Source organism: Pollicipes pollicipes, unplaced genomic scaffold (assembly GCF_011947565.3).
Source record: "Pollicipes pollicipes isolate AB1234 unplaced genomic scaffold, Ppol_2.1 Scaffold_6138;HRSCAF=7277_pilon_pilon_pilon, whole genome shotgun sequence".
NCBI classification, from domain to species: Eukaryota; Metazoa; Arthropoda; class Thecostraca; order Pollicipedomorpha; family Pollicipedidae; genus Pollicipes; species Pollicipes pollicipes.
In genome coordinates, this window is record NW_023596818.1 from 36,527,621 (window position 1) to 36,599,709 (window position 72,089).

The 72,089-nt window shown below is 50.7% G+C and overlaps 1 protein-coding gene across 1 annotated transcript; it reads right to left on the bottom strand.

The window, feature by feature from the left end:
• Positions 1–1,930: 1,930 nt before the first annotated feature.
• On the bottom strand, positions 1,931–51,007 carry LOC119105841 (NT-3 growth factor receptor). The gene is made up of 13 exons (XM_037229394.1): positions 50,855–51,007; positions 41,921–42,053; positions 25,798–26,025; positions 24,102–24,251; positions 23,703–23,767; positions 22,952–23,110; positions 22,389–22,572; positions 19,708–19,869; positions 17,214–17,329; positions 13,889–14,062; positions 13,080–13,241; positions 4,336–4,505; positions 1,931–3,863 (listed from the first exon to the last, which is right to left on the bottom strand). Exons 2-13 carry the CDS (start codon positions 41,952–41,954, stop codon positions 3,677–3,679), a joined length of 1,791 nt encoding a protein of 596 aa, XP_037085289.1. The 5' UTR covers positions 41,955–42,053; positions 50,855–51,007; the 3' UTR covers positions 1,931–3,676.
• Positions 51,008–72,089: the final 21,082 nt, after the last annotated feature.

The window sequence follows — 72,089 nt, forward strand, 5'->3', positions numbered from 1 at the left end:
TGCAATAGCGCCAAAATTCACGGCTCATTTCGAAGCGACACAATTTGGCCCAGTGGGTATTCAGTCATCGACCCACATTATATTAACCTTGTATACCTGCCAGTTACCTTGGTTAGTCAGGTGTCCACCAAATCATATGGTTTCTCAGCATAAACTGACTTCGAATAGAATTAATGCAAGTTACTCAATTCATAGCTCACGCAATATGGATACGGCTGACCGGCATGCGAATGCCTGCACCATTCCCTATCGAAGCGTTCCACTCCGCCACTCCGACCCACAGACGCTCCGCCACTCTGACCTAAGGTTGCCGAGATGCGGTGACGGCGTCCGACGGCCGCTCGCCGTCTTTGGCGTCGGTCGCTTTGTCGAACCACCTATACAAAATCAATGGGCTGAAAAAGCAATTTGCAACACACGCCACGCGCCACCCGCTGGCCACGCCGGCATCAAACTGGCTCTGGAACGTTGGCTTGTGCGCACGCGCATCGTGTCAAATTTACACATGTGAGCCCCCCCCCCCCCCTTTGACCTGTACAGGCTTCAAAAGGCACTTTTACTTTGAAACTACACTTTGAGCGGACATATAAAGAACAGGCCCATTGCCTTGACCCTTGACACGCAAGGGTCAAGGATCTGGCGACTTCCGGAGGGTTTCGGAGCCTATAATGTGTGTAATATTGGTAAGGTCATTTCATTTCATTTGCATACTTAGCATGCCTTACATCTCACAAGCACTGTACCATCTTAGAGTTGTGGAGGCAAGATTTCTTTTACCTAGCAGCAGGAGTTCATTTCATCTGATTCATCAGCTTGGAATGGCCTTTATGTAGAACATTAGAGATGACATCTGAAAGCTAGTTCATAACAGATATGACTTTATTCATCTTCATGTTGTAGATTGTACGTTAAAGACAACTATGTTTTAGGTTTTACCCGCATGCACACTTCTCTCCCCCCCCCCCCCTCTCTCTCTCTCTCTCTCTCTCTCTCTCTTTCTCCCCGGTTGAAACCTCCCTGTCACGATGGTGCAGACCCTAGTGGCTTCGTAGGGCGTCATTAGATCAGGGGGCCGCACATATCAGGGCCTGAACTGGGTATCACACCTGAGGCTCTGAATAGCAGGACTCTGCCTCATGCCTCCCGCGCAAGCACCCGCGTAGCACAAACGCTCGTACTCGCAGAGCTCATTGCCTTCAAATCCGGTGCCTGTTGACTTTCAAAGGCCTTCCTCAGAAAGTCTTGGCACACTGCGCGCATTTTGGTCCACCAAGTTCGGAGAGTTCGCCTTGAGCCTAATAGAGCGGGTGCCTGAAGCCCTGCGGGCCGAGTCGTAATGCATGCCCGCAGCCCGGCAGGTGCGCGAGCTCCCAGCATTTGTGCTCCAGTTGACCAACCATCGCATGAACGGACTCGCCGGCTACCGCAACTGCACTCCAGTCCTGCGTACAGGTGAGAACCCAGAGCTGGCTGTGTACAGCTGGGGGACCCAGCGCCGGCTGCATATAGGTGGGGACCAGAGCCGACTGCGTACAGGTGGGGACCAGAGCCGGCTGTGTACAGGTGGGGACCAGAGCCTACTGTGTACAGGTGGGGACCAGAGCCGACTGTGTACAGGTGGGGGCCTGAGCCGACTGTGTACAGGTGGGGACCAGAGCCGACTGCGTACAGGTGGGGACCAGAGCCGACTGTGTACGGGCGGGCACCCCGAGCCGGCTGTGTGCAAGTAAGGACCCAGAGTGGATCGAGATGCATCCTCTCAGGCCCCTCTGGCCATGTATACAGCACCTCTGGAAGTGCGCGTGCCACTTGTGCAGTTGGTTGAGAACTCCATCAGCGCTGGACAGAATTAACAGTGCTGGCCAGCGTAGCAGCGTCGGTGTTGAGCTGCTCTTTCCCGTACAATCTCCTGCCACACAACACATGACTACCTATACAATCCATTTACTCTTTCGATTCAACACGTCATCCCAGCGAGGCATCACGCAACAGTTGGCACGTTCAACACGCAGTGAGTGGTGGAGGTTCTCTACGAGTCCACACAAAAAGCATGCGCATTGCGCATTTGCTGTACATTCAAACTACACAGAGCTCAGGACCATTAACCCCACGGCGTCCAGTACAACACTAAAATCAAGCCATCCCAGCTAGAAGTGCTTACCAACACACGATACACTGCATGTCGTGACATTGGCCAGCCTCATCAGACATAAAAATAGTCTGAATAGATACGCAGTGACTTGCATACCCTAACGGTACACAATATCTCGTAGCAAATGGTTGATAACTTCTCTCATTGCACCTCAAATGGTCGACATCAGTGTTTTCTGGGAATGTGGACATTATGAACCTCCAGGATCATCATGGAACTTGAACAGAACAAGGTATTAAAGCCTGAGGCCAAATTATGGAAACTGTTGCATGATTGGCAATGTACATAAACAGAGACAAGAGAAGCAGCGAAGGGAGCTGCGTTTCGCTCCAGGATTTAGGTGCAAACGTAGTCAGCTTCCATCCAGGCTGAGGTCCGACTCCGAGTATCACGAGTGTTCAGCAAACATCAGATAATCAGTTGCGGCATAACTGAAGAGCTGTACACAGGGCAGACAGCAAGACTAGCAGTACGCAGCGGTGTGGATGGGCGTGAGTTGTGAAGCCTTGCTCCTTGCTGAGGTCACGGAGAGAGAGCGGCCAGCAGTCCAGCGACAGCCACATCGGACCCCCTATCCTCCCACATGTCATCAAACGCTGCCATTGTCCGTGCGTGAACAATCATGAAGCGAAACATGCAACATACATGGGTACAACTCTACGACATTAAATCAATATCCACTACAAATGGCAAGGAAAAGCTGGAACGACGGTTCCCAGGAATCGACAGCAGTTGACTCAGACGGTGGCCTTCCAGCACACAGCGGGAAGCTCCCAGGGCTCCTGGAGTCGCCACGAATGAAGCGATCGCACCACGCCACGCACATGGCAGCACGCGCGACTTAACAGCGGTGGGCACTCAGTCACCCCACTGCGTCACGCAGCCAGCGTGCCTGTCAACACCAGTTCCACAGCCCAGTCACATGGCGACCGACACCAGCCGCCTCCACAGAGTCCGAGAGCCGCGTCGGAGCGCACGGCGCCGCCGTCGCGTCGCACTGCGCCGTGGTCGGGTCGCACTGTGCAGCTGTTGCGTCGCACTGATCCGTCGTCGCGTCGCACTGTGCAGCTGTCACGCCTCTGCCGCAGTGGACCGTTGCGTGGCCCCACGACCAGGCGCTGGTGGCCGCGGCAGGCCCAACACCGCGCGCAGCCACAGACGAGCCGTTACGCGGCCCACTCATGCGGACGTCTCGGGCGCCATGGGCACCGTAACAACTAGCAGAGTATTCGACATTCGAGGACGGCACGCCTCGGGGCATAGTTTGCGTCATTTCGCGAGGCCCCATGCGGCGCTCGAGTGTGCGCCGGCTCGTCACCGCTCTCCGTGTTACGCTTAGCACGGGAAGGCCACCGCGGCCTCCCACGGATCGGCGGTGATCCTCCCCGCCGGCCGACTGAGGCCACGTCCCTGTCACCGCTCGTCCCCGCGACAGCGACAGCGGCGGGTAGTGTTCCGCACGGCGTCCGAGACTTGGGAGCAACTTCGTGCCGCCCGTCGCTGGGAAGAGCGCGCCACCAAACCTCACGGAATCGGCTGGATGTAGTCGTGTTCCGCCTGGCCTCCACTCGGCCGCAGGTACAGGTCTTCGTCCAGCACGCTCGTCTCCTCCTCGTCCAGGCCGAGTGCGCGCACCTCTGCCTCGATGCGCGCCAGCTGACTGAGGTTGTGCTCAAGCTCTGTGTACGGCACCGCGTCCACGTTGGCGTACCTGCCCAAGGAGCAGTCATGTAAGCAGAGACTCAGTCGCTCGCCCGTGTGAGCGGGTAAGCCTGTCGGACCTGCTGACGTCCCGGCTCAACGGAGCGTTGTCTGTTTTAACCCGTATGCAATGCTCGTATGCAGTGTGATGAGTGGAACGGCCCGGTGCGCAATTCTAAGAGCTTAAATATAGAGCAGACACTTAGCTGTGCTGGCGGTAACAGTACACCAAGACGCTGGGCCATCGAACCGTATACTCTTCAATGGACGTGCAGGTAAAAATGATCTTGCTGGTAAACTTGATCAACTTTCTACCCATCCCACAATTGCAACCATTAAAAACTATGTCTCACTCGTGGTTGCACCGCACATCCCTGTCAACAAAACCAAACCTGCATAAGCTCCCACCTGCAGCGGCCCGAAGTCTGATGCCCCTCCGCTCCCGCCGACCAGCCGTCCGGAGCCCGCCAGCCACGGCTCACCTGTGACCCTTCATGGCGTCGCTCATGTGCGCCAGCTTGAGCACGATGTCCGAGAAGCTGGTGCGGTCGCGCGGCTCCGACTTCCAGCAGGCGTCCATGATGTCGCAGACGGCCGACGGGCAGGTGTCGGGCGGCACCAGCAGGATGTTCTGCAGGATCAGGTTCACCACCTGCCGATCGGCCGGCGGCGTCAGCGCGTGCCGCGCGCGGGGCTGGCACGGCCAGCGCTGTCACCACAGACGTCCCGATCGTGACAACTGCGCCCGCCTCGAGTGGAAGAGCGCCGGCCGGCAACAGCCTTCCCGGCGGACGGCTGGCAGACCGCACGCGTCTCAGCCTCTCACCGCACGCGTCTCAGCCTCTCACCGCACGCGTCTCAGCCTTTCACCGTACGTGTCTTGCCTCTCACCGCACGCAAGTGCATCTCACCGCACGACTCTAGCTTCACCGCACGCGTCTCAGCCTCTCACCGCACGCGTCCCAGCCTCTCACCGCACGCACCTCAGCCTCTCACCGCACGCATCTCAGCCTCTCACCGCACGCATCTTGGCATCTCACCGCACGCCTCTTAGCCTCTCACCGCACGCGTCTCAGCCTGTCACCGTACGCGTCTCAGCCTCTCACCGCACGCGTCTCAGCCTTTCACCGCACGAGTCTCAGCCTCTCATCGCACGCCCCTCGGCCTCTCACCGCGCGCCTCCTCGGCCTCTCACCGCACGCTTCTCAGCCTCTCATCGCATGGTGAGAGGCTGTAAGAGGTGGGCCGACAGCTGGCGATCAAGTGCACGGCAAGCGCTCCTCCCCGGGCGGACGCCTACTAGCGTGCAGCTTTTACCGCCGTTGGGTGGCGTCCACCAATCCGTAACCCCCAAAGGCGATCGGCGAAACTGACGCCCGCAGCCAGGGCGACATCAGCGACACAGAGAGAGTGGGCCCGTTTGGCAGTGAGGACACGTAGCGCCGGAGGATGGGCGATGGCTCTCTATGGGTCGCCGAAGACGTGAGTGGCTTTCCAAGGCTACAACGCAACGTTCGCCGCGGGCTTGAACCACTGCAAGGGGCTGCAAGTGACGCAACAGCATCGGACCGAGCTTAGGTGGATGTGTTGAATGCAAACGGCTGCAGATTTACGGGAAGTCCCACGATCGCACTTCAGCAACGGCTTAAAGGATGCGTTCCACATTTGTATGAGGTCTTCAAGCGAAATAGCTATCTTAGAGATCATTCGGTGCGGCTCACAGTACTGACCTACTTAGGGTCTAAAGCCCTTCTAGTTTCTATGTTGAACGCACGCGAATCTATACAGACTGTTTCGTGCAGACTATCTCAAGGTCGCCCGATATCCATGATGTCACAATAGCGTCATGCATATCCTGCCCTTCCATTGACCACGCGGCGACCAAGGCCCAGAAAGATGTAACGGTCGAGTCGTTCATATCTGACGTTTGTGAGCACGATTTCTAGATATCACGGCCGTCCAGTGGCTCTTAATGGATTTTATGCACTGTACGATGACGTAGTCAAACAATGACGTATAGAGGAGCATATCTACTAAAAAGAGAAATTGTGCTGTTTAGAGCAGCCTTTTTCATTTCAAAGCACACCAGTACTTATAAGTGAGCTTGTTTCATCATATTCGATGCTTACTCCAACATCTTCGACTTGAAACAGTTCCCTTAGTACCTGGCCCTGCTATGCTCTAATTCGAAACTTTTACACACAGAAATACCCAGAACTTATTATGACACAGTGTCACGTTTACAACGACCATAGAACGTCGCTTAACTGGAAATAAAATCGGACCAAGGTGAAGACAGGATTGGGAAACGTTGGGTTATTTGAGGTGACTGGGTACTGAAATACACATGCGACGCGCACTTCTGAATGATTTTGCTAGATTTTGACAATTTTGAAGATCATTCGGTGCAGTTCACAACCCTGCCCTTCTTAAGACCGTTTAGTCACTTGACCGCTGGGCCGTAGGCCGTGAGGCCCTTCTAAAATCTGAGCTACACGCCCACGAAGATGTGCAGACTATTTCGGGGAGGATATTCCAAGGTTACTCAGGCATCCATGACGCCATGATAATGACATTAAAATTTTACCATGTCATTGGACATGCAGCGATCAAGGCCAAGAAAAACATAATTGTCGAGTCGTTCATATCTGGCGTGTGTGAGCACTATTTCCAAATATGACGGCCGTCAGTTGGCTCTTAAGCAGTTAGGCAGTTTACAATGCACAAATCATCAATAACATCATTCACCGGTAACTTATCATAAACTAGTTTAGACTTGGTCTTTTTATTAAATTTAATTGAAATTAGGCATAAACTAGCACAAATGCCACAGAATCGTATAGTATTTATTCATTACATTAAGAGTTTTACTGAAAAAGAGGAAGGGAGGAGGGCATCTCCGGTTCATCTATTCTAAACATAACATATAGGTAATAAGAGGATATAACCGTTCTTTGCGAGGTGGATAGATGGCGTAGTGGACCTATGCGTACGGCTTCTGGCTTTGCCGCTTGTAACATGTCTTTAAATACCTGTTTTTAAGTTAGGTCTTCTTGAGATCACTCAAAGAGCGCCCCAATCCTGAAGAGGCCGGAGCCAGGCGTTGACAAAGCAGTTGCGCGCCGTCTTTGGACGTTGGTTTTGCTCTGCGTGTGCGTGGCCGTGACGTATACAGTGCAGTAGCCTGTGAGCGGTGACTGTAGCTGCTGGTAATACTGCCATGGACTACGCCCAAGGCAAGGATCCATGTACCGAACTTGGAAGGATCATGTGGAAGAAACAGCGCAGCAAAGCTTGGTGGGACACTGCTGTACTTGTATGGAGCGATGCTGACTGGCCTGAACACTTTTGAGTAAGGAGCATCAGGGTTCAGGTGTACCTAGCTTTACCATCTTATCATGACAGTTCAAGACAACCGCAGAATTTTGTTGCAAATCTTAGCATGCAACAAGGCTTACCATGGTCCATCCCACACTCTGATGTCTCAGCGTGGCTCTGATCACCAGCATGGCTTCTGCTGGCTGCCAGCCAGCAATTTTTGGCTGCCAGCCTGGACAACGTTTTCAAAGGTTTGGGAAACGTATTATACTACAACCACTCGAGGCATCCATGTCAAACCGTTCTGTATAATCTCTCACGTGTGGTATAAAGCACGTAACATTGCGCGTCCGGTCTTCTCCATTTGACCTTACATTGCTTCACATGCTGGAAAGCAGCTTCTTGCCTTGTCGTCTCGTTCATCCCATGCCGTACTGACGGTATTCATGTGTGAGTCTTGTTTCAGGCGACATCTGTTCCGGGCGGCCGAGAGATACCTTTGATAATCGCCAGAGGCGTAGCGTACCCAATGCCCCCGTGGCTCACCAAGGGGCACGACGGACCCTTCAACCGATGCTCAACTGAGCACGCCAAGAACGAGCAGTGCAGCGCCTTACTGGGAGCTGTGCGAGCCGAAGTCGAACAGGCTTTTTGGCGCCTAAAAGAGCACTGGCGGCGCCTGGTGAACAGACCGGAGCGCCGGTTTCAAAATGTCCCGCCGATGGTGTTCGCGTGCGTCATCCTCCACAATATTCTCGAACAGCGCTGTGAGCTGGTCTGCAACCACTGGGTTCAGGAGGCCGGACCACCTCGGACCGGCCGTTGGCCTGGGGCTGGACCACCTCAAGCCTGGCCCGGACCGTCCGCTGGCCTGGGGCTGGACCACCTCAAGCCTGACCAGGACCGGCCGCTGGCCTGGGGCTGGACCACCTCAAGCCTGACCCGGACCGTCCTCTGGCCTGAGGCTGGACCACCTCAAGGCTGGCCCGGACCGGCCGCTGGCCTGGGGCTGGACCACCTCAAGGCTGGCCCGGACCGGCCGCTGGCCTGGGGCTGGACCACCTCAAGGCTGGCCCGGATCGGCCGCTAGCCTGAGGCTGGACCACCTCAAGGCTGGCCCGGACCGGCCGCTGGCCTGGGGCTGGACCACCTCAAGGCTGGCCCGGACCGGCCGCTGGCCTGGGGCTGGACCACCTCAAGCCTGGCCCGGACCGGCCGCTGGCCTGAGGCTGGACCACCTCAGGCTTGGCCCGGGGGAGCCATTATTTAAACCAATCGTATTGACATGATTGAAATTGCCAAAGTACGCATATCCAAAACTATATACTCCAACAAAACTGGTTTCAAGACTCAGCACACAGTGGCCCAGACTGCAAAAGGAACATGCAACACAATGGCCCAGACTGCAAAAGGAGCATGCGCAACATTGATGCTGTCACATAAAAAGTATCATCTCACAAAATCTGCAAAGATGATTTCCGAGATTGAAAGTCCATAACTCTCAAAAACCCTTACAACTCAGATGTAACTTAAACTGTTACAACACCTGTAACTGAAACTGTAACAAAAACCCTTACAACACCAAAAGTTGTGTGTAAGCGAGGGGCATCCAAATCAAATGCAAGAAAAGCGAATTGTTTCAAAGCAACAAATAATGATGTTGCACATTTTTGAGGTTTTGCTAGCATGGTGCAGCTATTCGCAACCTTACACTTCCCCATATCTGTTTTCATTACTCGCTTTTATGACATAAACCCAAAACAGCAGGATTACGACGATGAAGCGTGAAGCCGCATCCGCATGTGTCCAGACACAGTGCCCAATCGCAAGACGGGCAAGAAAAGATGAAGCGCGCTGATTGGCTGCAAACAAAAGTAATTACCAGACTTTAAGTAACAACTACATTTCGGTCACGCTGAGCCCGCTTGACCTTTTAGATTTGGTAGCAGAACATTTGCCAGCCGAGTTTGTGAGATTATAATTTATTAATCAAATGTAAATGAGCTAGAATAAATATATCGTAGGCAACGTTCAATCTGTCGTCAGCACGTTTGTTAGCACAAATCACAGCCCAGTATTCGCCCTACGCCACATCACGTGGCGACAAAGTCACGTGGCCTGTGAGGTCACGCACTCGCTGACGATAATGCCAGAATTTTTTGTCAGCCCGGCAGCGTTTGATCTGTCGTCAGCACATTTGTCAGCACCAATCTAGGCCCAGTATTGCGTCACGTCACGTGACCAAAAAGTCACGTGGCCTGTGATGTCATGCGCCAACCGACCAAGACGCCAGATTTTTCTGTCAGATCGTCAGCATGGAGAGAAAGTGCCACCAGATTAAAGAATCATTCTGTCAAAGAAGCGCGAGTTTGATTTGGTAGCTCTTGTGTTGGCGAGCACGTTAGGTGGCGTGGGAGCGCGTGTCTTCAATTTTGGGAGAAATGCGACCCAAGATAGATAAGGAGGGCATTGAAATGCCAAGAGTAGCCATGAAAAGGTGAATGACAATGATTGGTTTAGTGTGTGGTTGCGTTTCCCAGTTATTATTAGCGTTATAAGTAAACACTTAAAATGAGCGGGGAAAAGCTGAAATGAATTGAAAATGAGAAGAAGTACTTACCATAAGGATGGATAGATGAGTGTAAAACCGGAACAGAAGCCATACTTCCAAAACACCCCCTTATAGGTAATGTGTCATGGCCGGCGGCAAGCCAGAGTTAGGCCCCGCTCGATCTGTGTGTCATGGTCGGCGGCAAGCCAGAGTTAGGCCCCGCTCGATCTGTGTGTCATGGCCGGCGGCACGCCAGAGTTAGGCCCCGCTCGATCTGTGTGTCATGGTCGGCGGCAAGCCAGAGTTAGGCCCCGCTCGATCTGTGTGTCATGGTCGGCGGCAAGCCAGAGTTAGGCCCCGCTCGATCTGTCGGCAGCACGATTGGCAGCTGGAATGAGTGACGTCAGGTGTGCTGACGGTGCGTCCGATGTGTGGGCTGACAGGAAAGTTTTTTGCTTTACTTTCCCTTTTTGCTTTACCTTTTACTTCAGATCACACGCTAACTCTGGATTACCGCGGACACACTACGTACAAAGAGGCGTTTGGAAGTGCGGCTTCCGCTCCGGTATGCTCTGCTTCTGCTCATCCATCCCATTCGTAAGTGAGTGGTTCTTCCCATTTCCAATTTCTTCCCTCTCATTTTAGTGTTTTCTTATAACGCGATTAATTTACCAGGCAACACTGCCATACACCACAGCAATCACTTTCACTCACCTTTTTATGGCTACTCTTGACATTTCAACTCTCTTCTTATCTATCTCACGTTGCATTTTCCCTAAAATTAGAGACAAGTGCCCCAACCCCACCTCACGTATTCGTCAACACAAAACCTACCGAATAAAATCCGGCTTCAGTAAGAGGGATTCTAGGCAATTAGGCAATTTACTAGGCAACGCAACCATACACCACAGCAATCACTCTCACTCACCTTTTTATGGCTACTCTTGGCATTTCAATTCTCTTCTTATCTATCTCACGTTGCATTTCCCCTAAAATTAGAGACAAGTGCCCCAACCCCACCTAACGTAATCGTCAACACAAAACCTACCAAATAAAACCCCCGCTTCAATAAGAGGGATTCATACTCTGATAACGCTTTCTCTCCATACTGACGGGCTGACAAAAATACTGGGATCATCGTCAGCCGGCGCATGACATCAAGGGCCGCGTGACTTTGTGGTCACGTGACGTGACGTAGGGCGAATACCGTGATTGATGGACCGTGATTGATGCTGAAAAACGTGCCGACGACAGGACGAACGGGGCTGTCTATGCGTATCGATCATCGTGGGATAGAAACAATTTCCTAACTTTCCATTCTAATGTCAGGAGCGAGCTCGTTGCATTGTGTGATGTTTCAACCAATGCCTTCGGGTAATTTGTTCGCCAATTTTTTAAAACAAAGTTTCTGATGGTCCACTTGACATTTTTGTATTGCAAATCCCCTAAATATTGTGCAAGGTACGATGACGTAATCAGACAATGACGTATTGGGGGCCGTATTTACTGAGCAGAGAAATTGTGTTGTCTAGAGCAATTTTTTCCACTTGAAAGTTTACCAGTAGTAATAAGTGAGCTTATCTCATCATATCTGATGCCTGCTACAATATTTTTCAAAAGTGAACAAGCCCTAATAGGTGTAGGAAACGCGGGTCCCGACCTTTAATGACTTTATATCTCACATGTACTTGGGGCTGCAGCAAACTGAGTGCTGATTTGTATTAAACTGAGATCGCCAGACCATTAAACCCTTCTCGAATTACGATTCAGGGATCAGCTTGGGCTGCCCAGCCTTACCCAGCCATCAAGCTCTCTATAAGCTATTATTCTCACAGTTATTAAACGCAGTTTCAGCTCTCAGCCACAAGTGCAACCAATTAAAGGTTACGCCACGCCAATTGTTAGCCTTGTGCCTGGAAGTTGTTTGATCAGGTGACGTATCATGCAAAATTGCAGCAACATCGTCACCACCCACTTTCCCCAATTAACTTACATGGAAGCAGTAAAATTGTACGGTTGGGAAAGAGCTGACAAACACGGAAGGAAACTGAGTCGAGATCTCGATGTCGCGGCGTTAATTGATGTGAGCCAAATCGATTCTAACATAGCAAAAACGGACAGTTGTATCGGCAAAGGTGGAGGGGGTGTGTGCCGACACGCGGCTCACATGCGACGCTGGGGGAACCATAGATTCTCCCGTCTGATGCGCTTTTAAGGACTGACGACCACCAGATGATCACTGGATTATCTTAGAAACCATTGGCAGCCAGAGAAGATGATGACCTGAAACTAGTAACACGATGGTTTATGTACCGGCTAAAACTCGCTAAGAAATTTCAAAACTTCCGAGCCACAGATCACGAGTCAAAGTGTGGCCAATGCTGCCTTTTAAGCATATCTCGAATGCAAGACACTGTGGCCTAAGCCGAGAGATATTCGGCAATGCCAACTATACAAAAGTGTAGGACCTGTTTGTTGTGAACGCTACCCATAAAATTGTGTCTTTCGCAGTGTTTTTGCCACCATTTCTCAAACTACAAACGCAAAGCTCATCGATTTCGTTGATTAAAATTGCGATGCATGACTAGACCAAAAGCCAACCATTTCGAACGATGTTTCGGATCACGTTTGTGCATTAAATACGAATGTTACATCAGTAAAACCAAAAGTCCTTATGAGAAGTGGGCTTTCCTGCACACTGATCAAAGCTCTTGACGTCGGTCACGGAATGTTTCTGGTTTCATTAGCTTCATTTCTGTATTACCTACATGCTAGCAACTGACAACTCTCACGAATGTTGCGGTTTCATCCCCTGGCGCACAAGGCAACCCATTATTACACAATTAGTTTTCATTCCGATCAGGTAAGTGGTACAATGGCTCGGCCAGTTTTTTCTCGACCCAGTGAAAGCGTTTTATGTTAAAACACTGGGTCTGTCTGAGCGCAGGATGGCACTCTGCGAATACTTCGGCTACAAAATATTGTGTCAGATGTCTTTCTGCTGACTCAGGTTCGTCGTACGGCTTTGTATTTACCCGGTGTCCTGTACAGATAGCTTTTGACGCGTTGTTTAATTACTTTGTTGGTGAAAGGGTCCAGATTGCTTAGGTGACACGGTAGCACCGGTTTTCGATTTGTTGCTTTTGATGGGTCACGGACCAAATGGCGCAGCAGATACGTACCTCTGCACGAGAGCCAATCACTACGCGGCCACTCAGCGAGAGCTAACAAATCGCGCCTGTTGCCATATCGAAAACCCATCAGCGATATGGATCACCGCGACGCTGCTGGCGCCGCCACCAGGACTGCCGCCGCGCGCCAGCCTGCGAGGCCCGCTCGCCCTGAGACTCCACCCACCTCCTTATTAGAGTGGCCGTAGTAGGGCTGTTTGCCGTAGGCGTATATCTCCCAGAGCACGACGCCATAGCTCCAGATGTCCGACTCGAGCGTGAACTTGCCGTAGCTGATGCTCTCGGGGGCCATCCAGCGGACGGGCAGCATGCGCGACCCTCCGGCCACCTGGGGACAGCGACCCCAGCGCGTGGGAACGAGCCGCGCACGCTGGCAAATTGAACGCTGTCGCGGACGCCCCGCTGGCCTACGTGGGAGGAGGAGATTGCTGGCGAATTGCAGAATTCGTCGGCAACGTCAGGTACACTGACCGACGTACACAGCGTCTACAACTCTGGAATATTGTGCGTACACAGCGTCTACAACTGTGGAGTATTGTGCATATGGTGAATGCATAGTATTAAGCTGCACAATCGCATATAATGCATTGATGCCACAGCAACGGTAAAATTGAGTAACATGCATTCGAGGTGGTCGAACAAGACGAAAAGGACCCCTGGCCGGATACACGTCTTGTTTAGCTTCCCCACAACACCACCCAGTGCTACGCCTATGGCTTTTTAGAGTGATTTAATGCAGGTGCTGAAACCGGAATGTGACCTTTGAAACGACCCCATTGCCTCGGAATGGCCGACTGTGATGGCAATTTTGCCGCCCTCTGATCCGAGCGCAAACACATTCAGTGTGAATGACGTCGAGCGGCGCTGCGTCGCTCGAGCGCCAGGATGTTGCTCGCGCGCTCGCTGGCGAGACGATGGACAGGCGGGTGGCCGACGCCACTGACGCCTGCGACTTTGAGACGGCTCGCAGCTCACCTTGTAGTAGTCGCAGGTGTAGATGTCCCGACTCATGCCGAAGTCGGATATTTTGACGACCATCTGCTCTCCGACCAGAATATTGCGGCACGCCAAGTCGCGATGCACGAAGTGCTGGGACGCCAGATATTCCATGCCAGAGGCCACCTGATCAGCGAAGCTGTGCAGAGTGCCCTGCCGACGAAGACGACCAGAAGGCCTGCTCATCGTTGTCAAAGAAAGCTGGCGACGAGAGAGAGAGAGAGAGAGAGAGAGAGGAGAGAGAGAGAAGAGAGAGAGAGAGAGAGAGAGAGAGAAGAGAGATGAGAGAGAGAGAGAGAGAGAGATAGAGAGAGAGAGAGAGAGAGAGAGAGAGGAGAGAGAGAGAGAGAGAGAGAGAGAGAGAGAGAGAGAGAAGCAGAGAGGAGAGAGAGAGAGAGAGGAGAGAGAGAGAGAGAGAGAGAGAGAGAGATAGAGAGAGAGAGATAGATAGAGAGAGAGATAGAGAGAGAGAGAGAGAGAGAGAGAGAGAGAGAGAGAGAGAGATAGAGAGAGAGAGAGAGAGAGAGAGAGAGATAGCGAGAGCGAGAGAGAGAGAGGAGAGAGAGAGAGAGAGAGAGAGAGAGAGCGAGAGAGAGAGAGGAGGAGAGAGAGAGAGAGAGAGGAGAGAGAGAGAGAGAGAGAGAGAGAGGAGAGAGAGAGAGAGAGAGAGAAATGGAAAGATGCAAAGTTCAAGGCAACCTAAATCTCCCTTTACATTTGTTCAATAGCTTGATTGGATGCTTAGCCTGGAGGACAAGTATGTATTCACAGCTCCATTGAAGTCGTTCAAAGGAGACCCTTGTTCCTGCCCGCAACTGCAAACCACTCAGTATGGGGTTACATTCATAGCAGATTGGTCTCTCTTTGACAATGTTGGGGACATTCGATGGGCTGAATGTGTGGAAACGAATATCGTGGAATAGATTGAGCATGCATTGAACGTAAAATAGCAGCGTCAGTCTTCTAAGTCACCCAACGTTCCTAGAATACGTCACCCACGTAATCTCATTTCACTGGAGTGCTCAGTTCCAGGGCTAACGTCGCAATACTTATAGCATTACGTCCAGTCGACGAAGCTGTGCCAAATGGGTAATGATCATCAAACCTCCGGACATGGCTCGTGGGTCGGGTTTCTGACGGCGAGATGAAGCGGCGTCGTTACGGCCCGCTAGGGGCGCGTCGGACGCGGCGCCCACTAACACCCCGCTGCCTGACGCGAATGGCCAACGCCTGCGGGTGTTATGGCGGCAGGGCACCGGCCAATACCTTGCGCTGATAGTGGGATTACCAAGCCAGCCGTGACTCAGCCGTGTCACCCCGTCTCCCTCCCCGGCCGGCGGGGACGGCGGGGGAGGGGAGACGCCGGGTGCGGGCAGCGGGCCGCTGGCAGGAAAGACCTCAGACCGGCGACAGGCGGAATCAGCCAGCATGCCAGCACGATGCCAGTATGCCAGCGCGACGGTGCAATAACAAGCAAGACGCTGGGCCTACACTCAGCTGGTGCAGGTCGGCAGACTGCCTGCCATGCCAACTACGTCCCATAACATGCACAGCATTCTACAACATAGCACTGTGTGTCATTGGGGCTTTGTGACGCGTTCAGCTGCTGAAGCTACGCGGCATCGCTTGTCTGTCGCCTGGGCAAGAAGGGTGGGCACCGCGGGGAACCGAACCCCATACCTCTGGTCTCTGGTACCCTGATTCTGGGGGACCTGTATAATAGCACCGGTAAGGGACCACTCACAAATCACGTTACGCAGGGAAGGAGGAAGCGGTTTCTTGATGAAGTGTAACCGAAGGATGCCAACGGAGGGATGGGGTGTTTTTCGCAGGGTAACGTTGCGTTAAGGTACAACCTACAACCCTGCTAAAATATTTTCAGGAACCTTACCGCCAAGTGCCGCTCGCCTCCCTTACAAAAAAAGACACGATCGTTTCTCATTCCGCATGACTAGCTCAGTGAGAGGCCAAGCATATCTTATTTTCGGGAGATTACGCTGTACACAGTGTGACCACGGGAAGTGAGGGAGGTAGGCCACCCAGAGTAACCAGTGCGCAATCATGGGGAGGGAGAGTGGGAAAATGGCTGAAAATATGTACCGTAAGCTATGGGCGGTCACTTGTCACCTTTTGAAGCATGGGACAAGCGGGTGTTATCACAGCGCTGTTATCACCATATAGATGCTAGCATGACATAAACGAAAGGAGACAGTCGCCGTTGGAAGACGTTTTGGATGGGCTGTATCAGTGCACTGGAGCGTGACAAGCCGAAAAAATGCGGACGTAATTTGCGGACAAAGCCAAAGTGACGTAATTTCACACATTTTTGGCGCAGGCGGCTCCGAGCCTGGACCTGGATCAAGGCAGTGTAAGTTAAAATCATGCTTAAAGCTGACTCTGAGGGTTGGATGTCGGCCTCAGTTTGAACAGATAACACTGGTTGTTAGTAGTTGTGATATCCCTTCGTTGCAAAGAATTATTTCGAGCTTGGTTCTTCCTGGGCATCAATCTCGATCATTTGTCGAGATTTATACAGAGCCAAGGACGAAGCACGATACACGCACATATATATATATATATATATATATATATATATATATATATATATATATATATATATATGCATACAATTTGCCCTGTTATTACGTCTGCGTTACGATTCACATGCGCATAAAAAAGGGTCAAAAGGCTCAATGTGGGTTATTGCTATGCCATAGCGCGCTAACCCACTTCGTACAGCACGAATTTTAGAAAAAGCACACCCGCTTCATCTTGCTGGCAAAATAGCTGCCCACATCATTTTGATAATTTTGGATCACCATTACATGATTGATGAGGGATTTCGTAATTTTATGAAGCGTGATAAGTTTTCTTTAACTATCCGTACTCACACATAAGAAACACATATTCAGTGCCGGAGCTTGTGGATTCTTTTCCTTTTTTGCTGCTCATCTCTGTGTCTTGTTCGCCAGACAAACATGACAACCTCGGCACCAACCGAGGTGGAGGCGAGTGCGTTATGCTTTGTTTATCACGCATCATGCCATACCGCATGCCGAGCCACATGTCACACCATGTCCCACGCATCATACTGTGGCACGTGCCGCGCGCCGTGTATCGCGTATCACATCGTACTTCACATCATATCAGACCCCGCATCACGCCATGTACCACGCACCACGTCACATCACGCTCCAAGAATCACGCCGCACCATGACCCATGAACATACCGCACCATGCACTAGACATCATGTCGTGCCATGCACCATGCACCGCACGTCATGACGTGCCATGCACCATTTACCATGTCGAGAGCGCTGCTCTGCGGGCTGCCCCACTTGGGCGCGTTCTTGCGCAGCAGCTCGGCCAGATCGCCGTACGCCATGTACTCGAACACCATCCATGGCGTGACGGCCGTGTCTGGAAACAGCGGCGCGGCGTCGACAGGTCGAACGAGCCTCGATGCGCGTTCGAGGAGTGCGATGCGTTTGAACGCTGGCCAATACAGCGCCTTTTTCGGTGTGGGGCAGCTAGGTGATACCGGAGGGATCCTCTCGCTGTACAAATGGCTGGCGCCGTTCAGCTGATACCGAGACGCGAAGGAATGGAGTCCGTCGCCTTAAGGAATCCATACTAACAGGATTCACTTGTATCATGCTATTCTTTTCTTATGAGCTTGGGATGTAGAGCAAAACCCGCATTTCGCATGTGTGTACCATTCGCAAGCGATATTGCTGGAACATTGTCTGACTAAAAGTCGGCTCTGGTCCAAAAATTCCAGCCGACGCAATCGATGACTTCGCAGTTCTTTACCGTTGCGCCTATTGTGATCAAAGCCTCGGAACTTACGTACATATTTTTGGTGGATGTTTGCACTAGCACACTGAGCTTCACACCCGTGAATTTCCCATGACCAAGTCTTCCCGTTTACGTCGCTGAGACTCGTGTTCGAGTTCCACTTCGGAAAAGGTGGCATTGTCCGCTCTCTGGTCAATTGCTAGTGTAAGCTGTGGGTCAAACACTTGAGATCTGTTCTTGGGTTGCAGCCGGCACATGCACTTATGCCACCTACGTATTCTATCTTATACATCCATACCGGGCAGCGGATTTGACCTCAGATCACCCCTGGCTGCTGTGACCTGACATGGGTCATCAAACATTCCTGAAATCCTTGGATCCATGCTTTGTGCACGACAGCGTATGATAGGCGACGCGCGAGTGACGGGGCCGGGCAGGGCCGTTAATGCTATACGATCTCCAATCCTTCGACGTTGTTAGAGTCGCTTGGACGCCCACCTTACTCGCAATGGCAATATCATTATTACATATGTATTTGTGTGGCGTCACGTGGTCCCGACAACATTTGAAGGCATTGGGACACCACTGAGAGCATCGCTGAAGAACTTACATGACACCAATGCGTGGTGTGTCCGCGCCGACATCATGATAATAAGGCACGTCACCATCTTTAGCACCGTGCTCATATCAGTTGGGGCCCGCGTTCGGCACGTGCCAGAATTTCAAGAAAGCAGAATTTCGCGGTTGATTGTGCGTGTCTATAAACTGTTTCGCGCGTCAATGTCTTTTCAGTCCTGTTTGTCTTTTCATCGCATACACAGTGTAAATAGGAACCCAAGGACATGAACAATATTGGCAAGCTTCACCGATGAGTTTCCTACCTCGGCTCGAAATCTGGCTGTGCGCCCATTTGTCGCATAATTCCTTGCTGAAAGCATGATCGAAGACGCCCATCCAAAGGACGCTGTATTCCAAACGTTACGTAAGCGGATTGAGTGCGACAATCCAGAGTGCTCCACGAGCGAACTGCAGGTGAGCGGATCTCTCGCAACGCCCACGCGTCCCAACGCCAGACAGAGCTGGCTGGGGATGCTGAACGGTAACGGGCGAACACGGCTGAACGGTAACGGGCCAACACGGCTGAACGGTAACGGGCCGACACGGCCGAACGGTAATGGACGAACACAGCTTACTCGTTGACCGAGTAAATCGATGTTAACGCCGTTAAGAATCATCAGAAATTGCTTCTTAAGTTCCTTGTGTTATTAATCTACGCCTACCGGAGCTCGTCCTATCATGTCATCACTAACGCACTCTGTGCCGCATAAGTAAGGTGAAACTCAGACGTCCTGCACCGCCGCGTGAGGGGGAGGATTTTACACTCCCACGATACGTTACAGAGGAAGGAGAAGGACTCAGGGGCTAGTATGGCTTCCAGGCGTTCACAATAAAAAAGGGAAGGGGCTTCGTGGCTAATAGACGTTATGCTAAGTGAAATCATTCGGTTCTGTGTTAAATGACCGATCCTATGAAATGATCATCTCGAAATGATCCCGAAATGATCATCCCTGCAAAAGTGACGGACCTAAACGGACCTAAACGGAGTGACAGGCCTAAACGGCTTCGAGCAGCACATCACCCGCATCTCGGTAGTGGATGTCACGTCATTGAGTCGGCAAGGTATGCGCACCTTCTTGAGGGCCGCCCATCATGGCATGGACAGCAAGAATCAGAGGACAGGATTTAAGTGGCTCTACACGTCGCTGTTCACAATGTTAACGCTAAGTCCAAGCCGCGCGCGGAACGAAACAAATTGAAATATATATGGCCACAGCCCCTTCCTATTGCCGTCCAGAACTTAGGAAGGGATTCAACATGTGCCTGCCAAGCAACTTACAAGCGCGTTGTAGCTACATTTGTCCATGCATCATGGGTTATCACATATGTCAAAGAGAAGGCGAGCGCGGGCCAGCTCCCAGTCCTATCACAACGCCGCCCACCTTGCACGAGAACCCCCAGTAGGCTGACGATGTTCTGGTGCCGGCAGCTGGCCATGATCTCCACCTCGCGGATGAAGTCCTCCTGCAGCTCGACGTTGGCCGTCTCCTTCAGCAGCTTTACCGCCACGTTCACGGGCTCTCCCTCGCACGGCAGGTACACCCCTGGCGGCAGCGGCGGTGTGAGTCAGCACCATGGAGGACGCCGGAGCTAACTTTAACACCAGCCGCCGCCGCGATACCACGCTCGCGGCCTGCACCTCCATGGCGGTTGAACGCTCGCGAGAGCCGCGCCGACAAGAGCTGTACGCGGTATTACTCCTGTTAAAAACATTTCTTATGTCTGCTTGTGGCGACACTAAGTTGGCTACAAATAGTCATACAGAAAGCTTATGGTAAAAAGCAAAACGCGCGCTTCAAAAGCTTGAACCAATCTTCACTTTAGGCGCAAAGAGTTATACGCAAGAACAGTGCCGCATAACACAGGTTATCCTTCAAAACTGCGTGCCCGTTATTACCTCTATAACACAAGATAATGCGGCTTTTGCCTCAAAATGACGTTACTTCTGTTGCCAGTACTTGTTCGCCAACTGAGCGATACAGGTCATGTGTAGGCTTCAAATATTATACCAGAAAATGTACCAGTTATTGGCTCCATTGTCAAAACTTATACAACCTTTAATTACACGCAAATCACCGCAAATTGATAAGAAAGCTTAATCCATGACTGAATCAAAAATCGTTCATGTCACCATGGTACTGAAATACAGCGAAAATCACTCTTCATTTCAAGGATTTCACGCCGGGGTCAATATCACGGGCGTCTACGGCCTGGTCTCATCTCGCAGACATCGCCGCATTGCTCCCACACATGGCTGCCTCCAGCTGATGTGTGGCAGCAGTGCGACAGGCAGCATGAGATCAGGGTTGGCGATGTTCCGTCTGCGATTATACGCACTGACGCCTAACGCGGACTGATCTTTGTCTCACGTTCTGTCTTATACCACTAATGCCGCATAAAAGTGGTGACCGAGGTAATGTTGCTTATAAACAGGCTGCAAAAGTTCTTACAGTGCCTATAACCAGGATGTAGTGTCCTATCCAGATGGAAGGCGCCAGCCCCCACCTCCAAATTTGAGAAGCAAGTGGGTGCACTCCGGGGAGAAACTCGTTTGTTGGCTATTTTGAGGTCTCGTCATTTTCCATCATGCTTGTCGCTAACTCATTTTGCGGGACTGCACTCCTGAGTGAAATAGTTGATGCACATTTTTGAAGCACAACCTTTGTCGCGTAGCACTGATGTGGTAATACTCGCCATACAAGTGATATCGTAACATCCGCGAGCTTGACAGATGTTTTTGCTGCGACACAAATGTGGGACCGCCTGATCGGGGATCTGCGATACTGTGCCGCGGCATACTGCTGTACTGCGGGACAGTCTACCACCTCGCAGGTGCCGGAAGACATGCCCGGGTCTCGACACTGCGCCGGACCCTGCACGTGCGGGCCATGCGCCAATCGCTGCCACTGCAGAGACCGCTGGAACGTGATTAACCAATTTTCCACATCAGCAATCCGCGAGCTCATACTAATTTTAGCATGGGATTCGGAGCCTGGGCGCTGAGTTCCTCGCAAACTTCCAGAGAATGTCCACCTCTCGCAGATTGCCAGCGGACAGGCAGTGAATGCAATTTGAGCATCCGCGACTGGAGGGATTTATTTCCGAAAAGGCGGGCGAGAGGCTGCGGTTGAAGCAGCTAGCTATACTTGGCGCCAAAGTTGACATAGGGCGGTCGCACACGGCCGTAAGCAGGAGTTTACGAGTGTGTGGAATGGGTTGGGGGAGGGGATGGGGCACAACAACAATACTTACTGATCAAATAATTTAACCACCCACAGGTTTTTTTGCATGGTGTACAAGGACTTAACATGCTTTGAATCGGAGGCTCACTTAAATTTTGTCCAATGAAAACCTAGATTAGTGCGCCGTGTGTGTGGCGTTTTCTGCATGACGTAAAACAACATTGCGCTTTTAGCATACTTATTTTCACGCGTTTGCTCCAATCAGTTTTTGCGTTAATACTTATTCAAGCATATATTAGTGCGAGTCATAAGCTTTATCGTCGGGATGGGGTGAACTACATGCATGCGCCCGTGCTTTGAATCAACTTTTATTTTCATGTTCCCTTTATTTTTTTTTTTACTTCGTGTAGTTGCCTATGCATTGGGTCTTAAGCCCCTTCCAACCACGCCAAAAGGCCACCCTTGAAAAAATGAAAGGAAAGTAGGTGAAATCCGAAGGGTCAACCGATTTCGGCACCTAAGTTTACTGCTTTGTTCCGTACAACGCTAAATCATCCAATGCTATTCAGACGTAGTGAGAGTACAGGGGATGAGGCAGCCGTCCCACCCTCACCGTCCACTTTTCCACCAATGACCTCTACTCATTAATCGCCTGATTTAGGCTGTCACGGTCCATGGAAGGCGGATTATCAAACGTGGTCAAATTTAGACCATACGTGCGCTGGGCCGAAGTTTGGGACGAAGCCGATACTCTCGGCTCGGCAAGTGTGGTATGGAGCCGATGTCAGACAAGAAGCCCCCCTCCCCCCCCAAAAAAAACACAGGCTAGCAGATCACACGCTGGAGATCACAGCAGAGATTTGGGAACGCGTTCATCTCACCTTTGTACACTTTTCCGAAGCATCCCTGGCCGATTTCGGACATGTTGACAACCTGCTCCTTCAGGATATGAACAACTTTCATAGAACTTAGTGGCGATGTCCAGGGAGACTCGTGGTAGTAGTTTGGATTCGAATGCACTCTGTCGTCCAGCACTATGTTCTCTGTGATAGTGACGGGCAAGTTCTGTGGAAAAAGGACCGATAAGTTCTTATTAGCATCCTCTAAAATTGAACGACAAAAGCGATTCACTAACTGCAGGCAATGAGTTTCTTGCACATGACCAGGACAATTATGACCCACATCACCGGACAAATTCTGCAGGCAAACAAACTCAGTCATCATCGTATCCTTACAAAACTGAGCAGAGATCACACGACGCGCCCCCACAACCGCGTCACAAGAGCCGAGCGCACATCGCGCGACTTACCAGCTTTCCATGCCTAAGCTTGTGAACGCACATCGCGGCACTCATCAGCTTTCCGTGCTGAAGCTTGCGGGCGCACGTCGCGCCTCTCACCAGCTTTCCGTGCTCAAGCTTGCGAGCATACATCGCGCCACTCACCAGCTTTCTGTGCTCGAGCTTGCGCGCGGCGGCGCGACTACCTCCGGCGCCGGCGAGCCTCCGGCGCCAGCAGGAGACCAGCACCAGCACCAGCACCAGCGCGCCGATCAGGCTGGGCACCAGCACCAGCACCCAGCCGGGCACGCCGGGCGCCAGACCCTGCGGCGGCCAGGGACGCCCAGCGGTGAAAGCTGTGCGCCAGGCCGGGAGGGGGGAGCACTCCTACATGCAGATCCAGGATATGGTGGGGAGTCGGGACGCGGTGAGAGTGCTTTGGACACACCGAAAGGAATCTGTGCACCGCACTGGACGCTGAAGAAGTCGGAAATTCAGAAAGATTGTTGAGAGTTTTATAGAGCTGAAGCGTCAGCGCAACCAACACTGAGCGATATCATGCCGGACAATCTTCCCAGGTTTTAAGAAACGGCTGTTGGAAGGGGCGTGCTTGGTCTGGGTGACCCTTGATGTATCCCCCCCCCCCCCAGCCCCCCCCCCCTGCGCGGTCCGGGCGGGTCAAATTATTGTTTTGTATCTCCACACATTCACCATCCCTGGAAAGGTGGTCGGGAGTATCTACCCCGTCCCGGAACCGCACACAAATCCCCACACGTGTGACCCAGAAACGACGGTGCTGCTGAACTGATTGACACCGACACACAAATACATACACACAAATTATCTTACCGCACGCCACGCCAGTGGCGATATAGAGCCGCTGACATGTGATGCCAGCTCGGCCAGGGCCACTGACCTGTGGACCGCTATCCCCGTTGTTTGTACTGAGAAGATATGGATGCGGCGACGAGTCGTCCTCCACTGTATCAGGCAAACACACCAAAATTATGGGGTTAGACAAGCAAACAGTCTGATGTGCGAGATTCCCAGTGCAATCTGCAAAACATTTACGAACTCAGAACGAATATGAAAGAAAGAAAGAAAGAGAGGGGGAGGGAGAAGAAGAAGAAGAGAAGAAGGGGAAGACAGAACGACAGGAATTGAATAAATAAGCTGAAAAGACAATGCGATTCACAACTCGGCGAAACAGAAAGACGCACGCGCGTGTAATGAGTGCACCCAAACCACGATTGAAAAGAGCCGTTTTTGGAACGCGGCATTTCACCGGCCGCCGCAGCTGTGCGCTGGCACTAACCTACGTTGCGGTTGCACCGGAAGTTTTGTGGCGAGTCGCCAGTGGGCTCCGTCAGGTCATGCGGACAGATGCAGACGTGGTCCGAGTCATCCACCATCTGGCAGGCGGCCTCCATCCCACAGAGGGACTTGGGGTTCGGGCAGGGGCGGCCTGGCGGGGACACGGAGCACGGGGTCAAGGCCGATCTGTGCCCTCCGGCGGACATCTCTGTCCGTGTCGGTCTACAGCGGGGTCCGACAGAGCACTCCACCCGACGAAATAAGGGCACTGGGGTCAAACAATGACCTTTCGCCTCCGCACACTCATGCCCCGTGGACCAATGTCCCGATGATGGTGTGTTGATTGCGCTGGTGTGTGATGATTGCGCTGATTATTGCGGTGAGAGAGCGTGGGCTGAGCTTTATCATGTCCTGTTAGTATCAGGGCGATCTACTCCAAAGCTAGGGAACAGATACCAGTCTTCAGCCAGATAGCTGATGCACGGCAGCACACGTGTTGGGGTAAGCACAAGGTTCTTTTGCAAATCGTTGTGAACTCTTGTTTTCTAACGTTTGGCTACTACAACTAACTAGCTAAACCTCTTATATCGTTTACAATTTTGCGATCGGTAGTAACGTGCGTTTTAAGTTCAGAGTGTAACTAGAGCGCCCCCATGCTATACACAGTAGTTGTTTAGTACATGTGCTGCATACGCCGCGAGACATTTTGCGTCTGCCAGTCAGACCTTGATGTAGCGATGTTAGTTTTCTTTCGGGATGGCGACCGGTTCATGTTGCATCAGGTGTGCATGGGCCGTGGTGTAGCATTGATGCAACGTTCCGACATTGATGTCATTGATGGATTGACTGTCAATCTTTGAGTAACAGGGTTGCTGTGACGTATAGTCGACACCCGCAAATAGTCGACGTAACGATGCCGATATAAATCCATCAGTTCCACCTGAGCAGCCAAAACCGAGAAGGCAGTAGTAAAAAAAGCTGACTAAAGTGACAGAAATTTGTCACGTCACATTCCTGACAAACTACGAGCATTATGAGCGCTTTTTTATGAACAGAAATATCTAAGAAATTTTTAAACCATCCACAATGCAATACAGTTCAATAGTGTTGGAAAGATGTTGCTCGCAGAAGAGAGCTATGTGGAGACCCGAGTGTCGAGGTGTTTTGAGGTCCTAGCTACACTAGAAAGAGTGCGAATGACAAACACCACGCCCACGCCAGCGGGCATAGAAGAAAGGCGTGCATTAACGGAGTTTGAAGAGGTGACCTGGATCGAATAAGGCAACCGCCCGGGCGGTGAGAGCAAACAGGCGGGATGGTGATGAACATTCACAAGTACGACCACTCACAAGCACGCGGCAACAGAAGACTTCGAAGAGACACAGCTGACCATTTCCCTAACGTTATGGACTGAAATCGGCTATGGACACCGCATACTGGTGGCCAGGCATTCAGCTTATTAGTGAGCATTTGAAGTTTTGGGCACCTAATAACCAGCCAGACGATACAGGTGGCCAGGGTCATCGAGCTAGTGGACATGCAGCTGGTGGCAGCAGCTGGTGGCCGCAAACGGCACGCGCCGTTGGCCAGCGCCGTAGGGCGTTTCGTGCAGCTGGTGGCCGCGAGCGATGAGGCCAGGGTCGGCCAACGGGGACCGTGAGCGTTATGGACAACTGGTGGCCGCGGGCGACACGTACCGGTCGCCATGGTGAGTGCGTCGCTGCTGGTGGTGACCGGCGTCGTGTCGTCGGCATAGTGGCACCGCTGTTCGGGCGTCACCTCGGAGAGGTCGCGCGGGCATACGCACTTGAACGAGTCGCCGACGGGCATACAGGCCGCCTCGGGCCCGCAAATGTCTGGTCGGCAGCGACTACGTGTTCGCCGCCGTCGCCGCCGCCGCCGCCGCCGACGGCTGCTGCCGCTGCCTGTCAGAGCAAAGCCAGTCAGGAGGCGCCGCGCTCGGACATCGCTCTGGTCCCTGCACCACCTCATCTCCGCTCCGATCTGTCTCCATGTCCCCAGAACATACCTCCGCTTCATGACATCCATCCCTTTGTCTTTCCCTCTGCGTCTCCTAACTAGAGGCGACGGCTTGATTCCAAATTTTTTGATTTCCAAAGTTTCCAAAGTGTTATTTGGGGCTTGGAAGGATAGGGGCAAAAAGTCTTTGGAATTGATCTGCCTATGTATTTGTCTGTATCCCTGCTCTTCTGCTGCCATCTCCGCCTCTGCTTCTGCCCATGTTTCTGCCTATATGTTTGCCTACGCCTCTGCTTGGTGCAAACGCCACCGTCATCGTCGCCGTCGCTGTCGCCGTCGCCGTCACCGATACTGCCGCTGTCGCTGTCACTGTAACAGTCACCTTTGTCGTCACTGTCCTGCCCGTCATCCCCACTGTCACTGTTACTGCCACTGTCTCTGTCTCTATCTATGTCTCTGTGTCTGTCCCTAACTCAATCTGTACCTGTCTTTGTCTTAATTTTCGCATCCGCCTTTGCTCCCGCCTCACCCCCGATCCTCGATCATTAAAAAGCGATTGGTTGGCTAACCGCATCGCGTAAGAGCTTCGCTGGAACTAGTCACCCGCCCCTTCCCGCCTCCGCACCATTCGCCAACCTCGTCCAGTCTCCGTCCGTGTCTCCGCCATCTTGTCGCTCCCTGCGCATGCTTGTGTCCGTGCCTGCATGTACTGCAACTTTGACTTTAACAATCGACAAGACATCAACAAAGTGTTGAAGGTTACGAGATATGCGAGCATGAAACGCTCTACACGATGCTGTGGGTGCCAGGAAAAACTCTCGTTGTTTGATGCGCAAGGGCAAAATGACAAGCAATTTACCAAACAGTGTCAAAGCCACGGCATTATTGCCTTCCCTGTAGAGTCTCAGCGAGACCAGGCAACGGACAGACTTGACGAAAGACGTGGTTTGTAGAAGCATCGTTGCCACACACTATGACGTCAGCTTTGTGGAAGTAGTGTCGCCAAATAACTATGACTATATGTCATAGTATGTGGCATAGCATACACGGCGCCACTGTGAGGCGCATACATGCCCTCCTATCGATATCATATCAATCTAAACTCCTGTCAACCGGAACGGTCGTTGGCGGACGTTACCCAGCGCGTAACGTTGGGATGCAGTGGGAAGGGTAATACCCATCCATAACACCCATCCTACACAATACCTCTTCCAGGATGGGTAATACCCATCCATGAAATTCATCCTATATAATGACTATCCCAGGATGGGTAATACCGATCCTATGAGAAGAATAATTGGTAAGGGATCCCATCCGCCACTCATGGCACGCTGGAGATGATGAAAAACGACGCGGCGTTGCGTATAAGGGCCGTCCAGGCATCCTCAGCCGCAAACATGTTTAATGACTCCTGACAGCTCGATCTCTGTCAACTCCTTCGCTCTCGGCTGAACACATTCTTCAGCACGGACGCGCACCGCAAGGGATTTAGTTGGCATCGTCGTTAAGGTCGCGCAGCCGTGGACAACGCCTGCCGAAGTGTAGATCAAACAAATGATCCCGTGAGCTCCTGGACAATCGGCCACCGGGGAAAAGAGAAGCGCACTCGGAGCTTTACCATACGAGGCATGCATAATGTACTCGCGGATTGAGTTCCCAGCCTCTTCGTACCGCAAAAGCTGGGATCTAATTCCCCTATAATCCGCCTGTTTGATAGCAGACACTCCTGAGAATCGATAACGTTGTTTAACCGGCAACTGCTGGCATATTGGAGGTCGATAATTATCAGCGTAAAAAACAAACAAAAAATGCCGACAACTCCAGCGCTCAATGCCTTTCTTGCGTATATCGCATATCGCATATCGCATATCGCATATCGCATATCGCGCAGATTCAGAAATGCCATGACTGATGGCACACAGCTCTGAGCCAGTCCTCTCAGTCAGGCAGCGAAGCTTGACACTGGCATTCGCACAATACTGGATGTGCAGCGCCCTGTCTGTATACCACTGCGACCCAAATGCATACAGATTGCGTGAACAGTGACAATCGCAGTATACATCAATCATTTGTATAGCCGCAACAAAGCCCGGGAGCAAAAATAAAAAGACCACTTGCTGACGTGGTAGATCTACTGGCATGGTACGCCGGTGATGGCGACATGATATGCATGATACGCCGGTGGATATGGCTGATATAATGTGATATGGCATAACGACATATCATGCGCTACCGCCCGCGTATCCAGGCAGCAAAGGGTCAGTCAAGCCTCACTTATCCTGCACGGTTTTACAGAAAATGCCGACCCACCGACGCGCTAAGGCCACACTGTGAGCATATCTTACAACATGGGAGAAGTGCACGTAAAGCATCAGTTTTCACAAACATTCAGTCCATGTTGTCCACCCCTCACAAAAGCAATGCATATCAGACCCTTAAAATCTGAGCCCACTGAGTGTACTATACTGCCAGCCAATAGTTTCATGCCTCTGGATTGGTCGTGCATGCGGAAGGGATGGGCGCAATCAAAGACGCAGAAATTACAGGCGCAAGTTTGCAGACATAAAGACGACATGGATGCTAACGGCCATCTATCCCTCAGCGCTTCAACTAAAGATATCTCAAGGCCAATCCCATGCTGTACATATGGAAAATTCCAATACTGTGTGCGTACTCTGAAGGTGCCCCGCTGAGCCGTTAAGTGCGATGAAAGCATAACGCAGCGGTAAGCCTCGCAAGATTACAGCCAGGATTTCGACTACTTTCTGAAACGAAAAACGCGGTGCTTTTTAAGACCATGCCTTCGGCTCATAAGGTCGGCGCTTTAGAGGATTAATGACATGTATCCCAGGTGTTGGGATCCTGGAAGCTCGGCCATCTCAAGGCTTGATCGCATTGTCCAGCTCAGCACGCGCCCCCGGTTATCAGCCGTTGCTGCCGCCGCGGGGCGGGCGCCGCGCCTCGGCAGCCGGTGGTACGCGCTCGCTCCACCGCTGCCGCCGCGGGGCGGGCGCCGCACCTCGGCAGCCGGCGGTGCTCGCTTTCCCCGTGTCCGATGTACACGCCCCGCGCGGACGTGGTATCCGGCGCCGGACACCGACAGGCCCCGTGGGACGGCGTGCAGCCGGCCCCCTCCCCAGCATCCCCTCATGACAGCCGGCCTGGGACCGGCGCATGGGACGACATCCGGCGAGACTCTCTCGTGGCGGAGGCTGGCACGGACAAGCCGAGGTGTCCGGCTCGAGCGGGCCGCCTGGGAGCGAGCTGCCGCCGCCGCCACCGCCGCCGCCGTCGCCACAGCCACCGCTACCCCCAGCGGACCCTCCCGCCGGACGACCGGCGGGGAGATGGGGGGGGGGGGGGTAGGGGTGGTAGGGGGCCGACACGGTCCACCTGCAGTCCTGAGTGTGTATACGTCGCCGGAGGACACGTCCCAACTGTGGCGACGGCCGCGCCGTTTGTTTAGGTTGGCCGGCGTCGCTGTTGTCCTGTGAGTGCGACGCTGCCCCTCCGCTGGCCAAATACACAGCCCCCGGCCGGCGGCCCGGTGGCCCTGTCACCTGCACCGCGCTGCACGCCGGCCACTCGGAGCCGCCCGCAACAGGCCCGGCAGGCGGAGCCCGTCTGTGACCTGGCCGTGCCCGCGCGTGGCCAGCTGGTCTGAGCGGCTCTCCAAGCCGTAATGCCCCGAGTGAAGGGCTCAGGTTTCTATGTTGCCCTGCTTTGTAACATGTTTTGTGGCAGATGCGAGTGCATTGGAAGGTTGTGACCTATGATTCGACATGGTCAACGGGCTATTGGCTATTAAGCGTTACGCAAGATGAGCAGTCGAAGCATTGGCAAGCATGACATTGTACCTTAAGGTGAAAGATTGGCCGTTTACGGATGACATATTTGCGTGTAACCATGACGTTAATCATGCAACTGGCTCTTGCATTTGGAGAGCAGGTGTATGCAAGTTGGTTGAAAAGTGTCAGAAGGTCATAGGCATCGATCCATCGTTCCTAAAAGTGCTCAGTTGTCAGATATGGCGTTGGTAGGGATAAAATGAAGCAAGCTTATGGTTGTATGTACGCCTTAATTTGCCTCTGGCGGGTCTTGGGAACAAGGTAATGAGCGATGTGGCAATTCGTCCCCATGTACGGGATCTCAGAGTAACAAGGAATACACGACGGCTTTAGAGTAAGCCTGTGTGATCGTAGCCAATCACCGTTGCCGTAACTATGCCACTGCGCCGCGGCCACTGTCGCAGAGGGCCTTGAGTAATCGCGTCGCTATCGCACGCATGTCGTATGCACGAACACGGTGACTTAACGCACAAGGGAGGTACCAACGACATTCAAGTGATGGCGAATACCGCGGGACGAACGGTCCGCCCGCTTCGTTTAACATCCCGACACAAGTTGGGCTGTGCTCTGACGCAAGACCACATGACACGCGCCGGTTTCGTCATTCCCTTGTGGTCAAAAATTTTGTTTGAAGCTGTCCCCAATGTCTGCATGGCGAGGGTCGAGTATAAGGACGTGTGCGGCGACGTCACGAGAGGCGCGTCGCTGTCGTCATCGTCGCCATTACGCCTCGTGGTTGGAGGACACATCAACTCAACTCATTAACGCTTCATGCATAGCTGAATGATGCGGCGAATAATTGTGTTTGGAGATGCGTGCATAATGATGTTAAAGAAGCCCTTCAGACAAAGAGAGGCACTCAAGTGGGGACCGCATTTTTGGCGAGCTTGGTGACCACGGACGTTGAGAAATGCCCGGTGGCGATTCAAACATTTATCCAGTAACACGCGCGCCACCCAGAAGGGCGTAAAGCAGCAGTAGCCCCGGGAAGCGCAGCCGGCGCCGGCCAAACCCAAGTCTCGAGGACCGGCCCTGATCCATGGCCGGCCCGGCCCTGTTCAGGTCACGTCAAGGTCAAGGCTCCGAGGCCCTGTCCAGGTCACGGAGCCAGGCTCTGGACACCAGCTGTTTCTCCCAGGGAGCAAAACCCCCATGGCTGGCGGGGTGACCGTCACAGCGCCGTGAAATATTACCGGCGACGCAAAACAGCTCCGGGTCGCGACCTTATGACCGGTTGGCGCTGATCGACTTTTGAACAGGCGTTCGGTGTCTGGTTCCTCGTCACGGGGTAACCTGCACCGCTGTGAGGCCGACTGAGAGGCCAAAGCTCCACAAGCGTTACCAGTATGTTACGCGTGACATGATATCACAGGTCGGTGTTCGTGCCACGCAATGTAATTCACGCGATAGGGAAGCATTGAGAAAACCCTGAGGCAGAGATACTTGGATTTCAAGGGCATATGCGTTCAGGTTTTAAGAATGAACGGGATCATTGGGGCCTTTGATGTCACCTGGAAGGTGAGGAATCCATGTAAAGCCATGGAACTCGCTTGGCCGTTTCTGGCGCCCGTAATGAGCTGGATGTGCCCGAAATGTGATGGTACACACATGAAGAGGCGCGGAATATGTCAGGTAAACTTGTTGGTTGTAATCCACACATAAGACACACCATTTTACAAAGGAGCACACCGTACTCGTCGTGAGTACACGGACCCTTAACCTACGTGTGAACTTGGTTCCGCCTATTGCGAGCATCTTGCTCATGTCAGCGGCAAAATATTGTATCAAATAGTCTACGACTGCGCTTTCATAGCCCAGTCGCAGTTCCGTGTCTGACCCCACCTACAGCGTTGGTGCGCGCTCTCCCCAAACGTGGCCGTCCGTCGGGTGACTGTGTGCCTGTCTCCACCGAGGCCTGCGTGGCACAGCTCGGTTCTCGGTAGGCCTGTCGTCTCGGGGTATCACATGCACGCGTGCTCGCCACGCACGTCAGCGCGGTGACACGCTGTTTACGAGCGCCAGCCGGCGGCGTCCAGTACGGTCGGCAGCGGCGTCGCAAGCGCCTGCGGAGCCGCGCGTACCGGGAGCTGACGTCACGGGTCGCTGTGGCTATTCGCACAGACGCAACTCAAGGTTTACGTCCGTGTTAGTTTGCCGCGTACTCCTTCGCTGTGAGGATTTCTGCTTCCGTGACTCAGACTCGGACAAACCATTGCGTCAATGTCGTTGCTAGAAGCCGCGCATGCCTATTGGAAGCGGAAATATCTCGCATGCATGAACACCACCGGCCATCGCGACCACACATCGTGACCAGATGCCCACGATCGATCGACCCATCCTCCCCGGAGATGTCCGACAGATGGCGCCGACCAGCCGTCGGCCTGAGCCCGCGTGCTCGGCGGGGCTTTCCCGTGCGCTGGCGCCGCCTCTGGCCCGTGGTAAACGGTGCCGGGTGGTATGTGCACCAGACGGCCTGGTCGGCACCGCCCGACACATAGCCGGGCAGGCCGGCCGTCCCGGCGGCGCCACGCCGAGTGCTGGGGTCAATAGGGGTCATGCAGGGTCAGGCGTGGTAAGCTGGGGTCAGGTAGCGACGGGGGTTGAGGTGGGGTGAGGTAGGGCCAGTCGTGGTCACGTGGGGTCAAGCGGGGTTAGCCGGGATCAGGCGAGGTCAGGCAGGATCAAGAGGGACGGGTGGAGTCAGGTGGACGTGGTCATGCCGTGGTTGGGTGCGATCAGTCCAGTAGGTCAGGATCAGTTGGGCAGGGAGTCTATGATGGGCGTAAAATACTTTCGCACCGCTAGCGCCGTGTGGCCGCGGCCTGCAGCGGCCCGGCAGGCCAAGTCGTGGGTCGCGCGTCGCCGGCCCGCCAACCAGCACGTGGGACCCGCGAGACGTCATATGGATGATCTGGCCCACCGCGCTCGGCCCGGGACATCCGACCCTCTTATTCTCTTTTCTTGGTATATCCTGCATGCTCACGACGCCCCGTTTATTCGGGGCAGGCTGCATGCGTCAGCCAGGGGTAGGCCAAGAGATCCCCTTGGAAAGGGAACCCGATCGAGCGCCCAGCGCACACTCCGCAGAGTCCCTGCGCGGGCTGAAGCTCGGCGGTTGCCGCCCCCCCCCCCCTCCCCTCCCCCCAGGCGTATGCAGTTCTGCCCCACCGTTAGCCATTTTCCTTCATCCCATAACCATTAAATGATCATTTTTGGTCGAAAGGGCTCTAATCCAAACAACCAATCGGCCAGGGCCGCGGACTTCCGGTCGGCGAGGCGCTCGGGTAGCGTACAGGGCGTCGCTATTATTATCCGGGACGTTAATTACATAGATCAAAGTGAGCGTTGTGCTACAAGGCTGGACGGGACAAAGCAGTGAACGGAAGTGAACATAGCATTGAGGTCAGGCAAGAGCTTCACGATACTGTTAAGCAAAGCGACGATTGGGCCGGAAAAGAACGCCATGGTAGGGTAATACAAAAGGTCATGATTCAATATGAGACGGCAACACGGTGGAAGCTGGTGAGAGAGTTACGGCAGGGTTTGCCCGGATCATGGCGGAGTCACGCACCGTCAAACGGCATCCGACGGCGTCGGCGACGAGGAGGTAGTCAAGCGGGGCCAGATCTTGCCTGATAGTGAGGCGGAGTCCAGCGGACGATGCTGCAGCTCAGGCTAGTCCAGATTTGGTCAAGCACGATTGTGATGAGGACGGAGTAGGCATACGGTGTTAGACGGTGCCACCAGGTCCGGCTCTGTCAGGCAAGGTCGGGAGAGGATCCTGTTCGATAAACAGCGGAATACTTCATCGTTGCGAAAAGGACCAGGCGCTGCCAGACACGTGAACAACTTGTTAAGTAATCCCATCTGGTCGGCGGCGCTCTTAAAGAAAGGCACGTGATGCGCGCAGCGGAAGGAATTAGTACTTTCTGAGAAGCTTCGTAACCGCCTATACTCTGTTCCCCATCTGGGCATTTCATATTTGATGACGGTTTTCGTTCCACCCAGTGTATCCACTCTCCACTATCCAAAAACTGTCAACAGGCGGTTGGACAGTTAGTAGGTAGTAGGCAATACGTATTAGGTAGGTACAAGTAGGCTGTAGTTTCGGGTAAACGGGATTATACCGAGATGCGACCCAAGAGGTTCGACTATATCGGTTATTCTAAGCCGCGGGGGTCCCTAAGAGGAAGTACAAGCGCATCGAGGGCGTTGCAACGTGGCTGAGTTATGTAAGAATCGAAGACCGAGACCTAGTCCAAGTCAACGAAGACCTAGTCCGCTGCAGCAGGCGGCTGCTGACTTGAGGTTGATGTTGCCACATGCACTGTCGCAGGAAAATAATCAGGGGGAGGGCACGGTGACCATTCTCCCTCCCCCAAGCCATGTACCAGACACATTTATATACTAGATGTTGGCCGATTTCGTACGAAATCGGTCCAGGTTCGCAGCAGTTCGGAGAAAATGTGGCACGTTTAGTTCATTGTGTTCACGGATCATTTCAGCAAGTGACTTACTGTTTGATTCGGTTCAGTTACAACAGCATTATGAATGCAACAATGAAAGATGACAACAACGCAAACTGTGCCATCCCTTCCTCCTCTCTGAAGAAAATTATGGCACCAACGTGGCTCCACAGCCACGTGTCACATGCATTGAGCCGAAAATATCTCCTATGGTAGCCAAAAACGGGGGTAGTGATTCCACTTACATGCCATGTTCAGATACAAGCATGATATAGATATCTCAATACTGCGATTTGATTTGTGCGACCCAAATGCAATCACTGCTTAGACCGGACCTACCAGGCGCTCGCATGCCACTGGTTTCAGTAAATGCAAGAGTACGCTTGGCCCATGTTACTTGAACTTTGCTGTGATTGGTGGGAAATAGCCCATGCTACTTGAGTTTTGCTGTGTTCAGTGAGAAATGGCCCATGTTACTTGAGTTTTGCTGTGTTCAGTGGGAAATGGCCCATCTTGCTTGAGTTTTGCTGTGTTCGGTGGGAAATCCCAATCCGATCCAACCTCGGTGAAACAAGCCATCAAAGCTTACTAAAAACTCAGCTAGATGCATGGATTGACATGGCAGGGAACCAATTAGACAGAAACTGGCCAAGGTCAAATTCCTGCGATGACGTGGGCACCCACAGACGTAGCGCCTCCTCAGTCCACAGGCAGGACCACAGCACCCCACATGCCTGGGCCGCCACACACGGTGGCATGGCGCCAATGTCACGCCCTGAGAAGGTCATCCCGACGCACCTACAAGCCAGACCTGATGACGTGGGCACCCACAGACGTAGCGCCTCCTCAGTCCACAGGCAGGACCACAGCACCCCACATGCCTGGACCGCCACACACGGTGGCATGGCGCCAATGCCACGCCCTGAGAAGGTCATCCCGACGCACCTACAAGCCAGACCTGATGCCCGCCGACCCAGCTCTCCAGCGCGGGGCGACGTCACGCGACTTCCTCCTCCCCTCCCCTAGCCGGTCCGCGCAGGGCCCCGTGAGTGTCCCCCGAGGGGTCGCTGCGGTCGGCCCACGCCTGCTCCGGTCACGTGATGGACGGTGCGTGGCGGTTGGCCCACGCCTGCCCCGGTCACGTGACGGACGGTGCGTGGCGGTCGGCCCACGCCTGCCCCGGTCACGTGATGGACGGTGCGTGGCGGTCGGCCCCCGCCTGCTCCGGTCACGTGACGGACGGTGCGTGGGGCCACTCCCGCCCCGGCGCATCGCTTCATAAGTGAAGCCACCAGCCCACACAGTTCCAAATCCGACCTGGTAGGCACCCAGGCCCGTGATGTGTGACATTTGCTCCATATTCCAGCCTTTAAGTCAGTCATGAGCGAGGGGGTTTTCACAGATTTCCATTACCAATCCATCGCTTCCATGAGGCTGCGCCAACGCACTCCCGCTACCACTCATGCTGAGTTGCACACACCCTTGACCCATCCGTTTGCATTTTTCCAGTACTTTAGTTCCAAAGTATGGGAAGTTTCAGCAATACTCATCGAAGCTTTCTTTCATGCGTTGTGTTCAAAAACAGTGGAGGCTTGAAAATAGTATCAACACTACTTTTCTCGAAAAGTAGGGTGGGTGAAGTTATTATTGACTGAGTGTAGCGCAAATGGCAGCATTGCGTAATTTTTAAAGCATTTACTCCAGATTTCGTAAACATCATACTTCGATGTGATGCACCGATCAGTTTGCAACAGTGGGATGTCACCAAGTTGTGTTATGACGCATTCGATGGGGATACCACTTAAGCTGACGTTAATGACATTGCTGATGGCGGAGTAAAACTGGAGTCCGAGACTGAGTCCTGCTGTATTGAGACCTAGTGCGAGTTACCAGAACGCTTTTTGCATTTGATAAGTCTGAGCATGAGCCCAGGTTGCTAAGACTCTACGACCAAGACGTAGTCCACGTCAGTTAAGTCTTGTGGCATATGGCTACAAATGACGTCTGCTCCAACTCCGAGTCCATGTCCATTACTTCTGGCAAGTATTCGTTCAACTCTGCTTGCTTCTCGGCGATATGGGGTATTATGTCGAACGTAGTTGAACCTGAAACAAGTTGTAATATCTATTCGGCATTCAACATCCCCTGTTATATAAATGGTCGATAATTCTAACATACCTTTCATAAGTTTTGCATATTTGCATATATTGCTGTTCCCAGCGTATAACTCTGTAAACATTTAAGGCTAAGTGACGATCAAAAATTCTCCAGCCTGATCCATGTGCTAGTTTGCGGCTGTTGACTTAGTATAGCCGGTTGGTTACACACATGATAATGCATGTTGAAAAAATTTGATCTAATTTGCTGTTGAACTTGGTTAAACATTGCCGGTTGGTTGCATACATGACAATGCATATTGAAATAAATTTGATCTAATTTGCTGTTGATCTTCGTTAAACGTTGATTCATCTTGATGTAAATCTGAGTCTGAATCTATGCCTCAAATTCTCTGAATATTCGGGGCCGCGTCGGCTTCACGACCATTTGGGCCGGAACGAGCAAACCTCTGGCGGTTTTTGTTTGAATCGGCGAACACGTGTCTGTGAGTACGGCTAATTTTTTAAACTTCATTTAAGGGTTTCCATCCAAGTTTCGAACAGCCATGAACCCAGTCCAGCAGCACATGCGCCTATATGGTTGGCCGTATAGGCCTATGAATTGTGTATACATGGTTTGCCCACTACCTAGATCAGATAAAATCTACTTTTGCCTCCAGTCCGCCTCCCGTCCATCCAGTCCGCACCAAACTGACCCCAGTGTTCGCAGCATGAGAGCCAGCTCTCACCTAGATAACTGTCATCAGTTCCTCCTCTTCTGGCTTTTGTCTGTCGGTCTGGACAGTCCCTCCCGTCAGTGACCAGTCCAGGCTGGCCCTGAACGGCGTCGACCATTAGCCCACACTGTCTCAGGCGTCAGGGACCGCTGTCAGCCCACACTGTCCCAGGCGTCAGGGACCGCTGTAAGCCCACACTGTCTCAGGCGTCAGGGACCGCTGTCAGCCCACACTGTCCCAGGCGTCAGGGACCGCTGTCAGCCCACACTGTCCCAGGCGTCAGGGACCGCTGTCAGCCCACACTGTCCCAGGCGCCAGGGACCGCTGTCATCCCACACTGTCCCAGGCGTCAGGGACCACTGTCAGCCCACACTGTCCCAGACGTCAGGGACCGCTGTCAGCCCACACTGTCTCAGGCGTCAGGGACCGCTGTCAGCCCACACTGTCCCAGGCGCCAGGGACCGCTGTCATCCCACACTGTCCCAGGCGTCAGGGACCACTGTCAGCCCACACTGTCCCAGACGTCAGGGACCGCTGTCAGCCCACACTGTCTCAGGCGTCAGGGACCGCTGTCAGCCCACACTGTCCCAGGCGCCAGGGACCGCTGTCAGTCCGGCCGAAACTGACGCCAGAGTCCGCTGTCAGCCGAGACTGCTCGCGCGCCGCCAGACTGCGTCAGACTCGGCACCGTCAGACGTCAGGCCAGTGCGCCGATCCTGACTGGTGGCGGGGCCGCGGCTCTCATCAGCGAGCGTCGCAGCTCCCCGGGGCGAGCGGCGCGGCGCGGACGCCCACCCCCCGGTCCACTCTGTTTATACCATACAAACAAACTGATGGACCGGCCAGACCGCCCGACACGACCGAGCCGCTTTTTACCGGCGGCCTGGTGCACCGGCGGCCGTCGTGATGCGCCGTGCGGCGGTCCCGGCGCACGGCGGCGTGTCGTCGCGGCCCCAGGCGAGCGCGCGTTGTCGCCGCAGGGGACCGTGGTCGCGGCGGCTGCATGGCGTGACAACAGTCTATCATTGGGTCGACCAGGCCCCAGGGCCCCTCCCCCCCCCGCGCTTGGCGTGAGTCGGCGATCCTGCCCCGGCGCGACCTCACCATGGCTCTGGTCATGTGCCGGCGCGTGGGCGGCACGCAACATAGGCGCGTGGGGACACGCACGGCTGGCGTCGTCAATAAAAAGAAATTCGCTAGGACCATCGCCCTAACTGTTAGAGTTGTAGACAGAAGGTTGCAACACGTACAGGTAAGCGTCACCGTTCGTTTTTCACGCTTGCGCTGAAAATTCCCATAAGAAGAACAGTAACAGCCTAGCTGCATGCTTTACTAAGTTTCTTCAAAACGCTGGACTATGTTCGGCTCAGTGCTGAATGCCCGCATCGGCATGATCCGTGGGAATGGCGCAGCCGGCGGCACATCATAACACAGGCTCCGAAAGTCTGGCCGACGCTATCTGAACATAGCTGCCGAGTTAGCGTGGATTCTGCGAGGAAACAGGAACAAAAATAAAAAGAACAGGAAAACTTTGACACAGGCTGCGCGTGATGCGTGAGCGATGTCAGTCTGAGCGACAAACGAGCATGGCCATGGAAAGATCACATAGATGTGCTCTTCAGCTGTACCGTTATCGATCAATTGGATGCGTTGTCAGTAGTGATGAAGTCGAGTGAAAGGAAGGAATATAATGTCTGTACGTGTGGAAGGTAGTCTGGTGAGATATATCACCCGGTGAATTGCAGATTGATGCCCGGAACTGGATTAGCGTTTACAACACCACGAGCATTTGATGCCAAGATAAGATTTGTCTTGCTCGCGCTGTTGCAGATGCTGAGCCGTTCAGAGGATTAGCCTCAAAATTGCACAGGTGAACGATACACCCAATTCAAGCCTTTGAGCAAAGGGCTTTAGGAAACATTTTTCAGGCACATGAACATTCCAACGCGCCCGCCGCCGCCACTTTTTGTTTTCTTATTTGTTTTTTTTTTAGGGCACTGGTGTTGGCTGCGGTGGCTGACCGCACGCTTCTAGGGAGGCTACAACACCGAACATTGGTATTTTTTGCTCGTAAAAATTGTGAGCGTGCGTGATGAAAGTTATCTGCCAGAATCTTTTCCACTGATCAACTATGAATCTTGGATGAACCCCCCCCCCCCCGCCAAACATGGGTTAATCACCACAATACATTCTGAAGCCCCTTCGATCCACCCTATTCAACAATGAGCACGCGACTTACATTTCCCAATCAAAAGGACCTGATCTGAACTGATCGAAAAGAAAAAATGAGTCTGGCTGAATATCGCCAGGAAAACATCAACGTGGCCAACGATCGAATAGCAGGATGGACAAAGGACAATATAGCTGGACAAATGTGGAGCCAGTGATTAACTAATTGGAAGGCAGAGCATCGAAACAATTCATATCGGCAGTGATAGAGATCGAAATGGAAAATAAGCGTACAGTACAACACCGACAGCATAATGCTCAAAATATATAAGGATCGGGGCGTAGGGGGTGGCAAAGCAAAGCCCAGAACTACAGTCACAAAACAAATTTACTTGCATGAGTTGAAAGCAGCAATGGTCAAGGTCACAAAACCGAAAACAAGATCACTCCGCGCACCGAGCATTCTCGGTCAGCACCCAAGGCTTAGTTTCACGGAACATTAGAGACAAGGCGTCAGTGCAGGTTTTTCAATAATTAGTCACACTATCGTCCTCGTCAGTGGGGCTGTTTGCCACACATCGTTCAGCGTGGTTTCTTCTCCGATCATCGTCAGATACTAGTTGGCTCGGAGGAAGACCTCAGGATGTCTAACGAAACCATGTGCTACAGCTCCGGGCCTCGTACCCACAGTCTTGCAAGTTGTACACGGCGGTCCGACCGCTAGCTGACCGTATGCAGCCACGGCCGGTAACTTTAAGTTCATTGGACTCGTCCCTGGGATCTTCGTCTAACTTTTACCACGAATTTGGACCGCAACCATGATGACGTCTTTACTAGGCTTGTTGATGGAGTTGGGAGGCAGCGCCACGCATTCTACTTCATTGATCTTTTGTAACTTGGACACATTCCCCGTAACGGCTTTGAAAACTCGTAGCATGTCGGCACATTCCTGGACCTCACCGACAGTCTGAATCCACCGATCTAGTTCGCCGGAGTATGAGAAGAAAACGCGACGCTCTTGTTCCCTAACTTAGAGAGGACCGAAGCCAACCAAATTTATCGCACCATTGGACCGAAAACCAACATTAAAGCACATGCATCTCAACTTCGAGCCTCACCGCCGTGATCGCGATGGGACAGGTGTCCTTAGGTGTACGCAGGAGAGCGCGGAACAAATAAATACACCTACCGCAGCTACGAAAAGGGGAGGTAAACCACTAAGCTGAGACGTTCTAGAAAAACGGCTCTGGAGACTTTCATGAAACAGAAGCCCGTAGGTTCAGCCAGCACGCAACAGGCTACAAATAAGTCATCTGCTACTGTATAGTCTCGCTCCCGTTCGTTACATGTTTGGACGTGCAAGCCCGTTGAGGGTTATCCTGTCGATATTGTGTCCCCCACTCTCTGTTCTTTTTTAACTAGATAGCGTCGATGCATGTGCACCGATGTTTCGTTATTGAACTTTTACCCATTGCCATGTTGTTCCTGTCTACCGTTATCCGGCTGACGTTGCATGATTCGGCCCGTTTTTTCTTTTGCTGTTTTTTATGACATGCTGCATTCGAGGTCCCTTTACTCCATTAGTAGCCACTCGTTATCTCGCTATATGTATGACATTGCTTGTGCTGAGCAGCATATTCCCAACCACATATCTTAAGGGAGCCCTGAACACATACAGAAAAAGAAACTTGCAATTGGTCTCAGGCGTCTTTTGGCATCACTGGATTCCGACACAGCACGTTTGCACTTCAGCATCATTATCTGCGCTAACCAGATGCATGGACGCATGCGCCCACCATGTGGCAAAAACTTGCAAATGACTTTGCCAATAGACAAACGCAGCCACCTTCGTTCGGAGATACAGACCTCGGACTTAAGGACAGAGCTTTCATGTGCTTTCAGAACATCGCAGATCAGTCACTCCTCTACAACTGTTGTCTCATTCGTACATGTATTTCAAACTCCCCAAATATTTCATGATGATTTGAATGATGATTATTGGAAAGTTTTAACGCATTGTCTGTAGATATCATTTGATATCCCTCAGAGCAAATCATTCCATTAAGTCGGTGGATATTTTTCATACAGAATTAGGGATTCCGTGGGGTTTGTGGGGTACGAGTTCAGGCGTTTTCGAAATTTTGTACTGTGTATTTGATGCAAGTTAACGAACTAGTTAGAGCCTCAAAGGCTCTAAATAGTACCTGGGGAAGGTACCTGTTCTAAAGGGAAAAGGGAAAGTACCTGTTCTAAGAAGAGACCTCCTCAAAGCATTCATTGTAGGGGAAAGACACGCGTCTGCAGTGTGCTGCATTGGCCAATTATACCAATAAAGCAGCAATACGCTTTAATCGGGGAGCCTGCAAGCAAAACAGAATGGATTTTAGTGTTGTCGGGCCCGCTGCCACCAATGCAGAGCGACTTGCACCACAGTCGTGGTAGCAGAAGCTTGACTGCGATAAGATTATCATCTTACGCCATCAGAGGCGTAAACGTAGCCTCGCTGGCGATGGGCCAAACTAACCGTTTGCTGTGTTTGCGTCGAGAGGAGGCGCCATCTGCCTTCTTCTCCACAGCTTCCTCCAACACTTCACAGTGAACAGCCGTCCGTTAGTACAAATCTGGCAGATCACTGGAAGCCGTCGACTCGTGACTCCCTGAAACAGAGACAACTGTAATAGCGGCCACAACGATCACTTGAACTTGGTTCTGGGTCTTTTGACAAAAAATGACAAAGTCAGGTAGCTGCTTGACCTTTTGTTTTTAAACGGCACGGCACTGTTCACGTGACCGTGAGGTGACATTTAGGAAGAGAAAATACTCCGCGACATTTGACGTACTGCTGTACCATCGAGGATGGACGGCTATTCGTGCGTCACAATGCCCATTACTTGTCTCTAATATGTAGTTTTTTTTATTTCCTTTGTATGGGAAGCCATGTCGGCCTGATGTCTGTAACAGCCGCGTTAGTGAGGTTCAAGGAAGACAGTGTCGTGTGTGGCGCCTCCTTGATCTTTCATATTTTCCGATGCGACCCACGGCCGTTGATGGCCACTTTGTGACATGCCGGCCAGTCCATTCACGGACGGTAAGTTTTCACAGCTACAGGGAATGTCATTTATGAAGTTCTTTGTGTTCTTCATAAGGATCAGCAGTCTGATTTTCCTGGGCGCTCGTCTTCGTATTATGCCGCTGTCTTCAACGCTCTTGAGCGTCTTAATAGCTGTCCGCGCTTTTTATTCAAGCTCGCTCATCGCCGCACCGACAGATGAATCTCTCAGCGTGGCCTAGAACAGACTGGATTGATCGCTTGATGTTCGGGCTTAAGGGCGCTTCGGCTGCCTCGGTCATCCTTATGACGTCAAACCATCCGAGTGAGCAGAGATTCTGACGAGAAACATCATTCAGCCCCTCACGTCCCCCGTCGCAGCAACCCTCCGGCTATATAACCAGCACCACTGAGAGCTGGGGGAAACGGCCACGGGCTCGTCGCTGTTGCCGGCGGTTGACATCCACATGCAGTAACAGGAGGGTGTGGCGCTGCAAACAGCGTCAAGCGTGCCAGTACTGTCACTTCACCACGTGACACGCATCGAAGTGGGAGGTGGGAGGACCGAGACCGGATTCCCGGCATCTGTGTACCGTTAGTCAACAGCAACCGTCCGGCAGCTCCACTTCGGTCCTTCTGTCCGGACCTTACCCAGGAAAGCATCGTGAGGGGCCGGCGTCACCGCGCGGGAGACATCGGCGAGAATGCCGCAGCCATGGCAATTGAAATGAACGATATGGCTGAGAAATTTCAAGAAAGGTCTCCGTGAAGGTCTTCATGAAACCAAGAAAGGTCTCCGTGAAGGCCTTCATGAAACCAGGTGCAACTTGTCATCGACGCGGAACAGGTTAATGGCGACGCATCAACAGAACTATCCCTCCCATACAGCACAGACCGAAGAGAGAAGAATGGGAGAGCCTGTGAAGGCTAAAACATCCAATCTGCCTTCAAAGGCTCACTACGGTGAGCGCTCGCTAAACTCCGCGTACCGTTGACTATAGAGAACAAAAAGAACGACGTATGTGACTTCCCGTGCAGTTGTGGCAGATTCAACAAGGAAGAAAAAGGGTCATTGTCGGTCAGAGCAAAGAAAGGCAGACAGGCAACCACCCTGGGCGGGGCTGGAAAGTCTGGCATGACAAAGCATGTTTGGTTGGAGGGAAAACACCGGCTAACACGTCACTAGTCTCACTCATCAATACTCTAGTAATCAGGGCGTAAGTCCATGAACCGAAAGATCATGGATTCAAAGTTTGAGGCCGCCGTGGGCTTTGAAGGCTGCAACACGCACGTGGCTTTGTGCCACACATCATCAAGTCTTTCTCAAGACCAACTGAAGCCTGAAAACCGCTCGAAAAATTGACGGCGAAACGCTATGTAAAGAGCAAGGCTTAGGACGAAAAATAAACGATTAGCATGTGGGCAATGTATTCCGACGCGGCGTGAACAGCACATCTCAAATGATCACGATGTAAGTAAGCATGAATGGTACATCAGTAAATCATCCTCCGTTTGAGACAAACAAAAAGGCTGCAAATCATCCAGGAAAGCATTGCACGTGCGGAAGTGGGAAATTCAGATGACACCTTCCACATTAATGACACGATATATGAACGCTGACCTCGACATCAACCAAACCTTCATAAACTGTTCTAGCCGCCGAGCAGAGCTTGAAGCTGAACAGAGCTCTCACCCTACGAAGTCATTTGCAACGGAATAAAAACGCACCGGATGAAACAAATGATGAAATTAGAAAGAAGAGAAACTTGCATGTCAAGGACCCAGGAAAATGTCCCCTGTTATCTGCATGTTGAGCTATTGTGCGGGTTTATGTTCACTGTTCTTCTGCTTGTAAGCGAAGAGAGCAGCCAGCAAAGTGAGGGCTCTGGATAGCAAGTGCCACAGTGAATCATATGTGTTTATTTAGGTGGAGCTCTCGGAGAACTAGTTACGTGCTGGATTTCTTCGCAGTCACCCCTGCAACATGGCATAAACAATGACATGCTCAGGGCTATCGGATCTGGCATGCCCACTAGTGGTGGTGCTGACATAAATAGGCCCCGGTGCCAAAAGGATTTATGGCGCTCTCTTGATGTTTGTTGAGTCAAATGTATCGTTCCATGAAGACTTCTTCACTTTACGGGGAAATATCATGCGTGTCATGGTAAACACGTTGTGTCTGCGGCTAGTGAGACATCTAAATTGTCTCTGACTTTTTCATATTTTATATCATAGCTTTCGTCTGATTTACCATCAAGCTAATGCTTTGGATTCAGATAGTGGCGTACCTTTGTTAATTTCCTGAACACAAAATGGTTTGTAGATGCAGATATTGCACATAGGTTGTAGGTGTAAATGTCGAATGTATCTGTGGGTTGCAACTGTGACATATTTGAGTGTACGTTGTAAACGTTGTGAATGTACCTGCAGGCTACCAGCGTGATTGATACGACTCGTGTACATGAATGTACGCCAATGAAATCCTATTGATATCAATGTACTAAAGATCCAAGAAACACCAATTTCCCATCAGTACCCATCCCTACACACGGTTCGCACGCATATTCGTGCCAACGTACATGTCCACTTCCGCTGTACTAGGAGAAGCGAACATTTTCGGTTCCATGGACAAACGTCCGAAGACAAGCTGAATTCCACTGTGCTAGTCGCTGCAAAGCGGAGCACGAGCGTAGCACGAGTCCACAGAAGCCCACTCGACCGGAAAATCCCCCGGGCAGGGCTGGTGTCAGCGCCGCCCATTGCCTGCCCGAGGAGGCCCGTGCTGGACCCGCCAGCCCACCTGAGCGTCGTGTGCGTTACGTGAGAGACCTGGGGCATTTGGGAATCGAACGCGAATTGCGGTAGTTTTATGAATCACGTACCTTACGTTGACTGCACTCAGATCGAGAGCATGTCATTGGTCTCGCATTAAAAATGTCAGCCCCAGGAGGCGTCTTTTCGCTAAACGCTGCGTAAATACAATTCATGTATGTAAACAAGCTTTTCTACGCAGCGTTTTTCCAGAATTCTCTAAGCGGGTCATGACATGGATAACTCAAATGCCACGTCGCTTCCAACGGTACCCAGCGCTTATGCATTTTCCTGGATTCTCTAAGCAGGTCATGGCGTCGATAATTCAAATACGAGTCACGGAACGGTGCTGTCCTCGTCTTGATATTGCTGGCATTAAGGTCGGCACTTTATCACAGCGCACTGGCTGTGGCGTCACTGGATCACAGTAGCTAGCAAGTCGTCCAAGAAGCATCAGATCTAGATATGTATCAAGCTAAATACGGCCATGGCACTTTAAATGGATTGAAACATGCATGCTAGCAACATTATTTGTTCTATATTTTTTTTCAAATGTGCGACTACTGCAAGCTTAAAGACAAGTTTAAATCAATTCAGTTGATGCTCGTTGAACGTTAGGAGTTACGTTTGCCAACGCTTTTTGGGATGTAATTACCAAAATATTGACGACTCGCGTTTGTGTTAGTTTGGGATAGGATGTGTATGTGACCGAAGGTCTAGAATGGAATATTGCGGTAACAAAAATACCGTAAATTCTAAACCTTTGTTTGTAAAGGGGTAGTTTCAAGCATGGTAAAGAACCACGGTAGGTATCATTCGTTCTTTCATGCTGATGTTCATGACCCACGTGCTAGGTAAAAGGTCTCTCGCTATGACATGAAGGGATCATTATTTTCAGGGCCCTGAGGCACAGGGATGTTTTTCACCGGGTCAGTTTATTCCGACCAATCACATACGTGTTCTAAAATGTCCCACCAGGTGACAGGGGCTTCTCTATATAAATAGAGACGTGCCAGACATGTACTTCCTGGCACTTTGCCACCCTTCAGGACAGGCTGCACCTTCATGTTCAGTTGAGGGTGGGGGGGCTAAAGGCCCCCACACTTGAGTTTCAATCCCTCAACTTTGAGAGGAAAGTGGGCGAGGTACGGGAACAAACTCGCCTGTTGACCAAATTTAGAAGTGGGTCGTGTCAACTTTTACTGCTTAGCCCCTCTCCATCCGCCCCACCAAAAATTCCTTTCGCGAAAATACGCTGGCGTTTCAGAGCAACATGCTTGCCTTAGCACTCCAATCAGCCAACCCGACAGAGGCTCAGAGGCGGACAGTCGCAGGAATCCCTGGGAGGCCGGCGTTCGAGCAGAGCTCTAATAATTTGGGCCAGAGGTCATGACTGGCAACGCCCATTCAACCTTTGCATGCATGCTAAATCAGAAATAGCCCAGTGCTGGCCGGGTCGGGAGACTTCGTGCCAACAACGCTATGTGCCCTGGGTCAAAGGCGAGTGCTGGGCTTCGTTTAAGCCTAAGCTTGGCAAGCCTAATTTTTTTTTATAAATTTGGTCCGAATCCTTTGAATGGATGGATTTCTGGGATCAGCGCTCACGCTAAGCAGTGCTTGTTGTGTGAGCCCTGACCCCCACCATCCGATCGCGCAGTTCCAGGCAACGGCAGAATCTGGTGGCGAAAGTTTTACGTGCCGCAATGGTCGGCACGGTTCGTCCTGCCCTCTGACGTCAACTGACCTTTAGCGCGACCGCTGCCACCGGCCGCAGGCCACACCTGCCAAGGGCAAATAGCGAGCGCCCTAAAGCGACTGGAACCCATCCCGCCACGGATAGGTGGGTCGGAATGCAGGCGCTCTAACCAACTGAGCCACCGGGACGGACAAATTGGGTCTATCTTTTGAACTCAATGGAAGTGACCCCACATAAGATGTAGTCCGGGTGCAGGGAGGCCCGGCATATCTGGTCTTTACGATCACACTTGAAAAGGAAACAAAACTACCACGTGCTTGCCTGCTATCATTATAAGCCACCAGCAAAAGAACTTCTGTTCGATACCCTTCAAATGCATCCGCACTATCCTGCAGATAAACAGAATCGCCTGATGGTCTGAATGCCCTAGGTCATCAGAAAGCTAGCCAAACCGGCGACGAGCTGAGTAAACCCGTAAATCCAATTTGACCCGAGCGATTTCTTACGCCATCAATTTCGCTTTAAAACGGAGACTGGACGCAGTGGGCAATGCTTCACCGGTCGATGCGCTACCAGGCAGAAGTATGCCAACCTGTAGCTAAATGGCAATTCACGGGCCATCGGAGACCGATCTAAGGCGACTGTGGCAAATGCTGCTTGGTGTGATGTCGATGCCGTCAGTAGTGACCAAACAGCCTGAAAGCAGCTCGGTGCAGAGGCGGGCTGTTGTCCGACATCTCCACCCTTCACCGTGTGCGGCAAATGCGTCACTTCCTAGTTGCGTCACACAACATGAAGGCGACATGCGTTATTAGCGACGCCTCAACAGCGTCGACTGATTTACGGCAATGACTCTTGCTCTTTGGAGGGGCGAGTGAGTGCGAACAAAACTGCCGGCGATTAATCGCGGCTTATTGACCAACTTAGGTTCAACACAGGAGACGGCTGGCTTCCGCCAAATGAGACTGGTAGCACAAGGCCTCACAATGGACATTTTCCACGAGTCTAAAGCGTGCACAAGCTGTATGCGCCACTTTCCGAACGTTGCAAATCACAACTCTGATAGAAGATTTAAATGATACCCGTACCACAATATAATATAATAGCTCGCCTCACTGACTTCCGAACCTTACCAATTTTGTTGAGAAACGAACATAGCACCCACGGTGGGTCCGAATCCAGATATGCCCCGCACGTACTTACAAATATCTCGTGGGTATCTTTGACGTCGGGGCCGCTAGAACCCTGAACAATCACGTCCTCGTTTCAAGCCATGACATCAGTGCTGGGACGCTACACACGTGCCACTACAACGTCATTATCTACCCATCACCCATCAAGACGTGACTAGGAAGGCCCACCCGTTAAACTGATGTTGAACTCGGTGCGAAACGGCGCAGCCTAGCTCAGGCAGTCCGCGACGTGCGCCGTCCCAAGCAAGTGCGCAGCGTGCGCGCCACCCCCTGCCGGCCGCGCGCCCGCCGCGTCCGTGCCAGAGTTAAATGACATACTAACATATGTGCCAGAAACTATTTATCATGGTCAAAATGTGAGTGATAGCCGGACTGCGCTTTTGTCTCATGAACGATGGGGTATTTTGTCGCATTGCATGAGGCGAGGCTGCTCTGCGATAAATAATGCAACTGCTGCGTTTGTGTTAAAATGTGCTGCACCATTGATGTTCTGTGAGAGCCAAGCTCTATGTGTGAGAGAAAATTACATCCGTTTGTAGTTTAAACTAATTTAGCCCTTCGGCAGCGCGCGTTGGAAATAATCAGGTTGATATCTTGGATATCTTTGGTCACATCTATTCAAGATACTTTTATATCATCTTGATATCTTTTTGATATCTTAAGATACGAATAATGAATACATGCATTAGGTCACGATTGAAATCCTTGAAGCTATTATCAGAAGCGCTTAGGACTTTTTGTGTTAATCGATCATGTTGTGTTCATCGATGTCATTTGTTGATACAATACCGAAAAATATATAGTCTGGGGTTGCTCTTAATTGTATCGGAAAGAACGCTGCCAGGGGTTAAAAAGACGTTATTTTTCGTAGAAGGCCTGTGATAGACTTAAGCAAGCAAATGGTAGACACGAGTTTGCACGCCACATGTTTTATCATTCTGCCATGGTGACATGTTGTCCACATGGGGTTGTGAACGATTTCGGAATGCCTCGGAATAGCTTTGTGAATAGGAACAATCCCTACATCAGAATCAGGGATGTTCACATTTGAGCTACGTTGTCCCTAAAGTGCATCCAGTTTTGTCGTGGAAGCTGTCCAGCCGGAAGGCGGATCCATTTAACTCACTATTCAAGGAGTTGAAATAAAAATGGTATGTATACCATATATCTGTATACCATACATACCAATACACCGTATACAAGGTGCGGAGCAGTAGGGTAATGAGCAGGGTAAAAAGCGTGATATACGTGCGCAGCAGGAACACCAAGTTTACCATCTGGTTTGGGAGTAAATGCTACATAATAGCCTTTGCTACAGAGTACGGCATGAACTTGAACAAGGAGCCTGTCAAGTGCCTGTAACACACGATTCTTCGCCGTCCACGTCAGCACAGCGAAACAACATTACCAGCATATGTATGGCGGTGTGACAATGCGCGCCATCCCTGCAAGGGGCCGCGGTCTAGTTCAACCGGCCCGCCGGCTGCGTCGTTCCAAGAGCGGCTGCTGCATGAACGTCATCGCCCGCCGGCGGCGCGCTCGCCGCTTCATTGTCAAGCCTCTCCGCTCGCCGGCAACGCGCTCGCCGTCTCATTGTCAAGTCTCTCCGCTCGTCGGCAGGCCGCTCGCCGCTTCAGTGTCTCACCACTCGTCGGCAGCGCGGTCGCCGCTTCAGTGTCAGGCCTCTCCGCTCACTGGCAACGTGGGCTATACTTGGAGCTTTTGAATAAATTGTGATTAGTTCTGATCAGAGTTCGGCCAGCGCTCGGGGATTACTGAGATGTGCGACAAATTCGTCATTCGAGTGCAAAGGAGGTGCTCGCTGACTATGAATTCATTATTTGCTCATGCATACCATGAATTCACAGCATGGTTTACATGAGTGGCGTAGAAGAAAATCACGCAAGTTGTTCAGTGCATTAGCAAGGAACAGTATTCATGTAGATAAGACAGTAGTATTAGCCTCAATCCTCGGAGAAAAACTAGGAGAGTGGAAATATGGTTGGGTCGATATTTCGACAACATGCCTTTATCGAAACAACAGCTTCTGCTATTGTTCTGATAAAGGCATGCTGCCGAAATATCAACCCAACTATATCTCCATTCTTCTGGTTTTTCCCCCGAGGAATGAGACTAGTGCTACTGTCTTATCTATGCGTAGAAGTAAACCTGAACTAGTGAACTAAGCACCTGCAAACTGTGTAGTGATGCTAACTGATCAACCACCGGCGACAGCTTTATGAAACAATGCGATAGCCCGAATGGCATATTTTCGAGGGTACCAAGACCACTGAGCGTGTTTGCTCATTTCGTGTTTTCGTGAGCTGCTCCGTAGTTTGAACCTGCCATTGACAAAACTGACGAGACACAGATGAGGGAAATGTCTGGCCAATAGCGTATGGCAGATGTGTCAGCAGCCGCTTCCAATTTCATTAAAATTGGCCTGCGGCAACGTTCCGTCATTAAAAATCCTAGTTACGGCAGCTCTAGCACACCTACTTTTCTCAGCGATTTCAAACAGCGTTTGCAGGCATGCCAATGTACAAAGAGATACAAGTCCACCAGTACAAACGACCAACAAGTATGTGCTCGATCAGACCTAGCCTGATCGAGCAATACCATGCCTGGAGTCACTGGTCTCACCCAGCACCGAATGTAAACGCAACATTCGACATGACACGAACGCAACGCGCGCTTCTGACCACTCACCAGGTCATATCCCGTCTCCTGATTCCCGACCCCACCATACACGTGAGTGGCGCGGCGGCACGGACTGCGCGTTGGTGGCAGCGCTCGCGACCCCACCAGTCTATCGCGGCGTCGACGTGGCCAGCCGTCGGCGCTGGCGCGACCCCGCTCCTCCCCGCTGTCCGCGCGACTGAGGCGCACACCGCCGTCCACCACGCCCGTCCCCTCCCCCTCCTCGGTCCCGCCCCCTCACCCGTCGGCGTCACCGCCCGCTGGCGCTGCGGCCGGCCGGCTCGCTAACCCAGCCGATGAGGAGGAGGTGGCGGCCGGACGATTTCGGTTTTGTTGTGGACAATCTTACATGAGACTAGCGTTTTCGGGTCAGTCGGCTAGCCGACCGCGGCCCGGCGGCTAGCCGGCTAGCCCGTGGGGCCATCTGAAGAATGCTTATGACTCATGTGGGTCCCAGAACTGTTTTGGCTTTGGAGTATGGAATGGTGTATGTAGTCCTGAGCTTTCTAAATGTCATCAAACCAATTTAGATGTACTGCCAGATCCTGGGATCAAAGCCAATTACTCATGATCAAATTTCCAAAGCTCAGGCCAGGCAAGTGCGGTAGCCAGCGTGTTTGTTCGGTAGCATAACGCTACCATGTACAATTAATAACTTTTTTTTAAAAAATGGCCTTCAGATACCATGACAGTTCAGCTTCATACCTTAAATAAACGCTCCATTGTTTTTCTGTTGTTTTGTATTACCATTTTTCACCAAACCAGTTACTTTTCCACTTTGCATTTAGCGACTATTCGATAACAACATCGTTTACGTGCACGTTTTTATCACATGCAATTGCCCACGTGTCTCTAAAGACTGCTCTTGAGTTGACATCAGCTGACACTCTACACACAAATACATGGCTATAACGTGGAACTTGCCAGGGAGATAAAACGATTAGCCAAAACAACGAAAAGTGACAGGGATAAAACCATTCAAACACAAGCGTGCGCATTTGGTATGAAACACCCTATTGTGCCAACATTGTCATGGCAGCGCACTTTAAGCTTGTCGGATCCAGTCGTCTCGCCTCCACCGGCGAGTGGTTCAGGGGACAGGTCGCCTGTCGTGCGAAGGGCCGCTATCCTGTTGCCGTGCGCATCGCCGGAGGCGCAGGCTCTGATCCATACGAGTAGCACGTTCACAGGTGCAAGTTATGTTTGAAATAGGCTGACAGGATCCGCAGCCTCGCCTCGTTCAGGGGCTTAATGCGCTGCGACAATAGTTAGCACGTCACACGTTTGGCGGGATGTGGTAACGCGCAGGTCATCCCGCGCGTCACACGTGTCATGCGTCGTCATGCGTTCAGAGGCTGGTGACTGCTTTGGTAGCAGAGGCAACTGCTACCTCCAGAAACCTGGCGTCATTAAGAGCTGGCCCCTGGCTACATACCTGAAATGCAGTGTCTCACGCGCGAGATGACTAGACCCTGCACGCTGGTCAGCAGCACTCCTGGTAGGAAATGTCTCAGGTGGCGAAGACCGATCAGGACGCCGATGCTCTTTTGGACCACGTCACTGACGTGTGGGTCCCAGCTCAGGTGGCTGTCAAATAGCACACTCAATTATTTCTTTCTGTCTAGCTGTCTCGCACGGTTCGCCCATCCACCCGTACACTGACAGAGAAAATCCCGCCGGAGTTCAGTCTGGTGTCAAGGAGAGGGAGTTCGGTTTTGGATGCGTTGAGCGGAAACCGTAGGCGTGGAACCATGATGGGGAGGACATGATGGCTACCATGCGTTGGATGAGGGAAAGAAGATCGCTTTTGGCATTGGATGCGGGGATTTGGTTTGTCAGCGTAACGATTCACACGGGCATCTTGCGCAAAGAAGATTGCTTTTGGCATTGGATGCGAGGATTGGTTTGTCAGCGTAATGATTCACACGGGCATCTTGCGCACGCAGGCTGAGGTCGTTGGTGAAGATTGTGAATAAAAGAGGAATGAGAGCTGAGTCCTGGAAGACTTCCAAGGTAATGGGAAGCGGCTGGGAAGCCTCTGTGCCACTTGAAGGAGGAGAGATACAGACTTGCTAAGAATGATAGCAATGAGGAGAACCACGCCGGGCCAATGTTATAGGGCTGGGGCTTGAAACGAAGTTGAGAATGGAGAATGACGTCAAAACATATAATGATATCTAAGAGACATATGAGTACGAGAGGACCACAATCCATGCTGTAAAAGATGCGGCTGGTCATGTTGAGCGAAGCAGCATCCATGGCGTGGCGGGAACGAAAACCTTGTTGGGGTTAGGACAATAGATAATTACTGGACATATAGTTGAACACCTGACGCAGCACCACACAACCGACAGTCTACAATCTTGGCCATCATAAGGACGACGGAAATGGGGCGGTAGTTAGAGCCCAGGGTTGGATGGCCGGATTTGAGCATATGATGAGCCAGGGAGTGCTTTCAGCAATCGGGAAAATCGTAGAAGATGAGGCAGGTATTAACAATTTGGAGAGGAACAGGTCCAATGAGGCCAAACCAGAGGAGCAGGACACGAATACAAACACCATCACCACACACCCCAAAACGTTTCATAGCGAATATGACCTGGTGCAGTCCGCCGTTTTGAAATGACGCAAAATATTTTTTAACGTTTCGAAAGACTAAACTCAACCCACGATATGGAAGTGGCGCTTGCACGTATCGGTAACAATGGCCGAATGGTTTACGAAGCGAACTTCTTATGGATACAAAATTTACAAGTTTAACCCATGCGCATGCAGTGTGTAATGGCTTCATAAATCCCCCACAACCAGCTAGCCGCTCCTTGCGACTACTCGATCGATTGGCAGCTATCCCAAAAGCCTATTATGAGCTCAAAGTTCCTGTGCTGGCTTAACGATCTGCAATATACCAGAGGGTACTGGTTAAATGACGCTTCAGTGATAAATAACATTGAGACTGATGACCCTGAACATTTTGAGATGTGCTCATCGTTAAGAGTGAAACGGGTTTAGGTCCGTTCAGTAAATTACCATTATTGAAGACATGCGCATACAAAAAAGTCTCCCAGTCTGTACGGACACTGAAACAAAAAACCGGCAAAAAGATGAATCGTGCAAGCTCCCAACACATCGTATACAATTTTACGTTAGAAACTGCAAAAACCACACCGATTGCTAAGCTGAAAGCTTGCAAAGCCACGCACAGCGCATTAGATAAGAGCGCTGCTAACGCGATCATCAACCACGGCTAATGGTCTTATTTAATAGAGTGCTGGACCTTGTAAACTTCCGACTTAACCGTAGGTGTGGTTTTTGCAATCTTTTGTACGCGCGCCCGGGCGGCCGTTTGAATACGGGGCGCTTGGCTTGGGGGTCAGTTCGGCCCCAAGGTCCCAAAACCTTAGAAAGCTAAAAACACCAAACTTACAGCGTGTAATGGCCTATATGTGAACACACTTCACAAAACCCGAGGTGCTTAGCTGACAATCTTTGAGTCAGATGAAGTCATACCAGGTCAAAATACAGATTGGTGTCTTAAGTGCACCCATACATCCTCATGCAACCATTTTGAACCTGGATACCTGTTCTAAACTAAATTTCACTGGTGTCCATTTCAAGTCAGTGACTTGTTTTACTTCAAGAAGGCTGTGACGACAAAAAATCCATGATATTTTTTTATTTACAAATATGAATAAACGCCAAGTATTGCGCTAGGTGGTATTTTCCTACAAACAACAGGTTGACCTGGGCCATTTCAGGTCAGTGACCTCTTTTGTTATTTAATAAATCCAAGGAAGATGTGTGCTGCCGTCCCTGTCATACAAATATGAAATAAGCATAAAACAAACTCACAAGGTAAGTTCTCCAAACAAAAAGCAGCTTGGTTTTTACCTCGACCTAACGTTCGTCCAAGGTCAATGTAAGCTGCGTTAATCCTAAATGCAATCGTCTTCTTGTCTTAGAAATTATCCCATAGATGCATGACCCCGTTTAATACTCCGTTGTCATATCAGATTGCACGGTTCCCTAGGAAGTGCCTTCGCTGACAGTCATGGGCTACTTGGACTTGCCATTGATCGGCGGCATCAAGAGATGTGTCTTATTTTTATACCAGAGGACGCACTGTTGAATTACCTACAGCTAGACAAAGTTTGGCAAGCTATGTCGCGCTGTTAGGAAGTCATTTTGTAAAACCTTCGGGGTCAAATTAACCCCTTTTTACCCGAGCGCCTGTTAGCGTTGAACTATACACGGAGTGTTGAGAGCCCGGATGATTCATCTTTTTTGGCATATTTTAGTTGCACTTTCTGCACAGACTGAGAGCATTTTCTGTATTCACGTGTCTGATTTTTAAAGCGTTATATCTTATTGAGCTTTTCTGAAACCTTCCATTCTTGAGAATCACCTCATCTCGAATTATTGAGTGCCGTCCGTACCCCCAATATGACTATTTAGCAGTACAACGTCGCTGAACCAACATCTCCTGGTATATTGAAGCTCATTTACTCAGCGAAAGAACCAAGCACATGAAAGCCTTTTTTATATCACGGCAACCAACTTTGTTGTTGGCGTGGCTTCCTAGCCTGTAATAGAAGCAGAAATGATTTGGGTTCAACTTTTGACTGTCCTCTTTAACGACGGCAAAGTGACACCCTGCGCAACCACATGGTTTGAGCGATAGGCACTTAGTTCAAGACGCTGAGACCGAGCGGGTGATAAACTTCAGTTGTTACATGGTCTAAGTTACTGCATTTACGCATGAAAGGATTTGATCTCCCGGTTTTTCGGCATGTGAGTTGATAATTTTCATGCTGAAAATAACCGTCTTCAATATGCAATGAGTCACTGGTTTAACAATGTTAGCAAGCAACCATTAGTAATATTGATACAACTTGACGCATCGAAACTGTGCTCATGGTAACAAAGAAACAAGGTTGGGGAAAATTACATTTAAAGGCTGAGGCACGAGACTTATTTAGAAAAGCGCAAATCTGTACAGACACTGTCACGACAAGCATGCCAAAGCACTTTGAGTTCCCATGTCCTGTCCCCCGATGCATGGCACTTCCCTGAGGCCTGCACCCAACACGGGTGGCTAAGCCGGAAGGTCACGATGCCTACACCGAGTGCAAGATTAGAAAATTACTTACCACCAACATCAGGCATCACGAGCACACCACAGATATTACGAACATTCCAGCCATTTGGCTTCTCACGTTCTAACACGCAATACGCGGCACTGTACTAAGGGCAGGTTCGAAGGCAAGAGGCGGAGTAAAAAGGCTTTGATGATCCGTACCGGGCATGGGGATGGAAACAATCCTCCTAGCAGCCGCAGCAGAAGTAATCACGACTAGAAAATCACTGCTGTCTGCACGCGTGCAGAGCCTACACAATATCGCTCAAACCCAGTCCCAAAACAGCACTGATGTGCTGCACCTTTAATAAAGATCGCGGATGTATGACATCATGTATCTTTATTGTGTATCTTGAGGTCCACTTTGTCCCTAAATACTGTCAAAATTTATATTTTGAGGTTAGTATTGGCTACGCTATGGTTCACTGACGCGTGCCGGTCTCCTGATGGTATGCACGTTCTCCGTAAACGTGCCCCTCAAAGGCGTTCATTAAACCTGCCATGAACACCACGATTTGCTTCACTTAAAGAATATCACAGAGCCAAGGTTATAGGAGATCGTGTACGCTGCGCTCTTTCGTATGCATTTTCATCGCAGCTTTTTAACACAAGCGTGGCAAATCCTACTCTCAGCTGGATATGGTGGAGCCTCCGGGACAGATCGCGTTAGCAGGACTTCAGACTGGAGCCACCGGTTCACACTACCGTAAGGTCGTACGAGCCTGGAGTCTCCGGGGCAGATCGCGTTAGCAGGACTTAAGACTGGAGCCACCGGTTCACACTACCGTAAGGTCGTACGAGCCTAGAGTCTCCGAGGCAGATCGCGTTAGCAGGACTTAAGACTGGAGCCACCGGTTCACACTACCGTAAGGTCGTACGAGCCTAGAGTCTCCGAGGCAGATCGCGTTAGCAGGACTTAAGACTGGAGCCACCGGTTCACGCTACCGTAAGGTCGCACGAGCCTAGAGTCTCCGGGATAGATCGCGTTAGCAGGACTTCAGACTGGAGCCACCGGTTCACACTACCGCAAGGTCGTACGAGCCTGGAGTCTCCGGGGCAGATCGCGTTAGCAGGACTTAAGACTGGAGCCACCGGTTCACACTACCGTAAGGTCGTACGAGCCTAGAGTCTCCGGGGCAGATCGCGTTAGCAGGACTTAAGACTGGAGCCACCGGTTCACACTACCGTAAGGTCGTACGAGCCTAGAGTCTCCGAGGCAGATCGCGTTAGCAGGACTTAAGACTGGAGTCACCGGTTCACACTACCGTAAGGTCGTACGAGCCTGGAGTCTCCGGGGCAGATCGCGTTAGCAGGACTTTAGATTGGGGCCACCGGTTCACACACCGTAAGGTCGTGCGAACCGCTGGATCGCACAGCGTCAGTCGCCCGTTTGCACGGCTCGCCGCCTACAAACGAAACCTTCAAATAGGCATAATTTGTATACTTTACCTTTCTACGACTTCTTCGATGCGGCGTGCTGAGAACACCCGGCACAAACAGAAGACCTCATTCGATGTTCCACACATCCCTTCTCGCGAAAAATAATTGGTGCTTCGGCTAGACTTCTCTCTCACGAGTCCGGATCACACGATCTACATATCACTGCCGTCTTTGTAGCATCAGGGCTGTGCTCGGAGTAGCCGTGGACTGCACACAACTGCAATACAGTATGATGGGGCGGCCGTGGTTAAGTACAGTTCTGTGTTACAGCGTGCAACTAGTGTCACAAAAACGGTGTCGAGGAATGAAATCGAGGCATTTTGAGCGGAGTTTTCCATAGTAAAAGAAATACTGGGATGGTGCTGATTGCATTTTGCAAAGAAGCCCAGAAAGGGGCGTAATGAATCACTGGTTAGCGCCTTTAACTCCCTTTTGGAGGCCCGTGCCCGGTTGTGCCATGACTCCTAAGCGCTAATATCACCAATGCAGTCGCTAGCGCTCCATAAAAGGGGTTTGACGATGTGCGTCATGTTCCATTTTTAAAACGCCAGGAAATCTAGCAATGAGTTGAACCTATGAGCCTGAAGCCAGAGTGGTATCGATATATCGTATGCACAATATTGGTCTTAGACCACAAATAACAGTCATAACCAGGGCTGCCACTTTCTGAATCCGTTTGGGGTGCTGAACTAATAGGATCGACCTACCCTGCCCACAAAACCTGATTTTTCCCGGATTTCGGCCACTTTAAGTTGCGTTCCCGAGGCCATTTTTTGAACGATTTTGTCGAATCAAAAAAAGGTTATTGCGGGGGAATGGCTTTTCATTTCAAGGCGACGTGGGGCTACAACAATCACTTTGACGGCGTGTTGAGTGTTACGTCGTCACACACGTGATGTCACACGTTGTCACACGATATCATTAAACATCATTCAAACTATGCGGCGTTTTTACCTGCGGAGGCACCTCGATTTACCATGAAACCGACTCATACCAACAGCTACGTGCATAAAATCGAAAAGAAACTTAGTGTGAAATGTGTTGTTTGGAGCGTGGTGAGGGGCTCCATTTGGACGTCTTATGTTGTTGTCCTATCTACGAGAGTACTCAGTGAAGGCACAGTTCAACTGTAGACCTATATTTCGGTACATTTTTAAAATCTTGCGTGAATCAGTATAAATAGATTTAACGTCGAACAAAAAAACAGACAAAGTTTTGAACGAAAAGACCTAAATGTGCGTACCTTGAGAAGAGCCGCGTGGTGATGGTTAACAACGTCCTTTTAAAAGGAAACGTCTAAAAAGAAGAAAAGAAGAAGACCAGAAAATTAAAATGGCACACAATGGCAATGATAATTAAATGACCTATGGACAGTGAACACTTAAAATGTATCGATAGACCAAAAATTTGAACGGTAGACGGAGAGACGGAGAGAGCGACAATGACTTTTCACTTGTTATTACAAAGTATGCGCTAAATGAGAGAACGACGGTGACAAGAGATGCCCACACATTGCAACACGGGTGTAATGAACTTACCATCGTGCGATTACATACCATCGTGCAATGGTGTTTAGCCCGGCTGAAGCCCGGTCCCATATGGGGCTGAGTGTCGTTTCGCCTACAAATAGTTTAATATGGAAAATGTGGGTTTAATTGCAAATACAAGTCATTTTAGAACTCAATCACATGTAACATTTTATCAATAAAAAGAGAATAATAACAATGTAGGAGAATTAAATACACGATTTCAAGTCCCATATCACAAAGCAGTCGGCTGAGCAGGCCGAGCATTACGCCGGGTACCAGGCCGGTCTGCTTACCTTTACACATTATTGCGTGTCGATCTGAGGCACTGTGAAACGTGCATTGTAGCACCAGGGACGGTAAAAGTTGCCGACTTGGTGGATATGGTCGACGACAACAATGTCTACTTTCAAGCGACGCTTGGTGCCAAAAGTGTATTTGGCTGACAGGTTTGGTGACGGCCACGGCAAACTATTACAGTGCGCGTTCCGCAGCCTTACACTGGCTTCAGCAGTGATGCATTGCATTCCATAACAGCTGCAAGCCTTTCCGTAAATACCCTTTACCGTGCCCTGCAGGCCCGTGGTATCTTTCTTAGGCTCTATCCCAAGCCGGCGACAAAAATATCCTATGATCTTTAGTTGGTCGCTCGCATCTGTGACAGGTCGGCGGCAAATCAATGCATTTCTTATGGCCCGACCGGTCGGCCAATTCTCTATTTTTACCAGCTGACTCTCAGTGTCTTAGACTAGACAGTTTGAATTACTGAAAAAGATCTAGACATAGGTACTCATCTGGCCGCAACGGCACGTTCCGATCGTTGCGATGCGACTGATATGAGGTGAGCGGTGACTCAATTCACTCCGACTTTGCATGCGGCATTCGCATGTGGTGTCATGAATGCATGCCTTGGGTTTAATTTTTTGGCCTTGTTCACTTTGTTGGCGGTGCTGAGACTCAGCATCTGTTCTCAGCTACGAGAGGCACTCACAGCTCAGGGTAAGTGGGCGATATGATACGATCGAGGTCGTGATTCACTATAGCAGTCACAAGCGACCTGCCTTCCGCCCTTGGAAAAGAACCGGGGTTTTGATCTTGCAATCTGATGGCACTCTTCTTGAAGGGGAATAACAGAATGTGAGAACAGTTCTTGAGTGTCAATTCATGACATTTTTGCTCTTGTCCTGTTTGGGAGTGGTTACTAGTCCCATAGATTTACAAATCAGGGGTGCACCTGGTTTCCTATTCAGTCCATGACTCCAACTCTCCCCCTAAGTTTGTAAAGAAGTGTGGCAATCCGGGAGATAACCATATTCTGAGGGCAAATTGCATGATGTTTCACTGCTCCCGTAATCTTCAAAAACTATGTCCCTGCATGAAATGCAGTTATTTTATAGATGTTTTTTCGCTTTAAAGCGATCATCCGCAGTTCAACCCTTTGCTAATATGAATCTTAGTTACTGGAAATGTATATGATGGTCAGTGTGTAGACAGTGGGAAGACAGTGAGAAGTGAGGAGTGAGGTGGTGTGGCAATTGCTTCATTGTCAGGTTTCAGGTTTTGTTGTCATCTGCCTTTTTCCAAGAGTTTACTTCAAATAGCAAGAGAGTTGGTATCATTGTGGTCCGACTGTCATAGGAGTTGAATGAATTACTGGCATTCGGTTCTCTCTGAGGACAATATTGTGTATTTGCTGCTGATAGCACCCCTGCTATTACAGGAAGTCTCTGGAGGTCAGCCTCCTGCAATGCTGATTCAAATCTATGCTTGCTTGCACTTGTAAAGATGGCATTTGCATGACATTTCTTCAGTTTAGATGCTGTCAATTTATATGGCAATATCAGTCAATGAGCCTATCGCTGTCGTGAAGGCTAAGGTAGACAAACATTTACATGAAATTGATGCTTTCGGTCTATCAAAAAGAGGATATATGTTGTCCGTTAGAACAGTGTCTCCAGGATAATGCTTTCTCGTTCGGAGATGACCTCTACCGACAAAAATTGGGAATTGCAATGGGGAACCTATGCGCTCCTCTTCTGGTCATAATATTTTTAGACCAATTTGAAACGAAGGCCCTGGCCGCCAGCCCATTAAAACCAATTTTCTTAGCTAGATACATCGATGGTCACGCTGGGGCATGGACGCACGGATAGCGTGCCCTTGAAGACTTTTAGAGTTCATGAACAACCAGCATCCAGATCTAACTTTTACTATGGAGCATACAGGGGGCAGAAGGGGAGTCCCATATTTGGATGCGCTAGTAACGTTGGAAAGAAGAAACAACCGCACAACGCTAGAAACGAAGCTCTTTATCAAGCCCACCAACTCTGGTATCATTTTGCTTTGTAAATCTGCGCATCCAAATTTCACTAAGCACAGCATAATTCGCAACATGTTCCATAGGGCTCTAAAAAAGAACTTACCAAGTAGTGGAAAAGAGAGAAAGGGCATTAGCAAATTATGGGCTTTGCTGTTGGGCAGTGGATATTCTTCGCAACTTTTAGGTAGAATGTTGGAAGAAGTATAAAAACTCTAGAGCGCGTGGGGGGGGGGGGTTGTAGGAGGCGGGAACACGTCCTAACGAAAGACGGATCCTTAACGCTACCTTACATATATGAGCTTTTGCTTTGGAAAATCTAACATATTGCTAAAATATCGCAACTGCGCGTACGCATGGGTTGGAAAAACAACAATAAGCTTAAAGAGTCTCTGGTGAAATTTTCCATCTCGAAGCCTAAGTACCCGGCTGGCAACAGACGTCGTTTATGCAGTTCTGGGTTTCAAGGGAGTTGTACGCAAAAAAACGTGGTTTACCGAACCAAGTGTAGGCTGTGTAAAAAACATGGGAGAGACATAGTCTATGTCGGAGAGTCTATGCGCCCTTTTCGTTTGAGCCATAATAAACACCTGCGAGATGCTAAAAACAAAACAGGGAATACCCCTTTCGGTGACCATTTTTTGGCAAAACATGCTCTGGCTGAAATCGAGGGAGGTATGGAACCCATGTAAAGCTCGATAAACCTCGATGCCTCGATAAAGGCATGTTGCCGAAATATTAACTCAACTGCTTCTCCATTCTGCTGGTTTTTCTCCGTGGAATAAGGCTAATACTACTATGTTATCTATCTAAAAAAAAAACTGAAAAATCGAGTAGGATCATCGGCAGGCAATTTTGAATTTATTTCTGCTATTGTCTCAATAAAGGCATGTTGCCAAAGTATTAACCCAAGTATATCTCCATTCTTCTGTTTTCTCTTAGAGAATACCGCCTTACCTCAGCATAATCACTCTATGCATTAAGCACAGGTTGTGAAGGTAGACGGCCTGCATTATTTGCACCCCACATGGATAGTGGAAACGAGCTTTTCATATATTTTTTTTTCAATCCTCCAGCTAGACGTGTCATATGTGGGGGAGGAGGGAGGAACCGACATTGAGGGGACCCAATCCAACATGGGAGTTAGGTAAGTTCCCAGAGATTAAATTGAATTGAGACTCCTGCATTATGCAGGACAAATATCGTAGGTAAGCCAAGATTTGAGTGCTAGTTAGCGTGCAAAGGTCAATTTTGGCTTGCTGGTTGAATTTCTACCAGTGCTTGGATGCTGGTAACGAAATGCATTATTTTTCTCAAAGCGGCATATATTAAACAAATAAAGAAAGGATGATAGCCAGTGAATCTAACCTTTACCCTGAATCGCCGGTCTTCATAACACGGACTGATTAGGGGAGGGCGACCCCGTGCCGTTTGCAAACTAATAAAGATTCAGCCCGGCGCCCGGCGAAAAAGTAACAGTGAGTCCGTCTTTAACGAGATTTCGCTATTGGTAAGAAGCCTCTTGTTGTTAGCTGACTCCACTAGACCATGTCTAAGGTCAAATATTCCTGAAAATCAAAATATTTCAGCTTTGCACTGCTCATATATGCAAAACCATGCAACGTCAAAACATGGCATATAAAGAGGCGTGTTCCTTGTTTAGTTCACGAGTGTGGTGCATGTACTTTTATCTGTTTCGAGCCCATATTCAAATGAAGGGTTTCGTTGATGTAACAGTATCAGCCCCCTGCGCGCGGTCAGCGGAATCGGCGCTTGCCGCCCGCCGCCCCCGCCGGCCTCTATCACGGTTAAGGCTCACTCTGACACGGCCTCGAGGGGGTTCGTCGCCAGGTGCTGTCTGTCACTGGATCAAATCCCGCCATGTCTTCAGCTGCCCTGGCTATCGAGGTCCTTCGTTTACATTGTATAATTGAGCGTTTTGGTTGTATATATGACACTGCAATTTGCGGTGATGAATGAGGCTTTCGGTGATAGGCTGATTACTTATGACGCTACTGGGCATGGACTTCATCTGCATTTGATGTTATATGGTACACTGGTCGCGTTACACTGATCGCGACAATTTTGCGTGCAAAAATTCGATCAGCGATAAAGAGCATACCTTTACTACCCCTGGAACCAACACCCGAGCGCCAGAAGTCTAAATGACATGGTCTTTGTCTCTCCCTCCACCCTGGGTTCGCCGTTCATCTAGCATCTTCGTAATGACGCTTGATAGGACATTAACATGGTATTTTTTATCATGTAAGGTAAGGTGCATGGCGCGTTCTGTCCCGGCTGGATTGGTGCATCTAGCTCCTCATTAAGTCGCACCGTCTCTGTACGTTCCAACGAGGCATGACGAGGTTCCGTTTCACATGTGCAGCCAAGAGGGCCAAGGGGTCCGTCCTCACCCCTTCGATACACATTTTCTCATTTGTTTAACCACAGATGACTCCTGACAGTTAAGAACCAGTCTGATGCGTTCTCACCGAGCCCTGAGCTCTCCCTCCCAATATGCTACCTTAGAGAAACCCTAGCTGCGCCCCTGGTCCGGTTTTTACTTCGTGGATAAACGACAAAAATGGCTCGAAGGTTATCGTGAAATATGACACATCTAATCTATGCGGCCCTCGTCGGAGGGAGCAGGCTTCACCAAGACGCTGAGCATAATAATTTTCCTTCACAAAACACCGTTATTCTGAGCTGCTGCTAAACTGCATCGGACCTTCACGCCATGACGGTGGAGAACGGTGTGCGCATGCGCGATTCTGACAATCCTGAAGGCTCTTAAACTGCCAGCTGGTTTTGCTCTTTCGTAAGTAATGCATTTAACCCATGGTGCATTCACTCCCAATCTCCCCTATCTTGTGTTTTAAATCAGATTGGTTCATTCTTTATGTGATATATTAACTTTAAAAAGGCAAGAATTTTTTTCTAAATCCAAATATCGGCTTCCAAAATGCTATCCAAATTGTTTTTGCACCTAAAGCAGCGACGATATAGGTTGAAGCAACGATAGCTCAAGCTTCTTTTCATTTGCCATTTTGAAGCGATGCTTTATGGCTTCGGTTTGACGCATGTTACGCTTTTGCGTTATGTTACCGTGCATGTCTACAGCTGGCCCAGCCTGCGCTTATCCGTCTTTATCCTAACAGCCAGTCCCCAGCTTGTTGGTCAGCTCACGCTCGCGCAGTCCGATAATGTTAACCGTTAATTATGGCGGCCGCCTTTCATTTCTGGGTTTCCGGTGGATACGCATACCATCCATCGCCTTTGCTTTCACATAACCGAAGGTGATTCCGGAAACCCCTGGAAGTAAGAAGTGACTTAAGGAAAAGGCCACCTAAGTAAAAAGTGAAAGACTACCTAGGACCATTTTAACTCATGTACAAGCTAATTGAGTGCATAGCCAACGGGACTTGCTCTGTTCGGACTTTCTCGTGACGGCGTCGGCCCTGCGAATCAATTACTTTCTCTTCTTAAGCTTAAGCGCGCCTCACGTGCTCGTGGCAGATTACATAGAAATAGCTCATCTTTCCAACAGTAAAATGCCCTTTAGCAGGTTGACCATGCTTGTCCAGATTATTTAATGCACATACCTAGGTACACTTTCAACAGCACATTTATCGTGAATTGACCACGTAAAGTAATTTTCAAGATGTGATGCTCGCAAGAGTTTTGCCTAGAAGGCAGTTGGAGCGATTCAATGTACATACTGTTTTGATCATGAAGCCCTGCTCTGTGCGCATTAGCCAGGTGAAGTTAAAAATTCGAAGAGACTGGACATACCCAACATCTCGTGTTCGAGTTAAACATGCCTAACGTTGTGGCATTCTGACCTGATTCAATGCATGCCATCTTCCTCTCACCACGAGTTTCCTCTTTACGCTGCAAGACATCATTTCGCCTTGGAGGCGTTTTAGTGTATCGCGCAACCGCTGAGGAGCAAACATAGAAGCACAGTATCTCAGGTGTGCATGATACAGGGACGGATCCGGAATTTCGTCAAGGGGGGGGAAGAAGGGACATTGTGGGGTCCCCTGGAGTTTGGGGCCCCTCCAAAAATATAAAATTGCACTTTGGTCATTACATTGCAAGACAAGTCGTATGTAATACGTATATATATATATATATATATATATATATATATATATATATATATATATATATATATGAATCATATCTATTTTTATGCATGTACATATTTACTTCTTCATGTATTTAATAAATACGGAAACCTGTCTTCCTGTGCATAGCCCCATAAAGCATATCCATGCTACGCATGCATGCACATGGAGCTCGCTCATTTTCTACCGATCATTTTAAATGCTGTGGTTTTGAGGCTAAGTATCTCGGAACAACAGGCAAAACAAGTTTGAGTTGGCTGCTAACAGCCATCAAAACCAAGCCTGGACTTCATTCTTGGCTTATGTATTTACGGCTAGCCGGCTGGGCGATATAATTACCTGATGGCTGATGACTAACGCATATTTTTATTGTTATTGAGGAGTGCAACACATCAAAGCATTCAATACATGTTAAGAACATGATGCACTAATACAATAGGTATCGCACACTCAATAGCCAACGGAAATGACACATACGACGTCGGCGGCATGTGAAATTATGTCCGGCAATCGCGCGTAAAAAATTCACCGGCGCATGTTCGACTGCTGCTCTAAAGCAAAGGCACCAAGGATAATAGGGACGGAATCTGAGCGATCATGGGTGCCGCAGGAGGCCAACAGAGTGGCTCCCGTCAACAAGTATAGGGTCCTCAGAGCAAGCAAAAAGAACTCAAGGCCAACGTACTGGGCCCCTAGACGATCGGTAGTGCCTCGACAGGCTGACATATGAAAGCCCCGGCCATAGCACAGGGCCCTTCGAGCAAAGGGGAATTATTCAAGACTATAAACGGATACCCCTGTGCGATCAAGAGTGCGCGGGTAGGTTAACGACACGAGCCTCGATGTGAGTGAAGAGTACCTCTGCAAATGAGACCAAATTGAGAGAGAGAGCCCTCGATCAAAGTAGATGGCGCCCTGAGCATCGAGTGTCTCCGTGCGGTACCTTTTAAGGGCCCTAGCAACAGCACAGGGCCCTCCAAGCAAGTGGAAAGAACCCGAAACTTATATGAAGGGAAGCTGAGTAGCTGAATGTACACTGGCATATGGGACCCCGGAAAGAGTGTACAGAGCCTTTCGGGCGAGTGAGAAGAATCCGTGGGGAAAAACCTGATCGATCAACAATGCTCAAGCATGGAGGCAGATAGCGTTCCAACAGCGCACTGAGCCCTAAGAGAAAATGCAAAAAGATCAGGGACAAGGTGGAAAGCTCCTTAGTGATCAGATTGACCCGCCAAGTGCACATAAAGGACCAGGCAACCAACAGCGTAATGTCACTAGACGGGGTAACGAGCCCCAAAATTTCCCCCAGGCAACACTTTCTCAATCAGCAAAAAATTAACTTCGTTTAGTTATGAACCCTTTACTTTTGTAAACAATGGCTCTTGGTGTCTGTGGGCCCAAAGGCATCCAATTCGTTGTATTTTTGTTGCAAGAAATCTGCGTCCGTACCGGCCGGTTATGGGCCTCTCCGGAGCTTTAGGCTGCCTCGGCATGGTCCATAGGGGATGGTCCCGTACCTCCCCCCCCCCCCCCCCAACCCTCGGCATCCGCCACCGGCCCGAGCAACCTGAATAGATAGGGCCCGCCAAGAACATAAGGCCATGCATTCAAATAAGAAATGACCCACGACGCAATGTGTAGGGTTCTAAACGATTGAGTACGCAAGAGCAGGTTAACATATAGGGCCCGAATCAAAACAGGGCCCCCCAGAGTCAGAGGGCCCCCCAGATGATTGAGTGTCCCCGAGCCGGGTTAACAGATAAGGTTTCCAAAAAGAGCGTAGGTTCCTCCGTTCAAATAGGAAAGATTCAAGACCCAATGCAGAGGACCGCAGAATGATCCATTGCGTTAGAGCAGGCCAACATATAGAGGCCCCGTCAAGAGCATAGGGCCCTCCACTGAAATAGAAAGTGCCCAAGACCCAGTGTAGAGGGTCCCCGAATGATCGAGAATGCCCGAGCAGGTTAACAAACAAGAGCGTTGGGCTCCCAACAAGAGCGTTGGGCTCTCCATTCGAATGGGAAGCCCCGAGACCAATGTAAATGGCCCCAGAATGATGAAATATGCCCGAGAAGCTTATCAGAAGAGGCCCGACAAGAGCGCAGGGCCCTCCATTAAAACAAGAAGTACCCAGAACCCAGTGCGGGGAGGGTCCCCGAAAGATGGAGTATACCCGAACAGATTATCAGGTGGCCCAGACAGGAGTGTAGGGGCCTTAATTCAAACACCAAGACCCAATGTGCAGGGCCCCCAGACAATGCAGTGTGGCCAAAGCGGCGAACAGCATGGTGTCCCCGTCAAGTACGTAGGGCCCTCCATTCAGATACGAAATACCCAAGACGCAATGTGCAGGGCCTCCGAATATTGGGGTGTGCCCGAGCAGGTTGACAGATGGGGTCCCGGCAAGATCGTATGGCCTTCCGTTCAAACATGAAACATCCATGACACGATGCAGAGGGCCCCGCATAATCGAGTGCGTCAGAGCGGGTTGACAGATAGACCCCCGAAAAAGCAGAGGGCCCTCCATTGAAAAAGAAGGTCCCCAAGACCAGATGCAGAGGTCCCCCACGATCGAATGGGCCCGAGCATCTTATTAGAATGGGCCCCGACTGGAGCTTAATGCCCTCCATCCAAATAAGAAGTACCCAAAATCCGGTGCGGAGGGCCCCCGAAAGGTGGAGTGTACCGGAACAGGTTATTAGATAACCCGGATGGGAGCAGAGGGCCCTAAATTCAAACACCAAGAACCATCGTGCAGGGCCCCCCGAGTAAACCAGTGTCGCCGAGGGGGCGAACAGAGGACGTCCCCGACAAGTGCGTAGGGCACCATTCAAATAGCACGTGCCCAAGGCCCAATATAGAGGGTCTCCGAACGATCAAATGTGCCCGAGCAGGTTATCAGATAGCCCCCCGACAAGAGCGTAGGCCTCCATTCAAATAAGAAGTACCCAAGACCCAATGTAGAGAGCCCCCGAATGATCGAGTGTGCCCGAGCAGGTTAACAAATAGAGCCCCACAAGAGCGTAGGGCCCGCAATCAGAAAATAAGTACCCAGGACTCAGTGCAGAGGGTCCCCGAACGACTGGATGCGCCCAACCAGACCATCAGATGGCTCCCTGACAAGAATGTAGGGCCTTAAGCGAGTGACAGAGAATTGAAAACGCCCTAGACCTATATAGAGGGCCCACGAGCATATCGCAAGTGTGTCAGTAGGTTAACCGAGACCAACGTAAAGGGCCCCTGAGCAACCGAGAATATCCCGGCAGGTTAAAATATGGGACCCTGGCTATTGCTCACAGAGCCTTTCTCGCGAATGGAAAGAATTCGTGGAAGAGTCCGTGATTGACAAGAGTGCACCGGCACGCTAAAAGGAAGGGCCCCAAGTACAGCGCAGGGCAATTCGAGCAAATGCAAAGAAATGAAGGGCAACGTGGCATGCTCCTTAACGATCGAAATGATCTTGCAGGTGGGCGTATAGGTCTCCCAGAAACGGCATGGGGCCACTAGACAGTGTAATGAAGCTTACAACCAGTTTACAACTTCTCCAATCATTGAATAATTGTTTGACGCCTCCTAGCCACTTCACTTTTGCTTATAACTGTTCTAGTTGCCTAAAAGTCCAAAGATAACCAACTTTGTTTTGTTTTGTGTTAAAAAAAACTGCACCTGTTCGGCCGGCCATGAACCCTGTCGCAGCCAATGGGCCCCTTCTGGGCCCAAGGTGGGGCATGGCACCGTAACCGCCCCCCCCCCCCCCTCTTTGGATCCGCTCCTGGCGCGATATTTGGCAGCTAAAAATTTCCTCTTTTTCATAGCGCATATAAAATCGGGAAGATTTTCGGCGGACTGGATTCCTTTGACTGCGCGATCCGAGTGCACTATCTTCCTTACAACTGCTGCTAAGTGTTCATATTGTTCCTTATAGCAGCGGCAAAGGCGGGGCAGAAGATTTACAAAAAAACGTTGTCCTCAATAAAGTATCAGTGAAACCAGTTTTTCAGGGTAAAATTATCTGCTTGATGAGACGCAAGAATTCGAAGCGGTGGAACTAAAATAAATGGAGTGCATTTAAGTTGCTAAGCCTTGGCAATTTCGCGTTCAAATTGTTATCAGCTTATAACTGTTAGCGGCAAGTGGCCACCATATAGGAGCGAGGAAGTCAGCAATTCCACTGTAACTCGCTCAGTGCTATCATTACAATTTTTCAGGCCCGTGTGACATGTGTAGCGGTCGCCAGTTATAATTCCAAAAGGCTCCAAATGTTGATTTTTCATCGTTCGTTTATGCCTAAATGTTAATGCTTGGACATACAATGACACGAGATCACATGGCCACTTTTCACCTGAGCATTAAATGATAGTGAAACAGGGATCTAATTTGGCAGCAAATCTAAAATCCTGAAAGCTGGGATATGCAGGACCGGACGTCATGGAGTGTCGCCAGGTCTATGGAAGTGGCTGGCAGACGCTACTACGGAACCGCTGTGTTTCATGTCCATGCACTTATTCGTCGTTTCGCGTTAACGGTACGCTACGATCTGGTCGCGCAGCACCGAAGTCGCAAATAAGAATTTCAAATAGCCGCCGGATGAATCAAAACCACTTGCGTAACAATATTTACCAACTATAATGATGGACCTTGGTAGAGCTAGCTTGAAAAAGGCAAAATGGGCCCATTCGCTTCGGGCCTGGTCATTCGCAAGACTGAACTCACCCGGTCATCGTCTGTAGCCCCACCCGAATGCTTTGCAACATGAGTTTTATGTCCGCAGTCACACTGCGGAGGTCACTCCACACCTGCTATCAACACGTGACAGGTTCGGCGATGGTATCCGATCGTCTGCAGGACAGCTCGCAGCTGTTCCTCAGCGCAAGCACGGTCAGGCCTGGCGGAACACCCCTCTCCGCAAGGAATGCATGTAAAGATGACGACGTAGCGCACGCGCACTGGTCAGCTGCTGCGTTTCTGGCCCACGTCTCCACAAGGTGCTGGTTCGAGGAGAGGTCGATCTCCGTCCGTCAATGCGGCGTTCTCAGTGTAGTGTTCGCGGGACCGGCCATCCACGTGGCGAGACCCCTGCGGTGGGGGGGGGGAGGGGGGGCGACATGTGTTTCGGGCTTGCCCTGTTCAGCGCACCCCAGGCAGTAGGGCAAGCAAAGAAACAAGAGGAGCGAGCGATCTGATGGCGACACGTTTTTTTTTTCGCCACGGTTTGCTCTGTTGCATAGTAATCCGGTAAGTCCGGGCAGTCCGGGAAGTGTTTTAGGCTTTGACATCCGGACTTTGTACTTGCATACGATTGCAAGTGATCTAGTACGCGACAGAGGCCTAAACTTCCTCCGATACCATGATCCGCCTGAGTGTCACTCAGGTCATGACCTTTCATTTATAACGTGTCCTTTCAACCGGCTTTCAATTTTGTTTTGCGAATGAGAGGTTGGAACGAATCGCAGGCGTTGGATCGTGCCCAGGTAGAATTCAATAACATGGTGATGTATAATCAGTTGGTGGTAAAGTTACAGCGTTCCTTTCAGGCGCGAAATATCCCATCAGAGAGAATATGGAGCAACCATAATCATGTTTCAATGTATGTAGATTGTTTGGAACTGAGAATGGGTTTTCGAAATAATCAATTTTGCGGGTTAGTTGGAATAAAATCACAAGAGGTTCGATTTGGAAATTATATGCGATCTGTGGGTATCCTCAGCAATTAGCAAAAAGAATCTGAGCATGTATCAACCGTCCTTTAAGCCATTTCCTTTCTGGTTGCAGCCACAAGGTAGGCAGGAGAGAAACTTTTCATCAACATTTGGTGTTCGGGTTCATAACGACAATGAGCTTGTCATTCTCGAAGGTGCCGCAGCGTTGTTGCGTCCCCTTCCGACGTACGAGAGTGCACTATCCACTTTCCATGAGCTGAATCGAATAGCGGCTATCCATGCTCAATGAGAATGCATTGTGTGGGATTGCGTGCCGTATCTTGATCAAATTGCGAACGTTTTTGTTGTTTCCGAAGCTACAGTGATTATCTGTTATTTACGGTCATTTTCCGCTATGAACCCCCCCCCCCTCATTTTAGCGCAGTGATTGTGTAGCGTCAGGTGGTGGATATTTCTATGACGGTTTATGTTTCATCCCGGACCCTGGCTATCAACCAGCACGGAAAGAAATAGTGATCTATTCTGAGGTACAGAAGTTTTTATGGCTGATGAGACACTGGCAGCGCAAACTCGCAACGAGGTTCACCTATGATATCTGCGTGTGCAAAAGATCAAAAGACTGGCCTCTCTAGAGCTTGGCCTGAGAGCACCCAATCGTGAACATACCATGACCTCAGCTTCAAAACCAGAACTATTTCTGCCAAACAACCTTACTCACAATGGAACGACTGAAACAAACTAGGCCGCGACCACCACCGCTATCCTTGCCTCATTACGAACTCTGTTGCCGGGATGGTAGCCTGTAGCTGCACCAGCTGAGCTGTGGGATGGGGCTGTCTGGTTGGCGACATGGAAACAAACCCAGCCCCAGTCATATACATGACAGTTATGCGAAAAAGATTGCAGCAGGCTGGCGTGCTCCTGTTCCGCGTCTTCGGGTTACATTGGCTGGCATGTTTTAACTTCAGCCATCGCGTGGAAGTGTTCATGGTATCTCCAAAACTCCGAGCTAACTTCGCGGAAGCCTGGTTTTTCCG

Bases quoted from the DNA above. Each gene is read 5' to 3' on its own strand.
- LOC119105841 (XM_037229394.1), bottom strand. From the start codon at position 41,954: ATGGCGCCTCCTCTCGACGCAAACACAGCAAACG. The intron at 24,252-25,797 runs GTACGTGTCGCC...TGTCCCCGCCAG, and splicing joins CGCACTCACCATGGCGACCG to GCCGCCCCTGCCCGAACCCC. The intron at 23,111-23,702 runs GTCAGTGGCCCT...TGGCCGCCGCAG, and splicing joins ACGGGGATAGCGGTCCACAG to GGTCTGGCGCCCGGCGTGCC.